At 42.7% G+C, this 67,536-nt stretch overlaps 1 protein-coding gene and 1 pseudogene across 3 annotated transcripts; both read left to right on the top strand.

The window, feature by feature from the left end:
• The first annotated feature begins 7,623 nt into the window (after positions 1-7,623).
• Positions 7,624-8,648, top strand: LOC311518590 (trace amine-associated receptor 7a pseudogene; annotated as a pseudogene). The gene has a single exon. The product of its transcript is annotated as a trace amine-associated receptor 7a pseudogene (transcript).
• Positions 8,649-24,040: 15,392 nt separating this feature from the next.
• STX7 (syntaxin 7) lies at positions 24,041-66,675 on the top strand. 2 transcript variants are annotated; one of them, XM_084624610.1, is made up of 11 exons: positions 24,045-24,182; positions 24,731-24,930; positions 33,074-33,227; positions 51,368-51,437; positions 54,461-54,551; positions 55,817-55,954; positions 56,860-56,912; positions 59,024-59,114; positions 60,930-61,002; positions 62,875-62,957; positions 65,208-66,675. In XM_084624610.1, the coding sequence occupies exons 3-11, from the start codon at positions 33,143-33,145 to the stop codon at positions 65,298-65,300; spliced, it is 777 nt and encodes a 258-aa protein (XP_084480736.1). In that variant the 5' UTR covers positions 24,045-24,182; positions 24,731-24,930; positions 33,074-33,142; the 3' UTR covers positions 65,301-66,675. The 2 variants fall into 2 exon arrangements, with proteins under 2 accessions (XP_084480735.1, XP_084480736.1); XM_084624609.1 differs by lacking the exon at positions 24,731-24,930 and having other exon boundaries at positions 24,041-24,182.
• The last annotated feature ends 861 nt before the right edge of the window (positions 66,676-67,536 follow it).

Here is a 67,536-nt window from a genome sequence, read left to right as displayed (position 1 = left end):
TTTGTTTGCTCCTTCATGCTTTAGCCACCATGCCAGAGGATATGTTTCCATGCTGATGACGCTCGTTAAAAAGTAATGTGTTAATTAGATTTGTGACTGAACTCCTTGGGGGGGAAGTGTATGTCCCCTGCTCTGTTTTACCCGCATTCTGCCATCTATTCATGTTCTAGCAGTCTCAGGTGATAACCCGGCACATGTTCATTTTAAGAACACTTTCACAGCAGATTTGACAAAACACAAAGAAGGTACCAATGTGAGATTTCTAAAGATAGCTACAGCACCCAACCCAAGGTTTAAGAATCCGAAGTGCCTTCCAAAATCGGAGAGGGATGAGGTGATGAGCATGCTTTCATAAGTTTTAAAAGAGCAACACTCAGATGTGGAAACTACAGAACCCGAACCACAAAAAAGAAAGCTAACTTTCTACTGGTGGCCTCTGACTCAGAGGATGAAAATGAACATGCATAGGTCCGCTCTGCTTTGGATCATTACCAAGCAGAGCCCATAATGAACATGGAAGCATGTCCTATGGAATGGTGGTTGAAGATGAAGGGACATATGAATCTTTAGCGCATCTGGCATGTAAATATCTTACAATGCCAGCTACAACAGTGCTATGCAAACTCCTGTTCTCACTTTCAGGTGACATTGTAAACAAAAAGCAGGCAGGATTATCTCCTGCAAATTGTAACCAAACTTGTTTGTCTGAGCAATTGGCTGATGTAGCACTGAGTGGACTTGTAGGCTCTAAAGAACATAAGAAATGGCCATAGTGGGTTAGACACAAGGTCTATCAAGCCCAGTATCCTGTCCTCTGACAGTGGCCAATGGCAGGTGCCCCAAAGGGAATGAACAGACAGGTTCTCATCAAGTGATCCATGCCCTGTCACCCAATCCCAGCTTCTGGCAAACAGAGGCTAGGGACACCATTCCTGCCCATCCTGGCTAATAGCCATGGATGGACCTATCTTCCATGAATCTATCTAGCTCTCTTTTGAACCCCGTTATCGTCTTGGCCTTCACAACACCCTCTTGCAAGGAGTTCCAGAGGTTGACAGTGCGTTGCATGAAAAAATACTTTCTTGTGTTTGTTTTAGACTTGCTACCTATTAATTTCATTTGGTGTCCCCTTGTTCTTGTCTTATGAGAAGGAGTAAATAACACTTCCTTATTTACTTTCTCTATACCACTCATGATTTTATAGGCCTCTATCATACCCCCCTTAGTTGCCTCTTTTCCAAGCTGAAAAGTCCCATTATTAATCTCTCCTCATACGGAAGCTGTTCTATACCCCTAATACAAAGTTTTACATTGTATTATTTTTGACTGCAGTTATATTTTTGTACATAATTCTATATTTGTAAGTTCAACTTTCATGATAAAGAGATTGCACTACTGAACTTGTATGGGGGGAATTGAAAAATACTATTTCTTTTATCATTTTTACAGTGGAAATATTTGTAATAAAAATAAATATAAAGTGAGCTCTGTACACTTTGTATTCTGTGTTGTAATTGAAATCAATATATTTGAAAATGTAGAAAAGAGCCACAAATATTTCAATAAATGGTATTCTATTATTGTTTAACGGTGCGATTAATTGCACTATTAAATCAAGAATAACTTTATAAATCACTTGACAGCCCTAGTACAAACTGGTAAATAATTAATTTGTAAGCTCTTAGAGGGTAGTAAGGTGATAAGGAATAGGCAAAATGGATTTGTCAAGCACAAAGCATGCCAAACCAACCTAATTTCCTTCTTTGGCCTAGTGGATAAGGGGGAAGCAGTGGACATGATATATCTTGATTTTAGTAAGATATTTAACACAATCCCACGTGACGGTCTCTTAAACCAGGGAAATGTGGTCTACATAAAATTAGTGTATGGTGGGTGCACAACTGGTTGAAAGGCCCTACTCAAACAGTAGTTATCAATGCTTTGCTGTCAAACTGGGAGGGTATATTAGTGGGGTCCCGCAAGGGTTAGGCCTCAGTTCAGTACTATTCACCATTTTCATTAATGACTTGGAAAATGGAGTAGAAGGTATTCTTATAAAATTTGCTGATAACACCAAGCTAGGAGGGATTTCAAACACTTTGGAGGACAGTATTAAAATTAAAAATGACCAACAAATTGGAGAATACGTCTGAATTCAACAAGATGAAATTCAATAAAGATAAGTGGAATGTATTTCACTTAGGAAGGAAAAAATCAAACGCACAACTACAAAATTCGAATAACTGGTTAGGTGGTAGTACAGTTGTCAAGGCTGAATCCCCACTCTTTCACTCTGAGTGCAGAAAGTGTGGGCCCTCAAGGATTCTAAAAATTAATACTTGCCACTCCAGGTTTGTGTTAAACTCCCACGGTTACAGCTTTTCTCTGACCTTGGCTTGGTAAACGCTGCCACCACTCAAATGAAAACAAAACAAAACAAACCCCTTGGATCCAGGAAGGAGCACTTGGGAATTCCTCCCTATGGGATACCCTCAAGCCCTTCCTTCCACCCACCCCCACCACCACCTCCAGGGAAAGAGCTGAGAAAGAAAACAAAGGGTATTAGCTGTGGCAACCAGCTAATCAAACAGCATATGTACAAACTCTTAGGACATAAAAATCCAAACCCTTCTTTAAAAAGGTAAATTTTATTAAAACAGAAAGAAAAAAAATATATCTGGAACTTAGGCTTTTGTTAGATTTTAAAAGAGCAATTTCCAAAAATTAAGCACCCAAAATAGCTTTCTTGGGGGTTCAGCTTAAAGGTTACAAGCAGACAAAAGCATCTGGGGTTAGCACAGAGGAGATCCACAAGCCAAAATAAGAAATAAACCTGATAGCATCTAACTAAACATTCCCTATGCACATCTTCTAGGTATAGAAGATGAATTTTTATGCCTGGTTCAAGCCTTACACAGCATTCCTGCTGCCCTCTGTTCCCCTCTTTCCTGGAGACAGACACACACACAGACACACACACACACAAAGGGAAGTTTTTTTCTACATTTTAAAAAGTTCTACCTTCCCATTGGCTATTTTGGTCAGGTGCCCACTCCTTTTCTTTTACCTGTGGGCTTGTTAATCCTTTACAGGTAAAGCAAGCAGAGAACAGACCAAGAGGGATTTTACAGCTAACTGGTTGGCTGGGTGTCCATCAAAGGGAGCTACTCCCTCACCATTCAAGTATCACACCCTCCCCAAATCACAGACATTCTGGCCAGCCTGGTTCAGGTCAGGTCTACACCAGCTGGGATTTCTTCCTTTAGGATTTAGGAAACAGAGTTAATAAGATACATGCACCTCTAATTTTACTAATAATTACATGAAGAACTAAACAGTACTTTTTACATTTCAAGGACTACAATGACTTAGAATGCAGGGACATTTTACCCACTGATTCTGGGAAACCTTCCCGGGAGAGTGCATTCACCACTTTGTTAAAGGCTCCTGAAATGTGTTGTATTTTAAAATCAAAGTCTTGGAGAGCTAAACTCCACCGAAGAAGTTTTTTGTTAGTCTCTTTGACTGTGTGAAGCCACTTCAGTGCAGCATGATCAGTGTGCAGGTGGATCCTCTGTCCCCAAACATATGGGCGTAGCTTCTCCAGAGCATACACAATGGCGTAACATTCTTTTTCTGAGACTGACCAGTGGCTTTCCCTCTCAGAAAGTTTTTTGCTGAGAAACAAGACAGGATGGAATTGCTGATCTGGTCCTTCCTGCGTTAAAACTGCTCCCACACCACGCTCGGATGCATCTGCGGTTACGACGAACGGTTGGTTGAAGTCTGGGGCCCTCAGTACAGGGTCAGATGTAAGGTCTAGCTTAAGCTGGTTAAAGGCTTGCTGACACTTTTCAGTCCACTGAACTGCATTTGGTTGTTTTTTCCTGGTCAGGTCTGTCAGTGGAGTGGCAATTTGGCTGTAGTGTGGTACAAATCATTGGTAATACCCGGCCAAGCCCAAGAAGGATTGGACCTGCTTCTTTGACTTAGGGACAGGCCAATTTTGGATAGCATTTACCTTAGCCTGTAGGGGGTTGATAGTACCTTGACCCACCTAGTGTCCAAGGTATGTTACCCTGTTTAGGACTAGTTGACGCTTTTTTGCCTTAACGGTTAATCCTGCCTCCCTTACATGCTGGAAGACAGCTTGGAGGTGTTCCAGGTGTTCTGCCCATGAATCTGAGAATATAGCCACATTGTCGAGGTAGGTGACTGCAAATTCCCCAGACACAGCCAGAAGGTTATCTACCAGTCTCTGGAAGGTGGTGGGTGCATTTCGCAGCCCAAAAGGGACCACATTACATTCATACAGCCCTACATGGGTGATGAAGGCTGACCTTTCCTTGGCTGGGCCATCTAGTGGCACTTGCCAGTACCCCTTAGTTAAGTCTAAGGTGGAGATGAACTGGGCATGTCCCAGTTTCTCCAATAGCTCATCTGTACATGGCATTGGATAGTTTTCTGGGCAAGTTACAGCATTTAGTTTACAGTAGTGCACACAAAAGCAGATTTCCCCATCTAGTTTGGGAACCAGAACAGCTGGAGAGGCCCATGCACTCTCAGAGGTGCGGATTATAGCCATCTGTAACATATCCTTGATCTCCCTTTCTATTGAGGTTTTGACTTGAGGAGCCATCTGGTAGGGTTGGGCTCTAATTGGGCGAGCATCACCTGTGTCAATGGAGTGGTACACCCGTTCTGTCCATCCTGGAGTGGCTGAAAACATTGGTGCGAAGCTGGTGCACAGCTTCTGGATTTGCTGTTGCTGCTTACGGCCAAGGGTAATGAAAAGGCTCACCTCTTCCATGCCACTGTTGCTTTTTCCGTCATAGTAGACTTCTTCAGGCCACTCAGCATCGCCTCCCTCCTGGTCTGTAAACTGGAGAACCTTGATTTCTTGGGAATAAAAGGGCTTTAGAGAATTAACATGGTATACTTTAGGTTTTAGGGTTGGGTCTGGGAACACTATGAGGCAATTAACAGCTCTCAGATGCTCTCGGACCATAAATGGCTCCTCCCACGACACTTCCATCTTACTGGCCTGGAGCGCTTTCAGGACCATGACTTGGTCACCTACTCTGAAGGGAATGCTTTCTTGCACATTTATCATACCAGGCCTTTTGCTCTTGTTGAGATCCTGTAGGTTTTCTCAAGCAAGGGCTAGAGCGTCCTTGAGGGTGTTTTGCAGGTTAGTTCCTGGAGAAGATGTAACCCCCTCCCATTGCTGCTTTACCCAAGATTTTGGGTGAAAATCCCAAACTGGGATGTGGTACAGCTCTGTAGCCAGAGAGCAACTGCTGCAACACTAGGGTCCCAAACAAATAAAGGGAAGGGTTTTTCCCCCCATTTTAAAAAGTTCTACCTTCCCCTTGGCTCTTTTGGTCAGGTGCCCAGCCCTTTTATTTTATCTGTGGGCTTGTTAACCCCTTACAGGTAAAGCAAGTGGAGAACAGACCAAGAGGAATTTTTACAGCTATCTGGCTGGCTGGGTGTCCATCAAAGGGTGCTACCCGCCCCCATCTCCCCCGCCTTCATGTATCACAACAGTACAACCTCAGAGTTATGGACACCTAGGAAATGGAGGCTGTCCATAACTCTGAAATGTTTGTAACTCTGAACAAAGCGCAGTTTGGGCTCCAGATCCAGCAGCTGACATTCCAGACCAGGATTCAGCAGCAGCTAAGCTCTCTACTGAGCCCTGGCATGACTTTGCAACCTTGTGGGGGGAGGGAAGGAGGGCAAAAACAATGTGTCACCCTCCTGGCTGAGGTTAGGGGGGTAAAAACAGCACATCCTCCTGCTGGCGGGGGAAGGGGGGGAGGCAAGGAGTGAAAGTAAGGTTTCAGAGAAGACGCTACCTACGCAGACAGGAGGGGTTCTCCTGTTGGTGTAGGTAATCCACCTCCCCAAGAGGCGGTAGCTAGGCTGATGGGAGAATTTTCCCATTGACCTACTGCTGTCCACAGTGCGGGTGAGATTGCTTTAACTGCGGCAGAGCTCAGGGGTGTGGATTTTCATACCCCTGAGCAATGTAATTATACTGACATAAGTTTGTACTATAGACCAGGCCTAAGGGCCTGAACACCACTAAAGGATTGACCTGCATTTCTGAGAAACCTATAAGCCATGGAGAATATAGGTTTGGAATGGAAGCGCCATCTCGACCATACTTCTACACCTACTCAAACTCATTGAGGAAGACAGGACCTAAATCATATGTGGCCCACAACTCCTTTGCCCTCAGCAGCCCAGCAGCTGCACAGTCCCCCGGCAAGTAGCCTCAAGGGTGCCAGGTTCAGAGCTTGCTCCACCAACTTTACACTTGCAGAAATCCATGGGGCAGAGGAACTGCACTGGACCACAACAGACACATCGGGATAACACAAGCTGCCTCAACCCTTGCTGCATTCTTAGGACTGAAATGAGTTTAGCCCAGAGTGTGGAAAAATGGCTAAAATATGAGAGAGAGAGAGAGAAATACCCACTGCAAGATTAATAAAGGTGGGATAGATTTTCTTTAACACACGTACCATTGTCTATGACCTCAGTTTCCTTAGTCAGTATTCCTGACAAAGCAATTTACAGTAATAATACTGAGATAACATCTGGTTGCTGTGGGAACCAGTTAAATTTGCCTTCAAAAAATAAAGGAAAGACCCCATAATGAGACTTAGTTCAAACATATGCATGACAGTATGTACCTGGTTAAATGACTGTCTTGTGATGAATCAAAGTAGATTGCTTAATGATGGTTTTTTTTCAGACTCTACATATCTATCAGTGTTTACACCATTTGCCAGAGGGATTTAACATTATGGGATGATCGCTAAATTTCCCTTATGTTTGCTGTTTTTCTCTTCACACCATCCCTCATTTTTGAGAGGAGAGCATGCAAGTACTTTCTCATTAACTTTGCTAAGACAGCCTCAGGAGTGGTGAGGTATTGTTTCATGGTCTCTGTGTGTATATAATGTCTTCTGCAGTTTCCACGGTATGCATCCGATGAAGTGAGCTGTAGCTCACGAAAGCTCATGCTCAAATAAACTGGTTAGTCTCTAAGGTGCCACAAGTACTCCTTTTCTTTTTACTGAAAACATGCATCTCTTCCTGCCTTCTATTCACATTTTAATCCATGGTTCTATCTGAAGAAAAGCTTCTCAAAAGGTAAAGCATTAGCAGTCCATCCAATTACAAGTGACATCAATGGGAGTTTTGCAATTGACTTAAATGGAAAGATCAGGCATCGAGGAAATGTAAATAAATATGAATAAGTAAAAACAAATTCTATATTATAGTACAGGAAAAACTTTTCAATTATAAAATATTTTTGCTACTTGTTTACATATTTCAAAATGCCATTGAAAGCTGTAGTTACAACAGATATTTTGATATGTTCTATTATTTACTTCCGAGTTACGTACACATTTTTAGTCTACTGATGGACATAATGCAACATTTTGGAATTACTGTACTCTCACTCATGTTGACTTTAATTCTCTTTTTCAGAAAGATTTAAAAACTGAAGCACTTGACCAGCCAGTGCCACAACACTGATGTACACCATTGGTATACAAACGCAAACACTAAAAAGTTCAGAGTAGTTAACAACAAAAGCACAACATGACTTCAGCGCTTCTTCAGAATGAAGAAACACAATATTGCTTTGAGAATATTAATGGATCCTGCTATAAAACATCGTGGTCTTCTGGAATCCGCATAACTTTGTATGTTGTGCTTAGTTTTCTGACAATTCTTACACTAGGTGGAAACCTAATGGTAATGATTACAATTGCTTATTTCAAACAGCTTCACTCTTCTACAAATATTTTGCTCGCCTCCTTGGCATGTGCTGATTTTTGTTTGGGTCTGACTATGCTGCTCTTCAGCAGTATAAGATCTGTCGAAACATGCTGGTATTTTGGGGAAACATTCTGTAGATTCCACAGTTTTTTAGATGCATCTTTTTGTTGTTCACTTGTTTCACTTGTTTTTCATCTCTGTTGATCGTTACGTTGCTGTTACTGATCCTTTAATTTACCCTCTCAAGTTCACAGTGCCTGTTTTAGTCATGTGCATAGCTGTTACGTGGACATTTTCCTTAGTATACAGTTTTTCTGTTGTCTTCACTGGGGCTAATGACAAAGGGATACAAGAATTAGTAAATGCCCTCTCTTGTGTAGGAAGCTGTCAACTTGTCTTCAACAAAACATGGGTGGTTGTAACCTCTCTCCTTTATTTCATACCTTTCTTTACAATGATAGCACTTTACAGCAAAATCTTTGCTGTGGCTAAACGACAAGCTAGAATGATAGAGAGAAGCAACAACACCCAGTCACCTAATAACTACAGTGACAGAGTTAGCAGAAGAGAGAGGAAAGCTGCTAAAACCCTGGGTATATCTGTGATTGCTTTTTTGGTATGTTGGGTCACCCTTTTTTATAACTGTAATAATTGATGTTTTCCTTAACTTCATAACTTCACCCCTTCTCTTTGACATGGTGGTTTGGTTCACTTATTCCAGCTCTGCCATTAATCCTTTGATTTACTCTGTCTTTTATCCTTGGTTTCGAAAAGCAATGAAAGTGATTCTGAGCTGTAAAATGCTCCGGCTTGACTGTTCAACAATGAATTTGTTTCCAGAATGAAAACCTATCCGCTCCTGCACAAAGCTACTCAACTCAGATTTCACAGTCATTGTCCTTTTCATAAAATCTAGCTGTGTATTTCTTTTGCTGGATGAAATATTGTCATCTTGCTTTTATACTTTGTAAAACTTATCATTGTGAAAAACTGGTTTATCACATGATATCAAGACAATTTATTTACAGATACTGTTAATATTATATTATGCTATGAAATAATAATAGAGCAATGTCCACTGGTTGTAATTGTGTGACTGAGAAGACAGAAAGGCCATCCAGAATTAAACAAAGGCAAAAAAAAATATCAAAAATTGGTTTCAGTGCAATTCATCTGTTTGTTAGGAAGTGATAACAATACTGAGAAACAAATGTTTTTCCATACCTTTAAAACCTAGATAGTATATTTTACCAAATCAGTAGGAAACATTAATATTTTATACTTATATATTAGTGTCAACCTATGTTCAAATTCTTTACTTATACTAGTGAATTAAGTCCCCCTACACCCATACGGAATGGATATTATTATCCTTATTTAATGGGTAAGAAAATTGAATTTCAAAGGGAGATGGACATTTAACTCCCTTAGGCTCCATTGAAAAACCCAAAGAAATCAATGACCCAATCCTGCTACTTTTTAAATTGGTGGCAAAACTCCCATTGACTTGTAATAGGAGCAAGAATAAGCTGGAACTGACTTGCCCATATTCACACAGGAAATGTCCAGCTCTGTGCCTAAACCACAAGGCCAACCTTTCTCTCGGGGAAGGATTGAGTAGAAATAAGACACTTTCATGTGTGAAGAATCCTTGTGCACTGGGAGGGTTCTAATAATAACAGTCACTAAAAGAAAACAATAAACAAAGGTGAAATCCGGATGCCAGTGAATTCAATGGTAAAACTGCCCTTGACATCAACAGGACCAAGATTTTACACCTGCTGTTTTGAGAGAAAACTGTCTTTTCCATTACAGGAGAAAATCCAATCACAGAATAGTCTTCTGTGTCACAGCAACCTTCTAAGGGCTTGTCTATCCTTGAAAGTTATTTTGGTTTAAAGTAAAGTGTGAATTTAAAGTGCAATAGCTAGCTATTCTATAATATCAATTCCAGAAAATTTCCGATATGGACAATCCCTCAGATATTTCTTACTGGCAGCAAGGGATCTGGATTTCAAACACTTGCTACAGAAGCCCTGGACATGCCAGTTGTGAATGAGAAAGATTTGTTAGTTTGCAATATTGTCGTATTACAACAATACCCGCTTATTATCTGGTTTGCTAAATTGTAAGTTAAGTAGGAGCATGCCACTGACTTTACTGTAGCTGGTAAGTTAACTGTGTATCACAAAAACTAATTTAGATTGTGTTCATAAAAGCTTCTAAAAGTTTAATTTACAAATTCCAAAAATAAATTTTCTTTAAAGTACAATTTGAGTGGCAAGTATTCCCTGCCTGCTTCAAACTGCATAGCGTGAAACTCTCCTCCTTTCTGAGGTTATTAAAAAGAAAATAATAATAAATTTCAGTCCAAACCTTCTCCCCAGGCTTGACAGTTCTCAGGGCTCTCCACGTAGGAATTCTCTGTCCCAAGCCATACGTCCCTCTGCCTAAGGAGCCACTCTTACTTCCTTCACCCCCAGAGTGGAGTTAACAAGCCACAAAGCAGTGACATGGAGTCAGCAGATATAAATTAGCATCTTCACAACAGAAAAAACTGTGCCTCCTGCTTATATCCAAATCATTAATGAGAGCATGAGACATATTTTATAAATGTCCAACTGACCCAAAGCTTTAAACCAACTTCAGTCGCTCACCGCCTCTGCAAGAAAACGTACTTGGCTATACATAGCAATAGAACGACAACTGACTTTCAGTTGAATAAACAACATCTTACTATTAATCAAATATCATATAAAATAGTGCCTCTACTTCGAAGTTGAGTATCTGTCTACTCCCGCTTCTCATGGCACAGCCTTTTGACTGGGATAGGCAGGTTGCCCACTTCATCCTGCCTCCTTCAGAAGCAGCCACCTGTAGCCTCTTCACTGGTTCCTATCCCTGGACCTTGCAGAACACCACTTTTCTGCAACTCCAGAGGTAAATCTCGCAAGATCCAGTGTTTGCAAAGTATGGTCCATTCTGAGACAAATACTGGAGAAGCCCAGAGCTCAGGGAAATATCCATGCAGCCACAGTGGCAGGATCGACTGGCTATTCCCTTATTTCAAAGTGTTTGTGCTAGCTGAACAACAGACTTGAATTAACCAAAGTAAAACAAGCAAAACCCAGTCATCATCACAACAAACACAACGGGTAATAGTGAAAGGAGAGAAAAGTAAAGCTCTGTTAGTATTCAAAGGAGCTCTTCTGGGGTTTTGATCACCTTTTATTTAACATAATATATGTTTTTTTCTTGATCTGACAGTCCTGCTGATTCTTGTGGGCTGATAATTTTGTTAATTATAAGTTCTCTGTCAACTCTGATTTATGCCAGCTTTTATCTTTGCTTAAGATGCAGTGCAAAAAAGTCCTAAAATTTAAATAACTGGTGATTGTTCAAAGCTGAATTTCAGACTGAAAATCTGTCTAGAGGCTGTGTTTGAACAACAACACTAAATCCTTCTGTCAGTGAACCCTGGGGCACCTTTCTACTCTTCATTTCTTCTAAACCTTTGTAGTTTCTTTTTTTTCAGGTGAAGTAATGTGAAATATAAAGTCATAGTGATTTTGTAGCATGATTAAGAAAAAACAGAAATCTCAGACAGAGTGGGGCTGCATTGTGCTAGGCACTATATAGTCAAAACAATAAGTGACAGCCCAAGCTCCCCCCCCAAAGAACTTGTGTTTTAAAAGATAAGATATAACAGATGGATGAGACAAACTAGAGCATGGGCAAGGTAGGGAGATTGAAGGGTACTTGAGCACAGACTTAAGAATGTAGTGTGGGATTTTCGAAAGCATCCAGCACTGGCCTAACTCTGCTCCTGTTGAAGATTAAGTCCCACTCTAAATAATATGAAAAACACTATGGAGTGTAAATTTATTTAAGTGGTTTAAGCAATACATGTAATTAGCTTCTAAACTGTTTGGGCCATGGACCATCTTCCACCATATGTTTGTACAGAGCCTAGCACAGTAGGGCTGAGATTTCATTAGGCACTACTTTAACACAAACAAACAAACAAATAAATAAATGCATATAATAATACTTTATTGTTATTCATTCTGATGAGCCACACTTATAAAAACTGCCTTGGACACATCTGCTATATGGTTTATCATCTACGTATTTATCATTAGTTTTATTGTTCAAAACTGAAGATAAAAGAAGAGACTGTAGAATGGGGGGAGGTGGAAGCGGATGGGCCACACACCCTTGTCTGATACTGTAGACTCATGGGCCAATGGCAGCCCTCCTTGGAGAAGAGGGCTGCGACTGATCAATCTTGAGACCTCTAACAAGCACTCGACAGAGTTTTATACTGCAGAATGCTAAATGAAACTTTACACGACCAACCCACGCATCAGGGTCTGATCAGTTCAAAAAGCACATTAATCTTTCCAGTTCACTTCCAGAACACCATACGGAATACTCATCCCCATTTTGGGTGCTGGGAAAGACAGCTCTTCATGCAGCCTTTCCCACAATAAGGAGGAATACAGAATGACTGGGGGGCAGGTCTGATTTTCAGAGGTGCTAAGTACCACACCTTCCATGGACTTCAAAAATAATTTTGGGGACTAGTAGCTCTGAAAATCGCCCCCTCCTTCCCGTTTTTCCTCTCATTCCCCTTAGTTTTCTTCTGCCTAATATGGGCACATGAAACATGATTTTGCTTCCAGAGGAGCAGAGAAGATGGTACATAATCAGACAGTTATTTAACCCTGAACTCAGCACCCAAATGCTACAAGCAGGGAGGCTCTAGAAACACATAGAGGAGAGTCTGAGACAGACTATTGTTCAGAAGTATTTTTTCTCCCTCTCCCTTGGGGCAATTGGGTTTGTTTTGTGATCTACCTCTCTTGCCACCCTGTAACATCCTTGTGGCAACAACAACAATTGCCTACAAGGAACAATATTAGATAAATATTTAATGTATTTTTATCTGCCTTGCAACGTAAAATAGCTGCTGGAAATGAGGAGAAGCCAGCACCATGTGCGCACTGGGAAGATCTCCATGGTTCCACAGATAGCCTGCAAACCACAGTTTGGGAACCTCTGCTTTAGAGCACAGGCATCACACACTACCATCAGAAGACATGAAAAGTAGACAGAGCTGTCCATATGCTGTGAATCAAAGTAAATTGTCCCCCAAGTTCCAGACAAAATGTCCTCTGAAAAGGACATTTTTAATCATAAATACAAATGCAAAACAAAATACTGGTAGGTATATTGCTTTGGGAGAAGGGTTTCTCATCTCAGCTGAGTCTCTGTCAATCAGGAGTGACTGTATTGAAATCAGTAGAGTTATATAAGTGTAAAACCTATGTGAGATCAAAATCAAGCCCAAGATCTTCAGTTATGCCATCTAGTGGATAATACTGGGTTATTCTGAATATTTCAACTGTAAGACAAAGAAAGCAATACAAATTGCAGCATTAAAATAATGGCTAATCAAAATTAAATATTAAACCCACAATCTTCTTTGGGATCTGTAGTTTCTGCATTGGAGTGTTGCTCTTTTAAGACATCTGAAAGCATGCTCCGCACCTCATCCCTCTCACATTTTGGAAAGCACTTCAGATTCTTAAACCTTGGGTCGAGTTCTACAGCTATCTTTAGAAATCTCACATTGGTACCTCCTTTACGCTTTGTCAAACCTGCGGTGAAAGTGTTCTTAAAATGAACAGCATGATGAGTCATCTTCTGAGACTACTAGAACATAAAATATACGGCAGAATGCAAGTAAAACAGAGCTGGAGACATAATACTCCCCCAAGGAGTTCAGTCACAAATTTAAGTTAAAGCATTTTTTTTTTAAATGAGCATCATCAGCATGGAAGCATGTCCTCTGGAATGGTGGCCAAAGCATGAAAGGGCTTATGAATGTTTAGCATATCTGGCACTTAGATACCTTGCAATGCTGGCTACAAAAGTCCCATGCAAATAAATGCCTGTTCTCACTTTCTGGTAACATTGTAAATAAGAAGTGGGCAGCATTATCTCCCAAAAATATAAACAAACTTGTTTGTCTTAGTGATTGGCTGCAGAAGAAATAAGACTGAGTGGACTTGTAGGCTCTAAAGTTTTGGGTTTTTTTTAACAGTGCAATTGTGTAACAAACAAACAAAAAAAAATCTACATTTGTAAATTGCACTTTCACAATAAAGAGATTGCACTACAGTACTAGTATGAAGGAATTGAAAAAATACTATTTTGTTTATCATTTTTACAGCACAAATATTTATAATCAAAATTAATATAAAATGAGCAGTGTACACTTTGTATTCTGTGTTGTAATTAAAATCAATATATTTGAAAATGTAGAAAAACATCTAAAAATATTTAATAAATTTCAGTTGGTATTCTATTGTTTAACAGTGCGATTAATTTTTTGAGTTAAACCATATGAGTTAACTGCAATTAAAATAGTCCTGGTGCATAGGGCTGACAATTAAAGCCCAAACAGCAGCACCAACCTAGTGCCTGCTCAGTGTTACACCTGCAGGTATGATTGCTCCTGAGCAGGACTGAAGCAAGGCAGGCACAGACCTTGTTCCCAGCCTCACTCCTGCCCTGCTCCAGTCCACTCCACTGCATAATTCCTGTGTCTGGTTCTGACCCTGAGCTCTGGCTCTTGGTTCCCACCTCTCTCTGACCCTCGGCTCTGACTGATTCCTGACTCTGGCACTGACCATCAGTGCTGTTCCTGGCCTCTGTCTCCACCTTTGATCACTAGCCTTGAGAACCAGTGCTCAGACCACTTGGCCTGGCTGCCCCACCCTGGTCTATAACACTTCCTAACACCTGTCACTTAGTGGTTGTCTTATGCCTTAAAGCACAAAAAGTTTATAAACTTCCATTTTTAAAAATTTAATTTAAATGATGATATTCACATTCTTTTTTGAATCCTACAGGTAATATCTTGTGGCAGTAAGTTCCACAGGTCAGTTATATTTATGTAAAAATAATTTAAAACTGAAAAAAAAATTATCTGCCTTTCAATTTTTCTGAAGAGTTCCTTTGCTCTTATGAGAAAGGATAAACAGAAGTGCATGATATACTGTTTGTTATTTTGTATACCTCTGTCATGACCCCTCATATGTGTCTCTTCCCTAAACTTCTTCAATGCTTAGCTAGACAGTCTGATGTAGCAATCATTCACCATTTGGTCCGTTCCTGTACAACAGCGAAGGCTTGATGGCCTGATAGTTCAACATTGGAACAGACTTGATGAACCCATCTAATAGGGATTCTGCCTCTGGGCCGTCTTCACCCCTTGGTTGGTGGAATTTTATCCCGGATGTTACAAGCCACCCGGACAATGACATTTGCTGGAACATCTTGCGGCGCCCTTGTGACATGTCTGAAAAATGTAAGGTGCTCCCTGCAGACAAAGGCCCCAGTATTCTGTAGACCCAAGTGACCATAAACATCTGCATTATAGATGAAGTCATTCCACTTTATTCCCAATACATGATGCTGACATTGTGTGGAAAGCCTCCAGCTTTGTCCAGTCTGAGTGGTGTAGTGTCCATTTTTCACATCTGTACACCAGTATGGGAAGGATACAGCTCAAATAAATCCTGAACTTGGTTGTCATACTAAGATGATGTTGATTCCATATCAGTTGTAAACAGCCCATGGCAGATGCTGCAATACCAATCTGATGGAGAAACTCTGTGTGAGAATTGGAGGAACAGGTAAGTATAGAACCCAGATACCAAAAGCTGGAAACTGATTAGATGGATTCATTGTTCAAAGAGATTGGAGTCACAGATGGACCTGGTCCTAGACTTTGCAGTTTTTTCTTTGACCATGAAACACGGAGCCCAGTCTTAGCTGACTTCTCCTCCATATGCTGGAGTGCCTCACAAAACCTGTCGGGGTTCTGTACTAAAAGAACAATGTCATAAGTGTAGTCAAGGTCGGTGAGCGAGAGATTACCAATCTCAATGCCTATGGACCTGACGGAATACTGCATTATGAAATCCATTGCCCAACAAAAAGAGTGCAGGGGCCAGAACGCAATCCTGCCTAACACCAGATACTGATTTAAAAGGCGCTGACATCTGGTTCCCCAGACAGACAAACATGGGCAGTGGTTCCATTATGTAGCTCTCCAATCAATCCAGCAGAGTGGTAGAGACGCCTATGCCCTTTAAGAACTTTCATAACGTGATATGGTCTATGGAATCAAATATAGTCTTAAGTTCGACATACATCGCAAGTTCAGGAAGCCCCTGCATGTAGTGTATCTCTGTCAACACGTGAATGGCCAAAATGGCATCTAATGTGGACCTGTTCCTCATAAAGCCCGACTGCTGGGGATGATGCTTCCAATGTAGCAAAGGCTCCAGGCGTACCAGAAAAACATGCACAAACACCTTCCCTGGAATGGAGAGCAAGGCGATCAGCCTACAGCTCTTACATTCACTGTGCGGTCCCTTGCCTGTATACAGTGAGATCACAATGCTGTCCTTCCAGGCATTTGGCAGGGTTCCAGTTCTCCACACCAGATGAAAGCTGGCCAGAAGTGATTCTGCTACAGGATCAATAGCACATTTTAGCACCTCTGAGGGGATGTGATCAGCACCGGCTGTACACCCATTTTTCAGTTTAAATACGGCACACTTCACTTCATTCAATGTTGGTGCATCAGTACAAATGTCTGGATCTGGAACTGCACTGGCTGCCAGATCATCCAGCTCTGAACAAGTGGCAGCTGAAGGATGGTTCAGGACACTAAACGTTCCAGCCAGTGAGAGAATCTCATCATCCAATTTACATGGATGGCTTTGGCTGTCATTCAGGATGCCGTTTGTAGTTGACTACCTCTTGACCACTGAGGTTGTGAATGGTGAGAAATGCTGGCTTCAAGTCACCCCTGGCTAAGTCAAATTCGACATCATCCAACACTTGGTTATACTGTGACTCACGATCGCGGAATGCCAGGGTATTAAATTTTCTCTTCAGCTGATTATGACTATTCTTATCACCATGCTGATAGACTGCAGCCTTCAATTTAATTATCTGGAAGGCCTCCTCCGATAGCCATGGTCAGCAAGCTGGATGCCTACAGGCAATCGTCTGCTCAGCAGACTGGTTGAGCGTAGAAGTGAACAGGGATCAGGCAACCTCCATGTCATCTGGCAGACTAGTTAGAACTGAGAATCTGTTGCTGATGCCAGTACAAAACCTGTTGGCTAAATCTGTAACACAGAGTGTGTCGATGTCAAACTTCTTCATCATCGCAGAGGGTTTACCTGCTCATTGGAACATCAACATCATATGGGGGACCACTAGATGGTGATCTGTGTTCGCCACGCATTCCATACCACCATATACTTGTCACGCAATAGGCATCTCTTCGCCACCTGCAGTGATGTGGTCCAACTCCTTCCAAGTGATGCCATCACGAGAGATCCATGACATCTGGTGTATGTGTCACTGCTTGCACCATTACCCAAGAATGGAAAGATTCTGCGGGGCACAGAATGTAAGCAAGTGGCGAGAGTTATCACTCGTTGTGCCTGAACCATAATGACCAATGACTTATTCAAATCCAGTTCGCAGGGAGCCAGTATCTGCATTTAGGTCACCCAGGATCATGAGATTATCATATGGAGGGACTGTACATACTAGATGTTCCAATTAATCACAGAAATGATCTTTAACTGAGTCAGATTCCTCTGTCGGCACATAGACTAGTATGAAAGTGATGTTACTGTGCCGATGTTTAAGATGTGCCATAAGTAAATGAGGAGACATGGGTGTCCAAGTTGTCAGGGAAGACTTGGCCTCGCCTCGCAGTCGCAGTGCTACCCCATATAAATGATTGGGGCTGCCAGAATACAGAAGTAATCTTCCACCTCGTGACATCCGTAATCTATCAGCCTTCCTTCTTAGTCCTGCGACTGATATACCAAGACGGTCCATTTCACGTTAGACAGTGACCTGATGACCATGCCTGTGAAGAGTTCCAACATTCCAAGTTGCAATTTTGGTGGACTGCCAGAGATCCCAGATACTATTGGATGCATTGTCACCATGTACTGCAGACGAGCCTGCTGACATCAGAGGACGCACGTCCCCAGGGGGGCTTTGACACAAACCTGTCATGTTTGCACTGAGGGGAGATGGCACCGACAAGGCATCTACAGCTGAAAATAAGGCAGGGGCTTTAACCCTGGTGCTGAGTACTAGATTATTCATGGTCAACAAACAAGAGCGAACGATTATCCAGGGAAATACCTCGTCCCACTGGGATGAGACTGAGGCGCAGTAACACGACCCTTTTCCTGGTCTACCAGTACTGGCTTCACACTGTGTAACCTGAGCCGTTGAGTCTCTCAGTGACTTCCTTCACCTCAGGTAGCTAGGTGCCCTGCATCTTCGCAACCTGTGTTAGCCATCATTTTCAGGGTTCATGTTAGATCTGTCCACCTTCACATAATACCCAACGTGATATTTTGGACAAGCCTTCATCACTGATGGCATAGCTCCAACAAGCAACCCCCAACTTCAGATGTTACACCCCCCTCCGTCACCATGAGGTACAGGTCGGACTTGGGGGGGGGTCTTCTCTAAACTACAGTCTCAATCTTGTCACCTTTTGGTATCTTGTGACACAATTAAGGTGGGCCCCATCCTGTGCAGGGCAAGTGTGCATTCCTTCCTCGGGGAATAGGGGCAGGTGCATGTGCCCTACATGCCTATTTACCCCAACTCAAGTCTGCACATCTGGGCTTAGCTGTAGAGCAGAGTTGCCCAATGGTCAGAGTCTATGCAAACACCCTGCTCATTCAGGGTAGTACAGCCTAGCAGCTGGAGTCCATGAAACATCCCTACAGTGTGGGTCCAATGGCCAGAGTTCATGGGGGCCGCTGGCAGGAGGGCTGGTGGCCCAGATAGAGGGGCCCAGGCCCACCCAACTCCACTGGGCCCTGATCCAGGATCTTAGTATCAGTGGAACAATCAGCTAACTGCTCAGCAGGGAGTCCCACCAAAACACACCAAGCGTATCTTGGTGGGAGATACCACTGCGACACTGCCCCAGGTCACTTCCTACCACAGTCTCGGGCATTGTAGTCCAGGAGGCTTTGGGACCTCTTAGTTCCCCAGCACTGGCCGCTCCCTGGGGCTCCATGGGCTGCTGGGGTCTGAGGCGAGGGTCCCCATCTCCATGTCCCTCTGGCACAGGCTAGAGGCCATCCTTAGCAGGCACTCCTAGCACACAAACTTCCCCACGAGCATCTCCTCCTGACCGAGCTGGGCTGCTCTCTTTTATACTGGTACAGCTGGAGCATGCCCAGTAGGGAGAAAGGGGCGTGGTTTCCTCAGCCCACAATGTGGCATAAGCTCCTTCCCATCCAGTGCAGGGCAAGTGCGCCCCGTCACATACCTCTAATAATATATCTCATCTCCAATCCCCCTGTATTTTTGCTATATCCTTTTGGAGATGAGGTGACAGAACTAACACACAACTCCAGGCAAGAGCATCACATTGATTTATGTAAAGGCATTATCACTTTTTCAGTATTATTTTTAATCCTATTCCTTATGTATTCTAACATTATGTTTGCTTGTTGATTGAGCAAAGGTTTCCATTACATTGTCTACTTGTATACCCTGGTCTTTTTCCTGAGTGAATACAATTAACTTAGAACCCGGTAATGTGCATGATTAGTTCCAGTTATTACTTCCAATATGCATTATCATGCAGTTGTCACCATTGAGCTATGGTCTGCCACAAGCATGAAATCAAGACCCTGCAAATAATCTCATGAACCTCTGCAGCCTCAAACGTTTCCACCAAAACTGTTCTTTGCTATCTCCTCTCCAAAGGGAAGTGGCCCAATATTTCAATTTGAAAATCTGTTCATGTTAGCTGTATCTTTGTAGTAAAATCCCATGACCTTTTGTTAATAATCTGAAAGTCAAAGTATGTTCACTGAAACCTTCACTAAGGTTTGCAAAACTTGTAGGAGAACTGAGGATAAGTTTTTCATAAACCTTGATGGAGTTTCATAAAGAACCACTTCCTTCCTCATGTGTATTAGAAAAGTTCTCTAAAGTGTGTAGGTTGGGTGTGGGAGGTGTTAAACACTGTGGTACAAGCCAAGCTCAGCTCTGAGAATTTCCATGTATTCATTCAAATTCTAAACTCTGTGTGAAACTCAGAAGATGCAAGCACAGGATTAAATAAAACGACCACAAAAAAGGTCCTTGACACTTTTAACACTTTAGCACAGATTTAAAGAACACACAAGATGAAACCTTTTAGTTTCCCACAGCTCTGCCAATGCATCTTTACCAGCTCTAACATTTCTGGCAGTGTATTTTTAAAATAAGCAAGCAAAGATTACAAATCTGTTGTCACGTATTTTCATGGAAAATATTGCTGTTTATTTTCAAGACTTAAGTGTTGACTGACTTGGAGTTTTGCACTCATGATTTTTTTCCTTCAAATCCTCAGATTTTATTATTTATTCAAAATGTAATGACTGAAGAAATCAAGATTTGTAACAGATTCAGAGATAAAACCCTAGGGGTCAAGGTTATGCACAGACAGTGTGGGTGGGTAACAGGCAGAAAGCTAATGTTGTTTATGTTTAAGTCTATGAGTCTTTCACAGAGGTCACAGAAGTCACGGATTCCGTGACTTTCTGTGACCTCCATGACTTCTGCAGCTGCTGGCTCAGGGGCTGCCCAAACCAGACAGCCCCAGAGCCAGCAGCAGCAGTTTGGGTGTGTGGGAGGGGGCGATGGCCAACGGGTTGAGAAAGGGGCATGTCCCTGCAGCTCCTAGGCGGAGAAGGGGCCAGAGGAAGGCTCCGCGTTGCATGCTGCTCATGCCCACGGGCCCCTCCCCAGCAGCTCCCATTGGCTGCGGTTTGCAGCCAATGGGAGCTGCAGCAGCTGGTGCTTGTGGCAGGAGCAGCGCACAGAGCCTCCTGACCCCTCCGCTGCCTAGGAGCTGCAGGGACGTGGAGCCAGGTAGGGAGCCCCTGCCAGCCCCGCCAACCCTTCCCCCCCAGCAACAGGGAGGGTCCCGGGCCACACTGCCTGGCCCCCACCCCCAGCGGGGTGCCCTGGGCCAGTTCCCCCAGCACCCGCAACACCCCCAGAGTGCACCCCCCAAAGCATCCACAGTCCCCTGCCCAAGTTTTAGTCACGGGTATTTGTAGTAAAAGTCACGGACAGGTCACGGACTGTGAATTTTTGTTTACTGCCTGTCCGTGACTTTTACTACAAATAGCTGTGACTAAAAGGTAGCCTTATTTATGGTGCCATCAGCCACCCTAGCGGGTGTGGAGCAACAAGTGGGCCTGTTGTTGAGACCTGGTCTTCAAACCCAAGTGGAAGAGCTAGCCCAGAAAGGGGGTGGTGCATGCGGCAGCTACTTAATCTGTGGCATTGTGCCTCGCTGTGCCATCCTGCTGGGGGAGTCTTGTTCCACATCACCTTGTACCCCTGGATCCTTTGCACTAGGACAAAGTAGCCCAAGGGTGATGATAATCAGCTCCACTCCACAGCCAGGAACTTTGCTGCAGAAGATGTGGTCCAGGCTGTACTGCAGGACTGTGCTCTAGACTCTTGGCGAACCGGGGAAGTCCCGGATGACTGGAAAAAGGCTAATGTAGTGCCAATCTTTAAAAAAGGGAAGAAGGAGGATCCTGGGAACTACAGGCCAGTCAGCCTCACCTCAGTCCCTGGAAAAATCATGGAGCAGGTCCTCAACGAATCAACCCTGAAGCACTTGCATGAGAGAAAGGTGATCAGGAACAGCCAGCATGGATTCACCAAGGGAAGGTCATGCCTGACTAATCTAATCGCCTTTTATGATGAGATTACTGGTTCTGTGGATGAAGGGAAAGCAGTGGATGTATTGTTTCTTGACTTTAGCAAAGCTTTTGACACGGTCTCCCACAGTATTCTTGTCAGCAAGTTAAGGAAGTATGGGCTGGATGAATGCACTATAAGGTGGGTAGAAAGCTGGCTAGATTGTCGGGCTCAACGGGTAGTGATCAATGGCTCCATGTCTAGTTGGCAACCGGTATCAAGTGGAGTGCCCCAAGGGTCGGTCCTGGGGCCGGTTTTGTTCAATATCTTCATAAATGATCTGGAGGATGGTGTGGATTGCACTCTCAGCAAATTTGCGGATGATACTAAACTGGGAGGAGTAGTAGATACGCTGGAGGGGAGGGATAGGATACAGAAGGACCTAGACAAATTGGAGGATTGGGCCAAAGGAAATCTGATGAGGTTCAATAAGGATAAGTGCAGGGTCCTGCACTTAGGACGGAAGAACCCAATGCACCGCTACAGACTAGGGACCGAATGGCTAGGCAGCAGTTCTGTGGAAAAGGACCTAGGGGTGACAGTGGACGAGAAGCTGGATATGAGTCAGCAGTGTGCCCTTGTTGCCAAGAAGGCCAATGGCATTTTGGGATGTATAAGTAGGGGCATAGCGAGCAGATCGAGGGACGTGATCGTTCCCCTCTATTCGACATTGGTGAGGCCTCATCTGGAGTACTGTGTCCAGTTTTGGGCTGCACACTACAAGAAGGATGTGGATAAATTGGAGAGAGTCCAGCGAAGGGCAACAAAAATGATTAGGGGTCTGGAACACATGAGTTATGAGGAGAGGCTGAGGGAGCTGGGATTGTTTAGCCTGCAGAAGAGAAGAATGAGGAGGGATTTGATAGCTGCTTTCAACTACCTGAAAGGGGGTTCCAAAGAGGATGGCTCTAGACTGTTCTCAATGGTAGCAGATGACAGAACGAGGAGTAATGGTCTCAAGTTGCAGTGGGGGAGGTTTAGATTGGATATTAGGAAAAACTTTTTCACTAAGAGGGTGGTGAAACACTGGAATGCGTTACCTAGGGAGGTGGTAGAATCTCCTTCCTTAGAGGTTTTTAAGGTCAGGCTTGACAAAGCCCTGGCTGGGATGATTTAACTGGGAATTGGTCCTGCTTCGAGCAGGGGGTTGGACTAGATGACCTTCTGGGGTCCCTTCCAACCCTGATATTCTATGATTCTATGATTCTTAGCTGCAGCATCCCTGCTGAGAAAGAGATGGTTGAGTAGTTAAAGGGGTAACAGATCCCGAGCAATGAGGATCCAATCCTCCTAGGATCCCCTATGATGATGCCTATCTGTGGCAGGGGTGGCAAGCTGTATGGGACTGTGGTGCTCCAGCAAATTCATAGCCCGGCTCCACCAATGTTCGGGGCCAGGTCTCTCCCCTGGCCCTGGCCCTGCCTGCCGCCCACGCATGCCCCCTCCCCCGAGCATTCCTGTCAGCCCTGGGCAGCAGGCAGCTTCCCCCTGCAGCTCCACACTGCGCTTCCTTGCCAGCTGCTGCTGGCTGAGGCGGCTGCTGCGCCTGTGGAGGGAGAAGGCGCATAGCAGCCCCCCGCCCTGGCAGGCAACTCTGAGTCCACTCTGAGGGAGGTGGGGGGCTTATCCTGGCTGGACATTCTGAGCAGCAGCCTGCGGGGGCTTGAGTGACTGTTGTGCCGGGGAGGAGGGGGCAGTGAGAGCCCCCGCCCCCGAAGCTCACTACTGCCAGCAGGGAGAGGGCTGGGAGGAGTCCTCCTGTCTGCCCCCCCATCCCCAGCCCCGGGGCAGCCTGCCTGCTGCACCCCAGACTCCTCATCCCCAGCCCCACACCCTTTCCTGCACCCCAAACCTCTATTCCAGCCCAGAGCCCGCACCCAACCCCCTCCCAGAGCCCACACCCAGCACCCCAACCCCCCTCCTGCACCCCAACCCCTTGTCCCAGGCCAGAGCCTGCACCCAGCACCCAAACTCCCTCCCAGAGCCCACATCCCTCCCGCAGTCAAACTTCCACCCAGCGCCTGCACCCCTAACCCCCTCTTGCACTCAAACCCCCTCCCAGAGCCCGCACCCCCTCCTGCAATCCGACCCCCTGCCCCAGCCCAGAGCTTGCACCCAGCACCCAAACTTCCTCCCCGAGCCTTAGGCAAGTGTGATCGGGGGGAGGGACTTGGACTCGCTCTGGGCGCCACCAAAAATTACACAAACCTGCCGCTCCTGCCTGTGGGGACAGGGAGGCACCCGCTTCCCCACTATGGAGCCGCCCTACGCTGGCCACAAGCCCCAGCAGCTGCACCCACCGCTCAGCCCGGTACGGGGCGGAAGGCGGCTGCTTTCGTCGCCACCCCTCACCACCGGGCCAAGCAGAGGGGGCGGGGCCGGCGTCCCCAGCCCCGCCTCTTTCCCCGGGGACTTCTGCCGCAGCCGCGGGAGCGGCCGGTCAGCTGAGAGGCGGCGGCGGCGGCAGTGCGGGGTCCGGAGCCCAGCTGTGCTGGGGGCGGGGCGCTGGGAGGCAGAGCTGCTGGGGCCCGGTAAGAGGCGCCTCGGGGAGCCTGGGGCGCAGCGGGACTCGCTTTTCCCAGTGGGCGTCTCGGGTGGGCGCCGCCCTGCGGCAAGGGGGGCAGCCGCGGCCGCCCTGCCCGCCAGGCGAGCCCCCCAGGACTGCCCGCGGGAGAGGAGGGGCCGCGCTGAGGCGGCGGCGCCCGCGGGAAGGGGTTAGTTCCGCGTTCCCGGGGCCCTCAGCCCAGTTGCTGCGGTTCCGTGCGCCCTGCCTCTCCCCGCAGCCGGCTGGAGAGCGGGCAGCCCTCGCTCTGCTGGCGGCCCCGGGAGCGTGGAGCGAGACAACCCCCCCCCCCCCCCCCGCCCCAGCCCTCCGCCTCTCGGCCTGTTTTCCCCGCGCCGGGAGTGGCCCATGGCCGGAAGGAGCCGTGCACGCCGAGCGGGCTGGACGAGCGACGCGTTCGGGGGCGGGCAGGGCTTGTGAAGTGCGGACGCGTGTGCGCCTCCTACTTCCAGAGAGACCGGCTTGGGACACGCCAAGCCAAAGCACCCCCACCCCACCCCCTTCTGTCTTCTTTAGCAGCCCTGCCGTTGTTGCGAGGGTAGAGAATTGCGGCGTTCCTGTCTCCTGCCTGCGCAAGGCGCCTCCCTGGCATCATGAGTTCAGTGCTACCCCAAAGCTGCTACTTCTCTGCTTGACCGTGGAACTTCTGCCTAAATCTTGCCCTGCTCTCCTGCTGCCTGGCTTCTGCTATGGTCTTAACCAACACACACATCCTTGTAGGTATCCCTTTTTAGGGGTTGCCTACACAAACAGTTTTCAGCAAGCTGGAGCATAAAGCTGCCTTGCAGTAGCCTACTGTGCACCAACTGCCTGTGCGGGCACGAAAGGGTTCATTGTGTACATTAATCTGCTTCCGTTTCAAAGTGGGATAGAGCAAAGCGTACAACTGAGTTTTTAGTATGCAGCAGCAGGGTCCACATTGTGCACGGCAGGCTAGCGTGGTGTGGGTTTACACCCCAGTTATCTGCACTTATTTTGAAGCAGAGTCCTTTTCCCTTTTTCCCCTACTTCCCCTTCACCCTCTTAAAAGCAGGCATTGTAGTGTTCTTGGGAAGTTGCTGGACTCTCTGTGTGCAGGAAGTTAGCATGTGAAAGCCTGAGGAAGAGAATCCTTCATCTTGTGCTCATTATCACATTCAAGATTTGTGGTGTTAAGCATATATTTTTGTGTAAATAAGCTAATGTGCTCAAAGTCTGCTTGGCCTGTTGTCACATAGGATAATTTGTGATATGTTGCAGCTATCTATGTTCCTACAGAGAGATGTGGGTCTCGAATGCATTCATAGATTCCAATGCCAGAAGCACACAGTTGTTTTCAACCAGAGAGAAACACAGGCCATAGAATTTCCCCCAAATAATTCCTAGAACATATCTTTTAAATTAGAAAAACAGCCAATCTTAACTTTAAAATTGTCAGTGATGAAAAATCCACCCTGGCCCCTTTGGTAAACTGTTTCAATGGTAATTACTCTCACTGTTAAAAAACTATGCCTTATTTCCTGTCTGAATTTGTCTAGGTTCAACTTCCATTGGATCATGTTGTTTTCTTTGCTTGATTGAAGAGCCCATCATTAAATACTTGTTTCCCCATGTAGATATTTACAGACTGTAACCAGGTCACCCCTTAACCTACTCTTTGTCAAGCTAAATAGATTAAATTCTGTAAATGGAGTCATAAAGTGTGCTGAGGGTATACTCTTTCCTTAATACTATGTCTTCAAAGTAATGGTTTTGTTCTTCTGTTACTTCGGGTTGTTTGCCCCAAAGTTTATAAATTTTCCTCTTGAAGCTAGTGTCACATTTTATTTAAATAGCTTACTTTTGGGACAGTTTTCTGCTGAATTGTTCTTTATTTATATTGTAGTAGTTTCCAGAGGCCCCATGGGGGCCCAGTTGTTTTAGGTGCTGTACAATTAGCACAATTTTTGGTGAATTTTAATACAGATGATATTCAGTGGTCCTTGTTAGTGCCTAATTCCTTACATGCATGAGTCCTGTTGTTTCAGTCCTGGGCTATTTCTGAGTAAAACATATTAAAGGAGATGGAAATGTTATAATTAAGGCTCCAGTTTACTCACAGGTATTTTTAGTAAAAGTCATGGTCAGGTCATGGACAATAAACAAAAATTCATGGCATGTGACCTGTTCATGACTTACGTTATAAATACCCCTGATTAAATTAAAAGCCGCACCGGCTCCTGCTCACTTGGTCCTGGGGACTGTCTGAGTAGTGGCTGGTGCAGCTGGCCCCAGGGCCGCTCCATCAGCGGCCGGTGCGACTGGCGTTATTGGAAAAACCTGGCAACTGGCTGCAGAGCTGTTCCAGGAGGAGCTGGTGTGGCTGTCCCCAGAGCCAGCTGCTTGGGGGACCCTAGGGTCAGCGACACCGGTGGCTGCAAAAGTCACGGAATGCCACAGAATCCGTGACCTCCATGATAAACGTAGAGTCCTAATTAAAACACATATACCCATAAAACTATAACTTATTTTACTTAATTGACTGTGCAAATTAGGTCCATCCTTTAGGCTTCTGGCATGATGCTAATATGACCTTGGCTGAAAAATTTGCACACCTCTTTGCTACAGTACAAGAAAAGAAAAATTGACAGTATCTAGAAACAAAAGTTAAACGTGACTGGTTTTATTGTCCACTCTGAAATGCAAATAAGTAAACTCAGTGTGTGTGTTTTGTTTTGTGTTTTGTTTTTTATGGGAAAACCTCAGAGCAAATGTTCATTAAATGGATATATTCATTAGTTACCAGGATAAGTGTACAAACAGTGCAAAATACTCAACACACTGACCAATTGAGCTGCAATGTATATATCTGGACAAGGATTACTGACATGATTCACAATTGCATTAGTTGTTGAAGGAGAACAAAGTGTCTGAGCCTGGTATTATCTAAACAAATGCTGCTAGTAAAAATAATCAATTCTTAAATACCCTAAACTAAAACTGAAAGTAAGTTATTCTGAAACAATTTAGTGAGGCTTCCCCTAAATGCACAAAATGGAAACCATATCCTTCCATAAAATATTTTGTTTCCCCTCATGTTTTTCATGTTTAGCTATTTCCAATAAACAGTTACTTCCATGACTTACATTGAGGACAGGTGGGGTTTTACATGTTAGCAGAACTAACTTTTTAATCTGAGGAGGAGCTCTTAGAAACAGAGCTTATTATACTTATAGTATTTCTTAGAGGCCCTAATTGTGATCAGGGCCCAGCTACGCTAGATGGTGTGCAAATATGTACAGACATTATCTGCCTCAAAATGAGTACAGGATAAGAAATCTGATACTGTAAGATAAACTGCAGGTTCTTAATGAATCATATTTTCCTCCACCCTTTCTTGGTCTTCACTGTCAACTATACCAGCTTTACTGGCTCTTTGTTTTCTTCTTCCACTCCATTTTTGTACCTTTTTCCATGCTCTCTGATCTCCTGATCCTATTTAGCCAGGCCTCCAATCAGTTTCTTTTTATTCAAATCTATCCTAAAGACTCAGTTGTTCTGTGAGGCTTGCAAATGCTAACCCAGTCAAATGTCTCCTCCATTCTGTGTGTCTTCAAAAGAAGAAAAAAGTTGGAAGGAAGGGTGGGGGAAGAAAATCAAATAATAAGCGCAGTATTTATTTTTTGTTAACAGTGCTTATGAATAAAATCACCAGTACTTAATAAATGTTACATGACCCATGTGACTGATTCCAATTCCATCCTGATGTAAACAGAGTTAATTCTTGAGAAGACTCCTACTAAATCAATTAACCTATTGCACAGTCTGCTAACGAGCAAATTTAGCTTTTTAAATCTTCATACATTCAGCTGGGTGTTGAAGTTAAGAGTGTCATTTTTTTCTTCTTTGTATGTCTGGTATATCTTATAAACTTTAAATTGAATTACCTGAGTGTCTTGATCCTTAGGACCTTTTAAAAACATACATCCTGTTGTGTATTTTAATTTGAATTGAAAGGAAACAAAAACATTGCAAACTCTCCTACCATGTTAACTTGATAACTGGGTCAATTTATTTCACTAAAATACTATCTCTAGACTTTGCGAAGAAGGTCAAAGGGGTCCCAGATATTGACTATCTCAGGGACCTGCCTGTAGGATCATTGCCATCTTTTTATGTATGACTGACGCTGTAGTATTTTGAGAATGTATTGGAGAATTAAGCAGGCTGACTTATTTTATTCACTTTGCTCTCATGCTGCAATAATGATGGGCAAAAGTGAGGTTTTCAGCATCTTTAAAACTTACTTTCTTCTCAAATGTCTCAGAACTTAGTTCTTCTGTTTCCAAAAGCTGATTGTAGAAAGGGATTTGGTTTTTAACTTTTAAAGGGGAAAAATTAACTATTTTGTTTACATACATACTCTGGGTTGAGAACTCCTTCCCTCCCCCACTGGAAAAAATACTGATCTCTAATAAGGTGAAATGTTTACTCATAACTGCTTGTTCCTAAATATTAGGAGTCAATTGTGAGGATGTGTCTGACTCCTAGACGTAGGGAAAGTTTGTAGTACGGTGTAGTGTACTGCTCTCGTCCCTTCACTTGCTTTTTTTAGGCTCATCCTAGCAAGAATTTATGTATTCTTTTAAAAAATAACAAACAAAAAAAATTACCTATTCCAAAGTGCTAAAGGTAGTAACAGGTGCTGGGCTGGTATGGATGTACCTGTCGGTTCATAGATATGGTTCCCATTTAAACCACTGCAGATTCAAGAGCATCTTGATTGCCTTTTATTTTAATATATCAAAATATTATACAGACAATGGTGAAACCTGTATGAATGAGGAGGATTGAGTAATACTTTGTTGAAGTACCGTGAGTATAGCAAGACAATGGTCTTTCTACAACTAAGGTTGCAACATAGGGTTGCCAACTCCGGGAAGCTATTCCGGGAGGTTTCTTTTCTCCCTCCCCCCCCCCAAAAAAAACACCAAAAAACATGATGTAATATCATTTTCTTAAAATATCCTATTAAAATCTCTTGGATTGCTTTCAGTAGTTACCGGGAGATCGATGCTGATGCCGATTCCTGGCCAGGCCTGGAGGGTTGGCAACCCTATTGCAGCAGGTTTCATTTTGAGCCAAATTTTCCTGTAAATATTTTGTGCACCTGTTTAAAAAATGGTTACTGAAAGTGAGAACTTTTTTTGGAAATTTGAAGAAAGTTGAGCAAAATACTTTTTCCAGCTAAAGAAACTTTAAAAAAAAATAACATTTCTGTGAAAAATGGTCAGATTGCTTGTGGTGGAGTTGATCCTATTCAGTGTAAAGGTGGTAGAACCTTACTCAGCAAGGAGTCCCACTGACTTCTCTAGAGCTACTTATTGAGTAAAACTCTGATCCTGCAGGACTCGGATATGCTTAACTTTAAGCATGTGACTATTTTTGTTGAATTCAATGACTGCTCGTATGTTTAAAATTGTATGTGCATAAATTTTTTGCGAGGTCAGGACCTAAATTGAAAAGGAGGACTTGTGGCACCTTACAGACTAACCAATTTATTTGAGCAGAAGCTTTTGTGAGCTACAGCTCACTTCATTGGATGCATGCAGTAGAAAATACAGTGGGGAGATTTTTATATACACAGAGAGCATGAAACAATGGGTGTTCTATACACACTGTAACAAGAGTGATCAGGTAAGGTGAGCTATTACCAGCAGGAGGGGAGACAAATGTTTTGTAGTGATGATCAAGGTGGGCCGTTTCCAGCAGTTGACAAGAACCTAAATTGTCACTTAAACTGTAAGGGCCTTGGTAAATAGTTCTGATTATGTCATACATAGGCTAGTTTTCAAGAAGATCCTTCTGCTATATAGTCGAAAGTAGCAAACCAGTAAACAAGGGATGAGACTCAATAATTGAAACTGATTTGCTTTTGGGGGAAAATATTTTTGTTGTCAAAGCTGAAATCTAAAACTTGATCTGTGCTTCTCCCATCAGTGCCTGTCATCGTGAGCTTTCAAATGTGGATATTTTCTATTTAAATGTGGAGTCCTGTGCAACATGTAAGGGAAGGAAATCCAGGCACAAGGCAGTTTTTTAGCATGTAAGGCCTAACAAGAACCAATGGCTGGAAGCTGAAGCCAGACAAATTCAAGTTAGAAATAAAGTGCACCTTTTTAACAGGGATGGTGATTACCACTTCCCTTGGTAGTTTGTTCCAATGGTTAGGGTCTCTCCATCTCTTGATGTCTTCAAATCAAGACTGGATGCCTTTCGGGAAGGTATGCTTTGGTAAAACACAAGTTATTGAACTCAATACAGGGGTAACTGTACGAAAATATGTATCCCAAAGATAAGGCTGGTAGGCAGAGGAGACAGATCTCTCTCAGGTGCTGACCCCAGACTGTAGAACTAAGGACTGTTGCAAACATTGCTCCATTCTGGTTTGAATGGAAAGTGCCCTTTTCCAGCCTTGTCTTCTCAAGGAACAATATACAACACATTAATTTATTCACTTCAGAGTAACAGCCGTGTTAGTCTGTATTCGCAAAAAGAAAAAGAGTACTTGTGGCACCTTAGAGACTAACCAATTTATTTGAGCATAAGCTTTCGTGAGCTACAGCTCACTTCATCGGATGCAAACTGTGGAAAGTGTAGAAGATCTTTTTATACACACAAAGCATGAAAATATACCTCCCACTCTCCTGCTGGTAATAGCTTATCTAAAGTGATCACTCTCCTTACAATGTGTATGATAATCAAGTTGGGCCATTTCCAGCACAAATCCAGGTTTTCTCTGAATTTTGTTTTCTCCTGCTTCTTATAAACTAAAGCACAGGCCATAAAGCTTCCATTTTCATCCGGCCTTGCAGTTTCTGTCTTATGCTCCTTTGGGGTATTTCTTGAGGAATTTGTGATATTGACTGAGAGGTGATAGTTTTTGAATGGCCCTCTGAAGGTTGTCAGTTTCAGCTGACAGTCTAGAGCAGAATTGCCAGAATCTACTAGCTTTGTCTACTGAGGAGAATTCTTTTGCAACAGTTGGTCTTAGTGCAGTTGGGGCATTACTGTATTTAAGATGCTTCCCCAATGTGGTAAATATTGTTTATATCGACTCTAAATTGTCCATCGAAAGCATGCTCACTGTTGTGTGTGGTGTTTGGGGCTACTAGGTGCTATGATAGTACAATCATTGTGCTAGGCACAATGTAAACATACAAAAAAGCTGGTGCCTGCCCCAAATAGCTTACACAATCTAAGTGGTGTTGGTGTGAGAATCTTTTCAGTCACACGTACTTAGCTGAGATGTCATTCCCATATATTGCCACCTCATTTATTTACTATTTCATTTCCAATCTTGATTGGAAACCTAGCTTTTCTTTCTTGCCTTCACCGCTAATCTCGCTTAATGTATGTACAAGTGTATGGGGAGCCAGTCTGTATGAAAAGTGCGTTGTAATAAAATAACCATTTAACCTGTTCTCACATTGTGCTGACCTGTATCCTTTATTTATACTAATGTAATCAGGCTTCTCTTGCTGTCTTACAAAATTGAGTAAAGATGAAGAAACTTTCATTAGCTGTTCTTACCAGCATCTGACATTGCTCTCAAAGTTTGAGCAGGGCCACCACTTCTTTTAAAGATCTGATTTTCAATGTGTCTCCAACTGGGCATCCATTTCTGAAAACTGAGACCAAAAGGTCTTAAAACAGAATGATTGTGTGTATGTACACTGTGAGAAATGCATTTAACCTATCATTCAGTAACCTACTTGTCACTAATGAAAAATTCACCTGTATTTGTAGTCTTACAAACTGAATTGTTGAGTATTTCCTTGAGGTCCCCAAACTGGGTGGTGTGGGGGGGCCCAGGAGCAGAGTGGAGTGTACCCCACAGTTTAGGGACCTGTGCTCTATATAATGTTTCTCTGAGTGTAGTTCAGTTATGCTTTAAGGGCTCCAAACAGCAATTAGGACCCCGTTGTACAAGCCACTGTACAGTCACCTAGGTTATCAGGCCACTAGGGAAAGCAGTGTACACTTGTAGAAGATTTTATGTATGTTTATGCTGTATAGCGAAGATTGTCTTGTAAAAGATTCATGTAAGGCTTGTTTTGATGAGATACTTTTTCAAAATTATTGTAACTAAAAATTCAAGTAGTATCCCTAGGTTGCACAAAAACGTCTCCATTTTGAGCAATAGTGTCATTTACACGGGGTAAAATGGCCTGTCCGAGCACTAAAAAGAAAATCAGATTACAGATAAGACTACAAGAGTTAGAATCTCTTGAGAGAAAAGCCTAAAAAAAATGTTATGGACAAGTAGTCAGAAGACAATAGTTAAAGTTGCAACAGAGACTTCAATTTTCATGGGGAGTAAAGTGTGAATATTTCTAATATATTCATTTTCTTGAATTTCTAATATAGTTTCTCTGGATAGAGTTTCTGGTTTTTTGTTTTTTTGTTTTTGTTTTTTCCCAATTTGAGGGTTTCCTTATTTGTATGGGTAGGAAAAATCTTATATTAAACTTGACAGATTTGACCTAATTGTTCTCATAGGAAGCTGTTTCTGTGATTTGGTGATTCATAGATTACAAGCCCAGATACGACCATTATGATCATCTAGTCTGATCTTCTAATTGACAGTCATAGTCACAAAATCTCAGGCCTATATCATGTAACAGGCTCTGAAATGGTTTCACATCCTTACTTTAGTTTGAGAAATCATTCTCTAAAATGCCCTTTTCAAAACAGACTTACTTGGTAAAGGCCAAATAGGATTGTATGGTGGAGTTTCATGTTGTTGGAGTTTTTCAGTCTGTGTGTGCTCTAACCTGATAAAATGCATTATGGACTTGCAGAATTACCAGTGTATAACTACTTACTTTTTATTTTTAGGTGCCTTCACTTGATGAAATTCTGACCTTCTCACATCTTTGATCTTCTTAGTGGACAGTCTATTCAGCCATGTCGAACAGTACAGGCATTGATGGGGATCCAACCCAGCTAGCTCAACATATAACTTCTAATATCCGAAAGATCACCCAATGCAGTAAGTTGAATGAATTAATACATGTTCTTTTAAACTAATCTATTGAAAATACTTTCAGGCCTGTAGCTATGCAAAAAACTGTGCTGATGTTAAAGAAATGCTATCGGTTTGACAGGTTTCAGAGTAGCAGCTGTGTTAGTCTGTGTCCGCAAAAAGAAAAGGAGGACTTGTGGCACCTTAGATAAATTTGTTAGTCTCTAAGGTGTCACAAGTACTCCTTTTCTGTCAGTTTGAGAATCTCATTTCTGTATAACTTTTTGTACCTTCTGTGCTTGTACATAACGCTTCTTAAAATGATTGGCATTTGTTCCCTTTTTTTGTGTGTATACTGAGAGCACTTCGTGTTTTGTCAATTCATTGTACATTGTTTCTCCCTTCCTGAAAGATCTCTATAAGTATCATCAGGGGAAAAGAAAGATGCTACATATTTTAAAAGTGGAGGGCATACTATTTAAAGGGTACTCTCCGTATCTAGATTAAAAAAATTAACCTGACACGGTTCTTCTAATGGTATTAAACCACACATGCGATGTTGTGTGTGGCTCACATTTTAAAATGCCTTTATGCGCTAACTCTTGATATTGACTCAATAAGAGTCTGCTGTTTCAGTTTTTGTCTTGGGAAAGAGACCAACAAAAGTACTAGCTTGTGATGGTGGCTTTTGTGATAAGCACTGCCGCTCACTAGGATCACCAACTCATTTCATGTAGGTCATCCCCTTTTAACCACTCTGGAGTGTCAGGCAACCTAAAAGTGGCAGAGAAAGGAAGATTGATCTTTTTCACCCACTCTCTATTATTGTTACAAAACTCTAAATCATTAGCACCTCTGTCCTTGCTTTTTTCCTTGTAAAGAGCCTAGTTTATATTAAACATAAAATTATGTGAATGTAGCCTTTTGAGTTACTATTAGAATTCTGTATTTCTATCTTTCCCCTCTTATAACTTGCATTTATTTATTTATTTATTTTATTTTATAAATAAATAAATAACAGAATAAAATAATCCCCCTAGAAACAGTTTCTAGCTCACAGAAAGGGTTGTAACTGTAATTTCAGTAACGAGTGAGATTGTAATACAGACAACGATCTAATACGGGTGACTTTCTTCCTTTTTCTTGTTTATATAAAAATTAAATTCTTCCTTTTATTCACAAACCACAGATCTGTAAAACATGTTTTACTCCCATAAATAACTCAAGCAGTTTTTCAGGTGCTTCCTCACATACAGCAACCAACACTTCAGAGCCTCTGTAAAGCAAAAATTATTGTAGAGTAACCCTCTTGGTGAAGCTGCTGCTGATGGTTGAAATTAAAGCACTAGCACTGACCAAAACTTGCAACTATAGTTGCCTAGGGATATTCTTAGCCACCTAAATAAAGGTGGCTTGATTTGTTTGTTTCCTGAGGTGCTATACACCTATGGTTCTCATTGTGACTTCAGGGAATTGTGTCCTGCATTGGGGGGGTGGGGGGATGTGAGGGAAATGAAGCCCTGGTTTTTGGTTAGCCTTGTAACTAGGAACTTGATGGTAAGTTAAAATTCCTGGTGGTCAGAGTGAGAGTGGGAAAACAATAAAAGTGAGAACAGCTTTGGTGCTGGAGTAACTATCTGTGTGGAAGTAGCTATGAGAAATCCATTTGTTCTTCCATACCAGCACAAACTTCCCTCAGTATTGTGTTGAGGGAAGTTCTGGGTGTGTAGGGAGAAGAATAGTTCAGTCTGATGCAAATAATTGTATAGGCAAGATATTTCTGAAAGTGCACAAGACCAGGTTCTGCTGCTCCTCTTCACGCTGAATAACTCTTTACTGTGAGTCGAGACACTGGGTGAAATCCTGGCCCCAGTGAAGTCAATGGGAGTTTTTCCATTAACTTCAGTGGGGCCAGAATTTTACCTCTATCTCAGTGGGGCTACATATACTAGTCACCATGAGTAAGGATGGTAGTATATGGCTAAGTTCTAGACAGAAGGGTGATTTTTTTGTTTGACTCTTTTGTTTGTATGTGAGTGTGCTGCTGGGTAGTTTTAAATCCAAAGTGGTTGAGATTTGTTCCTACTCTTTAAAAGAAAAAAGAGTTATGTGAATCAAATTGCTCAAACCACATGGAGGTCTTTAGCTTACTGGCCTAACAAAAGAAACCCACAGCATCAAGATACTTTAATTAATCAGTGTTTACTAAAGGAACAGCCATTTTAAAACACCAGTGGCTTCAGAGATCACATGCTCAATTACATGCTAATTGAACGACAGCTTTAGTGAATCTGGACTCAAATCTCTTAATGCATTCAGAATACAAAGATAGAAAATATCACCTCTTGATTTAAGTTTTTCTTATTAACTTCTTTGATTATGATGAGCTTTCTTATTTATTCCTCGTTGTATATGTTTGGAGAGCAACAAAAATCGTATTGTTGTACTGTAAAACACCTTGCCTCATATTTAAAGAACCATTTCACAAAACTATCCTCAGCCAAATTTCAGGATGTTGGAATAGATAAGGAGCAGCGGACGGGATAGGAAGTAAGCCTGAATGTGGTGTGTGTGGGTGCATGTGGACTTATTTTGGGTGCTAGAAGGGGAGGCTTTGGCACTATTTAGTCATGTGGAAAATTCAATACTGGGACAATAGTTATAAAAATAACATTGTAACTGAAAGGGGTGGGGAGAATTTTTCTTACAGAACTGAATTATAAATCACAAAAGCAAGATGTGCAAAAATTCTTCACCTGTCTGCTGCTTTATCACATACAAGGGCTTGAGTCTCTCTAATTTTGTATTTATTTTCACTAAGGTCATTTTGTACATTAGAAGTACAGTATATCCATTGAGAGAAGAATATTAGGTCTTCTCTTTCTCACTCTTGCAGAAGAACCCTCTATGATGGACTAAAGAAATACAGGGATTATGACACCACAAGAAACTGAAACCTGAGCAATTGAGAGAGTCTGTTTAAAACTCTTGCTTGTTTATCTGTTGAATTCAAACTTTTGACAAATGTGAGAACAAGATAAAATCAAAGATTTTCTGTTAAAGAAATAACACCCCTGTCTCTTCAGTTGGGGCTGAAAAAAGTTCCCACTCCATTTCTGGAGTCTCCAGCCAAAACAACCCCTAGGAAAATAGTTTTAAAACGTTTAGGTTAAAAAATAAATATCCGGGCCTTTATGGAGGGGGTGGTGTATATAGAAGCAGAAAAGTTATACATAGTAGCCGCTACCTTTTTTTTTTCATCAGATACCTCATATGATAACAAATTAGTGGTAGTGCCAGGTGTTGGATTGACAGTGCAGGGTGCTCCAGTGTTCAGTCTGAGCACAGAACTGGTAATCGTAGCCAACAGCAGTGAAAGCCTTCACCACCGTGAGACACCACTGTCCTTTGCCCATCTCCTGCAGCAACCACCTCTAGGCTTGAGGAAGTAATGCAGTCTGCATGCTTGTTTACCTCTTGGCCTCTCCATTAGTTGTCACCTAAAAATCATTATTATTTGTAAACTACCAACATAGCTAGTTATGAACAAACAATGATGTAGAGTGGAAAGATTTTATATTCTTTACCAAACCCTGTGCCATACAATCCTTCTATTTTCTTGGTTTCAAAATAAGTGACACCTATATGCAAATTGATAGTGTTGCCTCTCTCAGCGACTGTAACTCTTCCAGATCTATAAAGTATTATAGAAAAATGCTGTAATTTGGCTGCAACTAGATGGACACTTATTAAATATGCCCTGATTGAAAAAACAAACTTGTGAGTATGTACGTGCGTGCGCGCACAAAAGGGGAAAAGCTTTTAAAAATGTTCTGTGTAGCATCCCTTCCTCATTGTACTACCCTTGTCCCTGTTCCACATTTTTGTTAATTTAAGTTGCAAGCTCTTTTTGGCCATTCTTCTTACATGTCTGTAAAGCACCTAGCATTTTGGACATTAAATATATTGTTGTTTTTTACAAGTATACTATTTCATTTTATTTTAAAATATTGTGTTTAAACTTTTAAGTGATGCTTTCTTCTGTGTGACCACTACATTCCATTAGTTTCCTTTAATAAAATATTAACACTAATACCATATGGCCAGACTGTGGCCTAATTTGCATGGTGGTAAACTCACAGAAAGGACAGCAGCCTCCGTTGGGAAGTGGCTATTTCCACCCTTGTGGGAGAGGGCAGGACAAGGTAGAATAGGAGTGGAGCTGCCATCACCCAACTGAAAAAGCTCTGGTTAGTGTAGCGACGTTGATGTGCTGGGAGAAGTAAACTGTACCATGTAGAGGATTTGCACAGGGTACCCCAGCACAGCTGCAGCACTGCAGGTATGCCGCTCTGGCACTTCACTGTAGACACTACAGCAAAGGGAAGGGTCCTCACGTCACTGTAGTTAATCTATCTCCCCAAGAGGCAACAGCTAGGTCGATGGAAGAATTCTTCCATCAACCTAATGCTGGCTACACTGAGGGTTAGGTTAGCTACATCTCTGTGTGGATTTTTCACACCATTGAGAGACGCAACTATGCCAATGTAATTTTTCAGTGTAGATCAGGCTTAAGTCTTCATTCAGCCTTCTGGTTTGATTTTAGGGGCAGGGCAATAACATACTGCCCAAAGCTTGTAGGTGCAGGGCAAAGCCCTGTGTAGCACTACAAAATAATAGAAAATATCTGTGCTGCAGCTCAGTTGGAGTTGGTGTGGAAGCTGTAACTTTAACTTCTTGATTCTTGTGAGTGTAACAGTATTTTTTTTCCATTTAAAAAGACTGTGTCATGCTTCTGACCCATAGCAGATTATGAATCATATGTTTCTTATTGACTTGTCTTTGCAACTAAGTTTGTTCAGTACTCACAAGGTGACTGATACAGTATTTGACCTTGTTGCATACATTACGAAAGGAAATGTAGCTGGGGGAGCATATGCATTTTGGATACTGTAAATTGATTAAAATAATCAGGCATAATCCTCACCTGGGTAAAAAGAAAAAACGAGACTGTCAATCCCTGATGTCTCACAAGCATTACTGAATTTTTCCCATAAGGAGGAGTTCTCCTACCCCAGTTACTTACTGTTGATTTTGAGGCAATGCAACCATCAGTACAGATTACATGCACATGAAGGTAAATTTTAGCATGTTAAATTTTTCTGTCCTGTGAAGTCAGGTCTGTCAGATATTTTTATTATATTCCATGTGTGCTGGGAGTAAGCTTTTTTGCTAAGTGTTATTAAAATGAGATGAATCAGGACTATATTTGCTACATGACTTCAGTCCTGGCAAGTGTAAAGTTACAAAAATGGATTGGTTCTTGGAAGATGGAAAACTTCTGATGTCTTTTTTAGTTGTTTTTAAATGGTGCAGTGACTGCTTCTTATGAAACATCTTTTGCCATCCTATAAAAAAGGTCAATGATACAACTGGGGATGTCCATGTGATATAGGTAGAATTGCTCTTAGCTAAGGGGCATACAAATATGCATGTGAAAAGTACTTTAGTTCACTGATGTTTTGAAGTCCAAGCCTGTACAAAAAACAGTTTACTTGTCTTTTTTGTCCCCATCTTATCTATAGTTTTATACAACTGTTTAAAATTAGTTAGAGAAAAGCCCAGCTTTTCTGTGACAGATTATTTACATACTGTTCTTAAAGTGTGGTTCTGCTCTGAAAAGTGTCTGTGTGAAAATGGCACCTCTATATGTAACGGATGTTTTTCTTGTGTGAATTCAAAGTCTTATCTGTTCACATTAGTGGCAAAAGTGTACCTCTTCTGCTTTTTATTCCTGTTTCTTTTTAACAGTGTTTGGCTTTGTGGTAGTGATCTGAGAATGCTATTCCATCATGTGCATCACAAACACAAATGCCAGTGCATTTGTGGAGATCTTATTCACAAAAGGCATAATTTCATAGGTGTAAATGAGATCCTAATTTGACCTACATAACTCCTGATTGGTGCCTGAAAGAAGAAGAAATCCTGGTGTGACTTTTCAGCCCTTCATGTTTAGCCTTACTCTCAAGTCAGAAAAAAGCATCTGTTACTTGTAAACTGAGCCCTTTGGGTTTGGAAATTTGTTGAGGTGATATACATGGAGCCACAGTACTGTCTGTGAATAGTAAGGGGACCAATGAGAGCAGACAATCATTGCTAATTTTATGGATTGAGCAAATGTAAATGGAGTAACCTAAACAGGAAAATTCTGCAGGGCAGCTTGTCCTAGTAGCATTAAAGGAGGAGGAAAGTAGCCATGCCTATCCTGGGTCCTCACAGTCCTCCCACCACTGCCAAAGGCTCAAATCCAGAGCCTCTCTAAGAGAAACGGACCCATTTAAACCAAAGCTGCTGAGAGCCCACCTTATTCCAGGGCCTTTATTTGCTCAAAAAAACTGGTTACACTACTACTTGGAGAACACCACCAAGTCTCAGAAGTGCCTGGGAATCTCTGCAGATCAGCCCTGTCCGCCTTTGATGAGGGAGAGCTGATTCTAATTCTAATTCATAGGCAAGTACTGAGCATTACCCTTGGACCCTACCATAAGCATCACATAACTAGGCTTGGCAAAACTGGATTTTGATTTTTTTTTATTTTTATTTATAATTTTGATGGATATCATTGTCTATTTTTAGGCTTTTTTTCACTTTTTTTTATTTCAAGTCTCAGGAAATTGAGGTGGTCAGACAATTATTTAGTGCTTGTAGATGACAAGATTCAAAAAGTTAGCTTTATAATTCTTAAAACACCAATTGTCAACATCACGTGTCAAAATATATAAAGTAAATATCTTTAAATCTAACTCTGTTCTTAAGTATAACTTTTCAGCCTAGCTGTAAACTTTCATTATTGATGGAAATATGTTTTTGTGAGTTTGTGCATGTATGGTGAAATGGAGTTTACTGACATTTCATGATAAAAATAGCTAAGCCTTCCAAGCCCTAAAGAAGAGGTGGGATGGGGTGGTGGTGGAGGAGTCTATGTCCCAGTTGCCAAGACCTACTGCCCAAAGTTGTGATCCTTTGGAAAAACCACCATGGCCTGCTCCTGAATACTTATACAGAGGTGTAAAGTCGGCGTGTCTTTAGGTAACTCCATTTGCAACATTTCAGACCAGCAAAGCCAAGTGAGATTGAGCAGAACCATATGGTTCACTGTCAAAAAAATATGATCCCACAGCAAGGCAAAACAAGAGTTCAGAGTCCTGATGAGCTAAGGGTGTCATGTACTGGTACTGGTGAAGCAAATCTACAACAGAACAGGAAGTAGGATGAGATTTGGGGGCATTCTGTAACAAAGCTGAAAAGCAGCCAGTTTCTGTCCTGCAAACTCTTTTTGTATGTACAGCCTGCTGGGGGCATCAGGCCTTACCTTACAAAAGTTCCTGGCTGTGAGGGTCAATGCATCTTTACAAAGTCTCACCTGAGAAGATAAAATCTTCTTGGTAGCTGCAGTTCTTCTATTACTGACTTTTTTTTCTGCCGACTGTCAACTTTTTTTATGGTGGCCCAGAACGAGTCCAGGTCAAAACTAGACTCAAGTAACGTTAAATCATTGTTACTTATCTTTGTTGACAGCCTTAAGAGGTGTGCGATATGGTGGCCCCTTCCTGGGTTGCCGTGCTGCAGCAGGCCATGGCGCTACCAGTGCATGTGCCTCAGTTTCCCCTTTTGTTCTGGAGTCCCTAATAACTCCATGCTAGCTTTCCAAGTATAAATAACTCTTTTTTTCAGGGTTAATTTGTTACAAAAGTCCCATAACCATCATCTAGAATTCCGCAGTACATTCATTCAAATTCTGACAGTCCAGTACACACCAGTACAGCTCGGACGTCTCTCTCTGCAGTCTGGCACTCCAGTACAACTCCAGTATCTCTTGTCCCAGACCCTTTAGCTGGCATGCTTTTCTTCCCAGAAATGGTTCCAGCTCCTACCTGGAAGCATCAGTGGGCTCACCCCTCCATCGTTCCTCAGCTTCTGCTCTCCAGCTCAAGAGGCAGTAGGCGTCTCCCTCTGCTGCTCTCAGCCTTTGGCTCTCTGGCCTAGAGAGGTCTGTAGGTGACCCCCAACCTCCCCTCCACCAGCCTGCCTTCTACTTTCACCAGCCTGATCTTGCTCCACTGCTTACCAGGGAACTCTCCGCCCCCTCTGTCATTGGCATCACTTCCTTGAAGCTCTGCTCTTCAAACTCTGTCATTCTCTCTCCAGACTATGTGTTCTGATCTCTCCTGTGTAACTCCCAGAGGCAGCCCCATCCTCCACATTACACCAAACTAGGGTGAAGCTGGACTGGAACAGGATAGCTGGGCCCAATTCCATTTAAGGGGCCCACATCCCTCTTACCAGGGATATTTAGAAATATTATCTTACCTCAGTCACAGACCTTAAACTTACAGGTCTACTGCATTGGCATACTGACTGAGAGATTGTGCCATCCCTTACTTTGGTTGGCTGTTATGAAGTCTAGGCAACTGTTGCCTTATTTCATCGTCACTTATCATGTGTGGGTATAACTGTTTTGTATACTACATAATAAAAGTACTAAATACTAATGGTAAATTAAAGATATTAATGTGCAGAAAGTCCTGGATTTGGGGGAATTAATAAAATTATTAATGCAATTTGCTTTCAAGTCGTCTTAATTGTTGAAAAGCTTAATTACATAAATGTAAATCCTTAGATATAATAAAATTAATATTTCTAACTATCCTGCTGGTTACACTGGGACATAGCTTTCTTTTATTTAAAGCTTCTAGTATACTGAATTAAGAAATAATTTAAAAGGTCGTGAGTAAGGTACAAAATTTTTTTTCCTAAAAAAAGAAGCTAAGGTCCATCTGCTCCCAGGAAATAGACCATCTTAAAGTTCCATTGGGAATTGTTTTGTTTGTCTTTATCTTGAGTAGTTTAACAAATTTAAACTAGTTCTTGTTTTAAAACCAGTTCAGTCTTTTTTTTTTTTTAAGATGTCAGTGTGTGGGTAGTTACCTTCCCACTTTTCTAATGAAAATAAGTTTATTTTATTTCATCACACTATTTCTGTATGTGCCAAACCCACTATAAACCACTGCAGCTTGACAAACCTATTAAGATTTAAAAAGTCTGGGGGCAGTTGCCTCACTAACTGTGGGTTAAATCCCTGCTTAACTTGTATCCGAAGATTTCTTGATTTAAATATATGGTGTATAGTCAACCTCGTTAGTGCTAAAAGGAAAATTTTACACAACTTATACCCCAGGCATTGCCATTACAACTCAAGGAAGCATTTGGCCTTTTGTATTGCATGGACTCTTGTGGGCTTTCCTGGTACACTGACTTTCTCATCTTACATAAAAAATATGAGCTCTTGGCTTATACATAGGCATATTGTATCGAAAGGGATGCTGCCAAGATAGTAGGCCTACAATTAGATGTACCCATTCTTTGTTTTTTCCTGCATATGTATTTGGGGGTTGGATGCTTTTCCATGCCCACCCTGCTCTCATATAATGTTGCTGGATTGGCAGCTCTGGCTACTGAAGTGTTCTTTTCATAAAGCGTACATAATGAAGACAGTAGTAGTAAAAACTTTCCCCGACTGCTTACTAAAGAGCTGTAATTCATTTAGTTCTTGGGTTTTTTTCCTTGGGTTCATTTTTTTTAATGAAGTTTTTCACACTGCATTAACACCTTTCTGCTTTACTGTGTCAAAACATGGTTCTTGGGAGAAAGGTTTTTGTTTGTTGGGCCTAAACATGTCCACTCCACACTTGCCTTTCAATAGAGTATTGTTTGTGGTGTCAATATCTGCCCACTGGAAACTAGACTGAAATTTAACTTGCTTCCCAAAGGCTTCTAAAAAGATTTCAATCTTGTGATATCAGGCTAAATGATCACAGTGGTACCTTCTGGCTGTATTTATGAAAACTGGACTGAACACTACAAGAAGAACTTCTAACCTATACCAATCTCTTGACCCATCCAGGGTTCATGTGTATTGTAACTTACAAAAATCCTGCTAGCTAAGGATAGAGCTAGAACAAATTTAACTCTCTAACTTAGTGTAACACTATTGACCAGTTGCCTGGTAGGGTTTTTAAACATCCCCTGAATTGTACAGTCGTGATAAGTTTCAGAACTGCGATAATGGACTAGATGGATTTTTTTTTTTTTTTAAATTGTGCGGTCTGTTTTTTTGTTTTTTGAGTGCTCTTAACTGTGAGCAACAAACCATTTTGACCCTAGATGGGGGGTATCTGGAATTTTTACATACAGCCCTTGTTTTATAGGGACTAAGTTTTCCCTCCCCGGCCCCCTCATGTTCTCTATCCCCCTTCCAATCACCAAAATATTCAGGAGGAAGCTTTAAAACTATGGTACAATATATATATCTTTGAAAGTCATGCCTGTGGCATTTGGAACTAAATACAGTGAAAGTGCCGACTTTGTTCAGAGTAACTTACATATGATGGCCTCTGCTTAAACCTTCATTCACTTTTAATCTTCTATTGCAGTTACAAGAAAAGGAGTACTTGTGGCACCTTAGAGACTAACAAATTTATTTGAGCATAACCTTTCGTGAGCTACAGCTCACTTCATCAGATGGTACTCCTTTTCTTTTGGCGGATATAGACGAACACAGCTGCTACTCTGAAACCTGTCATATTGCAGTTAGAAAATTCATCCTCCAGATGGCAGTAAGGTACTCCAAACTTGTAAACTTTCAAACATCTGTGAAATAGATGTAGGTATAGTAGTGTGCTTAAAAGCTAATATGTCCAAAATACATGCAGAAGTGTTTCACTCTGGAGATGAAATTATCAGTAAATGTATGAGCACCTTGGTTCTTATGTCCAAGATATCTTTCTTTAGGTAGAATATCAGAAATTGTTTTGCTTTGAGAGTTTAGTACCCAGTAAAACCTTATAAATAGTCTATAACAGCCAATCAACCAACATCTTGATTAATTTCACAGGGTCACTTGCAAGAGTTACCAATTTAAATGATATTTTACATTTAAAGTAATTACTTAATACTTAGGTGTATTAGGACCCCCCACACACACCCCACCCCTCCAAAAAGACTTCAGAAATAACTATTGTGGTTAACTACCAATAAAGAGGATTTCTAGTACAGTATATTTCAGCTTAGTAGTTATTATTCAACTCTTGAGTTAACATTCATTTTCAATAAACCTTGTCTGTCTGTTTTAGGACACCATGTTCTCAAGGGGATATTTAATGTGACTTGAGCCCCAAAGCTCTGTCTCTCAAACTTGCCAGCAGGTGGCATTTGTTAACAAATTATGCTGTTGGTTCAGGATTTTTTTCTTAAAACTTTCTCTACATCCGTTCTGTTTAACTTGATTTAAAACCATTAAGTTCTTTTTTTAGATCAGTAGTTTATATACTTAAATTTGTGTAGTTTAAATTCACTTTCAAACTTCTCAAAAGCTTATTTGTGTGTTTAGAAAGTTTGATTTTTTTAAAGAAAACTTTGCATGATCAGTTTTTCCCAAAACATTTAAGAATTTTTTCTACCATCAGTCACTTTAACAATACTGAATATTGGAATGTATATATTCAAAACTAAACATATAAAATGCAATATAATGATTCCCTAATTGAGGACTCTTAAAGTGAGGATCCCTTATTGAAACATTTTAAACATTAGCAGTTGAATGATTTTTTTTAAAATATTTTTGTGATTGGATAAACACCTTGCTATAATATTTAGTTTAGTTTTACATAATGCCTGGTAGACTGAGTGTATAATGCCCTGAATCTTTATTTTTCCAGTTCTTAATCACTAATAAAAGAAACATAAAAAGAAGGCATCTTTCTTAAACTCACTTTAGCTAAATTTTGCAATTTTTCTTTAGTTCCTCAAAACACACTAAATTATGTATCATGTAGGAAGAGGTCTGGATTTGATGACTTCATCATATTTTCTGCTGCCTAGATGGCTGCCCCGGACTGCACGGGAATAAATATGTTTTGGGGAGACAAGTAACTGACTGAGGGTATGCAAATATAGATTCTCCCCATTAAATATTCTCCCTGTCTTGGCCTTCTGAAAATGTGCCACTGGAATCAGACTAGTGATCACGTTGCAAATATTATTGTAACATTTCATCCCTCCTCTTCTCTCCCCCTCCCCCCGGACACATTAACTTAAAAGGAAGGTTTAGGTGCCTCTTCATTTTGCTAAATCAGAGCTGAGATGCATTTTATGTAACAAGCTTAAAACTTGGCATGGGGCTTTGAGTTCTTCTTCAAGTGATTGCTCATATTCCACAATAGGGGTGTGTGTGTGTGTTCGCCCTGTGCATCGGTGCTGGAAGTTTTTCCCCTAGCAGTAGCTGCAGGGGGAAGCGTGACCCCTGGAGCGGCACCTGCCTGGCACGATATAAGGGATGCTGCTCTCTCCCCACCCTCAGTTCCTCCTTGCCACCAGTGAAGGTGCATCGGAACTGCTCTGCTCCAGCTTTGCTGCAGCTCGTCCCCAGAACTCTTCGTTTGTTCAGTAGTAACCTGTAGTCAGTTAGCTTATTCAGTTTTTAGTTTTAGTTGAGTTTAGTCATTTAGCCCAGGCTGGGGCATGCCCTGGGCCCCAGGCTTTAAGTCGTGCGGCTCTTGTAGGCGTTCTGTGCCAAGGAGCAACCCACATGCGGATTGTCTGCGCTGCTTGGGAGAAACCCATATTTGCAGAAAGTGCAAGATCTGCAAGTCTTTCAAGCCCCGGACTAAAAAAGAAAGGGACGTTAGGCTCTGAGCCGTCCTGAAGGAGTTGGTGCTGGCCCCGACTCCTGCATCGATACGCAGAGACCCTCTGGTACCATTGTCTAGTCAGCACTGCTCCCCATCCATGGGGCACACCAAGAGGACCGGAAAGATTCCCTCTTCACAATGGCACCGAGGGAAGACTGGGACAGAGGCTAGGCCCATGTCAGGTAGTCCTCGATCCCCATCGGGCCCTAGGCCTCTGACTCACATTGAGCGGAGTAGCCCGGCCCCTTCGGAGCAGGCCTCTCCAGATGTCCGGATGCCATCTACGCCTGAAGCTCTCCAAGCAGCCAGGGACGTCATGTCCGTGCCAGTTCCCGGAGCTCCGCCGATGTCTGTCCACTCCAGAGGAAAGCCACCACTGGGATCACCACAGTCACCACTAGTCCAGTACCGGCCTCAGTTGAGGAAATGTTCCCGACACCACTCACCACCCAGCGACCGTTCAGGGCTCAGTCAATGTGGATCGCCCTCGACGCGGGCCGGACTGTCTGGATAGGTGCCATCCAACTGGGACTCCCGGCACCGCTCATCTTCGCGTAACGAATATTGACAGGACCATGGTGGATGTCGCCAATGGTCCTCATCTTGCTGGAGATACCTCAGTCAGTCGCGGCACAATCATCGACACCATTCCCGCTAGGATTCCTGTTCCAAGTCTCCTCCATGGCATCGTAGCCCCGGGTGTTGATCGCTGACGCGGGTCTGCCCATCGAGGACATTCACGGAGCAGCTAGTTGCGTCGGTGCCACTCCTCCGCGTTGAGATCGCAGTCCTGTGGCCAACATATATTCCGGCACTGCCGATATTCCCGGTCCAGAGGCAGCAGCAGATCATATGCCAGCCCGGCCTCCCCTCACAGCCTCCAGTCTAAGGGCCAAGCTAGCCAGCCCGAACAGCTGGCTCTGCCAGTACCTCAGCAAGCACAATGGCACCAAGCGTCATGGCTGGCCCAGTGGTACCAGTGGGCACCATGCCCTCCAGCGCATCCCCCATCGGGGCTCTCTCGGTGGCTGGGGCCTTGGAAGCACCAGCGGCATCTATCTTTAGACCACCAGAAAAAAGGTCGGTGGGACCTGTGTCCTCTGTACTGTGCCTGGAGTCCGACCAGGTGGTGAATCCTGTGGTGCTGGACGACACCCAAAGCACCGCACTGGCCTCGCCCCGTCTGGAGGAGCTGATTGCGGCCCCACCCCCCTCCATCCCTCAGGAGGACTACTGGGCCCACCAAGACATCCTAAAAAGGGTGGCAGCGAGCCTCCGCCTCCAGGCTGAGAAGACAGAAGAGCCCTCAAGCTTCCTGTTCAGTGTGCTGTCCCCTTCAGCACTGGGCTGGGTGGCCTTGCCACTCCATGAAGGGGTGGCAAGAATTTTGATGCCCTGTGGCAAACTCCAGCCTCGTTGGCTCCCATCTCTAAAAAGGCAGCACGCAAGTACTTTGTACCCACGAAGGGACACGAATATCTGTATATTCATGCACCCATCTCTTTGGTAGTCAAGTCAGTCAACCACAGGGAGCAGCAGGGCACGGACCCCCAAGGACAAAGAATCTCGGAGGCTGGATGCTTTGGGGAGAAAAGTTTATTCGTTGTCAAGCTTTCAGCTACGAGTAGCAAACCATCAGGCTCTCCTGGGTCACTACAAGTTTAACCTCTGGGAATCCCTCCCCAAGTTTGAGGCCTGACTCTGGGAACATAAGGAGTTTAACGTGCTCGTGGGGGAAGGGGCTGTGGCCGCAAGGGCATCCCTGCAGGCTGCTTCCGATGCAACGGACACAGCCGCACGGTCCATGGCCTCAGCGGGGTCCATGAGACGGGCGTCATGGCTTCTGCTCTATGGGCTCTCCAGCGAAGCGCAATAGTCAATACAGGATCTCTTTCGACGGGAAGGCTGTTTGCTGAGGAAACAGACACAAGGCTGCATGGCATGAAAGACTCCCACATGACCCTCCAGACCTTGGGCCTCTATGTCCCTCTTCTGGCAAAACCCAAGTTCAAGCTGCAGCAGGCTCCCACCCAGGCCGCCCTCCCGAAGTATGAGGTCACCCACAAAAAGCAGCAGGACTATAGAAAGCGCTCGCAACGGCAATCCCAGCCTGCCCCCGAGCCTGGGTCTTCTAAGGAGAAGCAGGCAGGCAAAAGGCATTTTTGACAGGACACTCGGGGTACCCCGCCAGTTCTCAGCAGGGACCTACCCACAATAAAACTCTTCCAATCAGTTGGGGGGGGGTGTGTGTGTGTGTGCGCGTGCGCGTGCGCTTTCCTTCCGGAATGGTCACGGACTGAAGGGTCCTCAATACCGTCTCCCGAGGTTACCCTTCAGTTTACCTCCTCCCTGCCCTCCCGCCCCTGTCCCTCCTGGCGAACCCCTCTCACAAGGCTCTGCTCAAGCAGGAGGTGGGCCAGCTCCTGGACCTAGGAGCTATCGAGGTGGTGCCCAAGGAGTTCCTGGGCAAGGGGTATTACTCCTGGCATTTCCTTATCCCGAAGGCCAAAGAGGAGCTCAGGTCCATCATGGGCCTGTGAGGCCTGAACCACTACATGGTGAAACTCAAGTTCTGCATGGTTTCCCTGGCCTCCATCCTCCCCTCCCTGGATCCCGGGGACTGGTACACTGCCCTTAATCTACAGTACGTGTACTTCCACATCCACATATTAGAGGGGCACAGACGCTTCCTTCGTTTCGTGGTGGGACAGAGTCGCTACCAATTCACGGTCCTACCGTTTGGTCTGTCCACTGCCTCCAGGGTCTCTACAAAGTGTAATGCGGTGGTAGCGGCCTACCTCAGATGCCAGGGGGTCCAAATATTCCCATATCTGGACGACTGGCTAGCCAAAGACACTTCCCGGTCGCAGGTGAGGGATCATGTGGTGCTCCTCCTTTCCACATGTACTGCTCTGGGCCCGCTGATAAACAACGTTAAGTCCACGTTCGTCCCAGTCCAACACATAGAGTTTATCGGGATGCTACTGGACACAATGTTGGCCAGGGCCTCTGTCCCACCAGACAGGTTCGAGACCCTGAAAGGGCTCATCGACTCGGTCGCAAGGTCCCGGTGATGACAGCCAGGGCTTACCTGCAACTGCTGGGTCACATGTCTGCTTGCACATATGTGGTCCGTCACGCCAGACGCAAAATGTACGGAGGGGCGCTATCTCCAATGCCTTTACCCTGTCCTGGTCAGGGCAGTTCCTCTGTGCCTTTCCCCCATTGTCTCTGATCAGCAGGGCCCTGGAGAAAATAAAGACTGACAAGGCCAGGGTCCTCCTCATTGCCCCAGTGTGGCCCAGGCAGCACTGGTATGGGACCCTCTCAGGGCTGGTGGTAGCTCCACCATGGCAGTTGCCGCTCTGCCTGGACCAGCGCTCTCAGGACCAGGGCCGCCGCCTCCATCGCAACCCAGCAACACTTCACCTCACCGTGTGGCTGCTAGGTGGCGAGGAAAGGACGTGCTCAGAACAGGTTCAGCGTGTCCTCCTCGAAAGTAGACTGCCCTCCACTCGCCGCTCCTATGTGGTGAAGTGGTCTCAGTTTTCAAGGTGGGTGGCGGGCCAGGGCGTTTCCCCAACAGCCGCCCCAATCCAGCTTATCCTTGATTACCTCCTCCACCTGAGGGCCCAGGGACTGGCGCCCTCGTCAGTCAGGGTACACTTGGTGGCCATATCAGCCTTTCATCCCCCGGTGCAAGGGCACACGGTGTTTTTCCATGCTATGACTGGCCAGTTCCTTAAGGGTTTGGACCGCATCTACCCATATTCCAACCCCCTGGTTCCACAGTGGGACCTAAACCTGGTGCTGGCTCATCTCACAGGGGCCCTCTTTGAACCACTGGCCACATGCCTGGTCTCACCTCTTGTGGAAGGTGGCCTTCCTGGTAGCTATCATGTCAGCCAGGCAGCTCTCGGAGCTCAGGGCCCTAATCTCCGAACTGCCATCAGCTGTTTTTCATAAGGACAAGCTCCCGCTCCACCCACACCCCACATTCCTCCAGATGGTGGTCTCCACCTACTACATGGGTCAGGACACTTTTCTGCCAGTCCTCTGCCCCAAGCCTCACACGACTAGTGAGGAATGCCATCTCCACATGCTTGACGTGAGGTGAGCTCTGGCTTTCCACCTCGAGCGGACCAAGCCATTCAGAAAGTCTTGACAACTGTTCGTTGCCTTGGCTGAGTGTGCGAAGGGTCAGTCTGTTTCCACTCAGTGGCTTTCTAAGTGGATCACTTCATGCATCTGTTCCTGTTATGAGCTGGCGGGGGTTCACCTGCCACCCATTGTGAGGGCACACTCGACTCGGGCACAGGCCTCGTCAGCTGCCTTCATGGCCCACATCCCCATCCAGGACACTTGTAGGGCCGCCACGTGGTCTTCGGTTCACCTCGCACTATGCAATAGTCTCCCAGGCCAGGGATGACACCGACTTCGGCAGGGCTGTCCTCTGTCCTGGGAACTTGTGAACGCCTACCCACCTCCAACAGATATAGTTTGGAATCGCCTATTGTGGAATACACATGAGCAATCACTCGAAGAAAAAAAGGTAATTGTCTTTTCCGTAACTGATGTTCAAGATGTGGTGTTCATGTCTATTCCACATCCCACCGTCATTCCCCTCTGTTGGAGTTGTCTGGCAAGAAGGAACTGAAGGTGGGGGGAGTGCAGCCCTCCTTATACCATGCCAGGCAGGCGCCGCTCCAGGGGTCACGGGATGGGCGGGGGCACTCCCCCCTACGGGTACTGCTAGGGGAAAAAATTCCAGCACCGGTGCATGTGGCGAGCACACATACCTATTGTGGAATAGACCTAAGCAACACATCTCGAAGAACACCAGTTACGGAAAAGGTAACTGTCTTTTTCTCATTGTATCCCATAAGAAAATGACTCTTTAAAGCATTTGAACCAAATGTATAAATCAAACTTCAAATGTAACCCTCAATATTCATTTTGTATTAGTACTACTTTTAAGCTTAGGCATGTTTTGTGAGCTGCTGTTTCACTAACGTACTAGTTATGAATATTTATACACATGTCAATATTTTGTCAGGCTTTCAGATGTTTGTCTGATCTAGCGCACACACAGGATGAATAAACCAGTACACAGTTTGTATTGCTTCTTAAAATAACTGTAGATAAATTTTGAGTTAAGGAGTCTGGCTTAAACTAACTTCATCCTTGCATCACCACTTGCTGCTTAGATATTTCAGCATGTTGTGTTCCTTGGTAATATAGTCTAGGATTTAATTTAGGCTTATTAAAATCACATTTTGTTTGGCCCATCACAGGTGTACATACGCTTGTTGACAAAAACGTGTATGGTTTTAGAGTTGTCAAGCAAAAATGCATAAAACTAAAGTGGGAAATATATCTAATTGGATCATTAAAATCTCTCTTCCTCTTCACCAACAGCTGCAGAAATACAAAGAATACTGCATCAACTTGGAACACCACAAGACACGCCTGAATTGCGGCAACAGCTGTAAGTACTTTACATGAAGATCTCTCATTTCACTGTATTGTAAGTACTGCCTCAGTAGGTGACAGTGATTTTAGCAAAGTGCCCAGCCTTGTTGGGAGTGGGATGGTGGAAGTAGAACAGACGTATTAAAGTTTAAACATGAAAAAATTAATCTGAGGTATTTTTGTAACCTATAGGATCTTGCCATGCTAACCTACCTAACTGGCAGTTCTCAGTACTTCTGCTGAACATATGCGTGTTTAAATGTAAACACAGACAAACTGACAGCACTGGAAGGTACTGATTTGGCTCTAGGGATTTAAAAACCTCCAGAACGTTCTTTTTGTAGAGCACGCAATGTGGCATAGTCTGGAGGGGGGGATGCTTTTGTGGGGTACTGCAAGAAGGCAAAGTGAAACTGTTAAACAATGCTAACCACAGTATCTAGTGAAATTACAAGGTGAACATATGCCGAAAATACTAGAAAAAGCAGAAGTTAAATAAGGCCAGTTGTCAGAAGTTACACTGCAGTTCAGCCCTCTGAATGTGGGCTTTCATTCATGTCCCATTGAAGGAGACTACTAGCCACTCTGTTCCTCAATACAGAGGCTCATTCGACTTGGACCAAACTCTACTACTTTTACTCTTTAATCCTAACACACACGTGCACAGGCTGCATCTGCAAACTCCTTGAGTGAGAAAGTTGGCAGACTTCTCTGTGGCTGTTAATATAGCACGGTAGCCACTGAATGGCAGGAGGGAAGTGTACATTAGACCAGGCCTGTAACATTCATTCTGGGCAGGACTCTAATTACTCTGAGCTAGGAGTACAAAATTGGTGACATACAACCCTGGATCCACAATGGATTTCTTACTGATGACGGTGATTGGAAGTAAACTCTAACACTTATACAGTAACTAATCTTTGAGTTTAGTAAAGTTCCTGTTGCACTTGGGCATCATTCAGCATGGAGCGGGGAATGGGGGGCGGGAGGGGATGCTGCTGGGCATTCTAGTGCTGCTTCCTGGTTTTTTAGCCATTTGCACATATGATTGCAGTGATTATATATTGAAAATTAAGGACATAATTGCATACCTACATTAGTTGAAAATCTGATCTTGGCTAGTATGGTTTGATCAGATTATGCCAGTAGTCCCCAAACTCTTTACCTTGCGTGCCCCCCTCTCCTCCGGTATGTGCCCCGCGAGCCAGGGCTGGGAGCAGGGACACATCTCTGGGAGGGAGGGGAAGTTAGGTGGCGGAGGCTGGGGCCCCAGCTGGAGGCGGGGCTGTGAGAGCTAGCCTGGGCCCCAGCTGTGCCCCTTCCCCTGAACATTCGTCCACACTCCTCCGTGGGATGTCCCGCACTTTGGGGACCTCTGACTTATGTAATGTTTTCTTTGGATTGAGGGTAAACTGGCTACAACTACATCTACAAAACCAAAGTTATTCTGGTACAGTATGGGGGAAAATTGAACGTATACCAGAGGAGTGATGCTCTGCTCCCTGAAACTGGGGAAGCCATGTGCCTTTTGTTGTACAGATTTGCAATCTGGGAGTACTTTTATATCCCTAGCTGCTTCTAAATGTCCAGGAAAATAATGATGATGATATGGCAGATGTTTAAAATATCTGGGATGGGTCTGGCATGCTTCATGTTTTTCTGTTTGAGTCATTCTGCAGAATCTAAGCTTTCTTTAAAAAAAAAAAAAAAAAAAAAAAAAAAAAAAACTGAGACTGTGAAGATCCCTTTCCAGTCACTTTTGAATGGTTGACTTAAGCAGTGCTGTTTGCCTCAGTCTCCAGATAGACAGCGCCTCTGTCACAATTTCAGTCTATGCTGCCATTTTACAGCGCTGCAACTTCCTTGCTCAGGAGTGTGGAAAAAACCCATCCCTGAGCGATGCAAGTTTCAGCGCTGTAATGTGGCAGTATAGACTGTGCACCAGCGCTGGGGGCCACTCCTCTCACGGGGGTGGCTTTTTTACAGTGCTGGGAGAGCTCTCTCCCAGCACTGGTGCCACAACTACACAGCCAGCACTTTAACATTGCCAGTGAAGACATACCCTGAGAGGTGGGAACTCCTGGCCTCTGTTACCTCATTGAAATGTTTTGCCTCTAAAGCTTAATGAGGACACTTTTTGGTGTGTGTTTTTTTTATTGAAACAAACAAACAAAAATTAACCCTTTCATTGCTGATCATTTTGCAGATGAAATGGGGGAGGTGATTGAAGTTAAACCCCTGGGGTGAGGAAGGGAAGGAAATAGAAAGGGAAAGTAAGGAGCATCACAGGGATGGAAAAGGCAGTGAAGGAAAGGAGGATGAGGAAGGCAGAGTAACAAAGGGCATAAATAGCTGTGCTCCTAACGGTGAGTATCTTTCTCCACTAAAAGATACTGAACAAATAATACAAGTTTAGTTACCACATAAAACACATCCTCCCCTTATATTGGTACAAATCTCCAATTGACATCAGGAAGAAATTTGCTATAGATTTAGTGGGTGGCATGATCCTAAATTTACACCTGAGCCAAAGACCACAATTTAAAAAATGAAAATTTGACTGCTAAGTTTCCTTTTTAGATAAATCAAGTTTTCCGGATCTTCTCTTTTTTAGAGTGTGTCTGAAGTCTGCTATATGTATACTTCATTGTTCAGGGGCCACCGCAAAACCATCTTGATTCATTTCATTGAGGTTGCAACTTACTTTTTATTTTTCTACAAATAATTTTGCTTAGGGATATTTCCCAAAATTGCTCTGGTATTTGTAACTTTTTCTGTACAATAGCCAGTGGCCCTCTTGTGGCCGATTCCACTGCTAAATCATTAATTTAACATCATTTCTTTCAGGGTCTGTGTCTCATCCAACACCCGTTTGAGTGATCAGTTCACAGATAGTATAGTGACTAATAGAAATGCCAATAAATAAATCTTTAGTAAGACACTTGGTAACTTTCTTCTAAAAATACTGCTCCTGAGCATCAGTGAAATTGTTCCAGCAAAATAATCCAGTGGCTATAATATAGACTGTGTTTGGTTTAGACAGCAGAAGCAGCAGCATGCAAACCAGCTTGCCAAAGAAACTGACAAGAACATTAAAGAGTTTGGGTCTCTGCCTGCGACAAGCGAACAGGTATAAAAATGAAGAACATGGATCATTTGAACATAATGTTGGCTGATGTAAAGTATCTGAATGGCTTTAGTTATGTAATGAGAGCAATAATATGAATACGAGATGTTGACAACATCCAAGTGAGGTCTGTGTTTAAAATGAATGTTCAGTGCTATGCAGAAGTCACGTAATAGGCCTCAACTGCAGTAAAATGCACAACAGCTTTCTCTAAGCAATTGCTCCTACCGTGTATCAGAACTAAAGCACTCTGACAAGAATTGCTACCACACAGGGTAATTACTATTGCTGCTGATGGTGTGTTGTTGTGACCTGTAGGATTAAGAGATTTAAAATGAGTGAATATGGTCAACAGATGATAATTATTTAATCACTTCTCTCATTCATGTTTGCTGCTCAAACTTTGCACATGGTACATAAATACCTCTGGGACCCCCCCCCCCAAAAAAAATAAAAAAAATTGAAGTGCCTCTTTTGCTTGTCCCTGGAGTCTGAAAGTTTGTGGTAAGAAACTCAACCATGTTGTTTGACCAGACTGTTCTCTCCCACCCTTGCTCCTTGACTCCAAGATGGAAAAGTGGAGGTGATTGACTAAGGGCAAGTTGTAGCTCTTTGCAAATTCAAAGGGAGGGTCAATCTCGAGGAAATTCTCTCATGCCCTCCCAGTGTCCACTCTCAATGGGAGTAGATATTGGAAATTGATATTTTTGTGACACATGATTACAAGGTCATTTCTCCTCTCGGGTACAGTTCAGGGCATACATTCAGCGCTTCTGTCTTATAAATAAATCAGTGAGTTTCCCCTCCTCCCACTGATGCTCTGGGCTGTTTTTACACAGTTTAAATTTTACAATATCAAAATATTCAGCAATTGTACAGTGCACCTACTTAATAGTTAATAAATAAGACAGAAGTTCTCACTAGTGGTTTACTGAAAGCTGTCTGGATGTGAGATGCTGGATCCTCCTTAATTCCGGCTGTTAAATACCAATAAGACAGTTGAAAATACATTGCATTCCTAATACTACTTTTTCACAACTGCTGTAATAGTGTTAGGGTTGTTATGTGAACCCAAATGGGAGGTAGTCCATACAGTCTCAAATGGGAGGGAACATGCCCATGATACCCTCTATTTAAAGTGTGAGGCCCATACTAACAGGAAGAAGGCGGCGGGGGGGGACCCTTGAAATAACTTATTTGTAAAGCCTTGAACAAGAGCCAGCTTGTTTTATGTTGTTGTCAAAATCTGTCTGTCTTTCCTCCAATAGCGTCAAAGAAAAATACAGAAAGATCGTCTTGTGGCGGAGTTCAGTTCTGCACTAGCCAACTTCCAGAGGGTCCAAAGGCAAGCTGCTGAGAAAGAAAAAGATCTTGTAGCCAGAGTAAGAGCCAGCTCTAGGGTATCTGTAAGTATCCAGAAATATATTATTATACTCAAACGTTATTTACATAAAACCTGCCTCTTTATTAGCTTGAGAGCCGCATTCTTACAGGAATTCTCAGTATTGCAGGAGATGTAGAATGTACACACAATGCCTGCATAGTTGTGTGGTGGGTTTTTTTACTTTGCCTCTGAACACAAGATATTAAATTTATAACTTGCATTTCAGTTTAATGGTTTGATTATGGGAAAAATAGCTTCATAATAATTCCTGATTTAAAAGATTTACTTTGTCCTTGTGCCTACATACGGTTTTACAAAGGTGTTCATAGGTGCTCCGCATAGTGCATATTCCCTGATCTTGCTGTGGGAATCATATAGGTACATCTTTGTATGTCTGTAGTGTCCCCTAAAGCAATAGGGATTCTTTTTGGACATAAGGATCCATCTGCTAGACCCCTTTGCAGGATTGAGGCTGTAATGGGCATGGAGTAGGAAACATTGAGTAAAGTAGTAGCTTTCGTTTACTGTCTTTTCTTAGATCCGTCTTTAAATTGAACTTTAGTTAATTTTAGAAAACTAAACTTTTTTGACATTTGGGAATGCAAAATTATGCTCTGATTTTTTTTTTAATTTTTATTTATTTATTTACTTACTTTTTTAATGTAGGCTCAATCCTGACCTTTGACTCCATGAATACAACAGCAGTGTGTATTGGCATAAAATATATTGCAGGCTGCTACCAAGCTCAGTTTTCTCTCTCACGCGCACACACACACCAGCCCCACGCTGAGAACATAAGTGGCATTTTGTTTTAGAGCTAACCAAAGTTAAAGCCCCTTTAATCTTGTTTCATTATGGGAATGTCGACAAACACTTCACTATGTGCCCATCACTCAAATAAAATGGTAATGTTTGCTTTTCCTACAGGCTGGTCCTTCAGAAGATGGTTACAAAGAAGGAACACTTGTCTCTTGGGACAGGTAGGATGACTGTGCATAAACCTTATAACTTGTCTTGTAAATTGATTGGTTAACTCCAATAATGGGGACTTACTTGAGATGCACTGTGTACTGTAGTCCCCAGTTTTAAGAGACTTGTGTGGTGAAACAACATTAAGATCACTTATCCAGTGCATTTAAATAACCTATTTGTTAAGGCACGCTATGTGTTTCTTTTGTTGTTGTTTTTTTGTACCCCTCTAAAAGCTAATGATCACAAGCTGCTAGTATTCTACAGAAGTTGAAATTAGAACTGAAAATATCAATTTCAATAATATCTTCTTTATTCTTTTTTCTATTTTTTTTAATTTTTTTTTTAAAGTTATTGCTTTAGGGTCTCCTGGCCTTTAATGTGATCAGTTTGTTAACTGAAACAATGGAATTTTATCTCGTTCGTTCGTTCATTCTTCTCCCTGCAGAAGGAAATAGAAAACTAAAATTAGTTGTTGAAAAATGTAATACAATTATATTACAATAGAGCCCAGAAGCTTCAACAAAGATAAGGGCCTAATTGTGATAGGCATAGTACCAAACTCTCCTTCCTCCTAACCCCCTTGCCCCCCCCCCCCCAAAAAAAAAAACCCACACCAGAGTTGCTGCCACCAAATGAATCTTTATTTCCATGTGTAATGGACTCCGAGCTAAGGATTTTACGTGTTTGAGTCATTCAGGTTAGATTTAGCTAACCCTGCTGCGTTCCTGATTATTTTCAGAGACTAAACCACCAACTGCAAGATAAGGGGGAGAAACAGGCTAGTGGGTGGATATATGATGTTTAATAACCTTAAGTAAAAATGTACAAGCATAAGAAAAATTTTCAAAAGCCTTTTTAAAATTCGTATGAATTAACAAACATTTAAAATGGAATGTGCTTCCTCTAGTTTGTGAGGATCTTCTGAAGAAAGGGAATGTGATAAGGAGCTTTCATCCAACTATGCCTGTAGAGGACAACATAAAAACAGTTCAGCCTTTTGTCTTTTATCCTTCCAGATTAGGACAGCTGGGCCTCTAAAACTTGGATCAAGATATTTAACTATTCAGTTTTATGGATTAATACCTGCATTTTCTCAAAGTGGCTTCTAAATCAGACTCCACTAACGAGGAAAGGCAAAATGGAGTACAGCCTCCAAATGACACTCCATTCAGAATCCAAATCAAAAGATGCGTTTAATATCTGCATGCTTAGTTAGAAAATGCTGAGCCAAAACACTAGGTTTTAAGGCAGTGGTGGGCAAACTATGGCCCACGGGCCACATCCAGCCTGTCAGGCCTTTTAATCTGGCTCTCGAGCTCCAGATGTGGAGCAGGATCAGGGGCTTGCTGCTGCTTCCAGGAGCCACGCGGCATCTCCCCACTCCAGCTCCTATGTGTAGGGGCAGCCAGGGGGCTCTCTGCACACTGCCCCTGCCCCAAGCGCTGCCCCCCGCAGCTCCCATTGCCCAGGAACCGCAGCCAATGGGAGCTGCAGGGGCAGCACCTCTGCATAGGAGCCATAGGGGGGCATGCTGCTGCTTCTGTGAGGTGCTTGAGGTAAGCACTGCCTCCACCCCTGAGCCGCCCCCTGCACCTCTGCCCCAGCCCTGATTTCCCCCCACCCCCCTCAGTCCCAGTTCGGAGCACCCTCCTGCACTTCAAACCCCCTCATCCCCCAGCCCAATGCCCGCTCCCACACCCTGAACTTCTCATTTCTGGCCCCATCTCAGAGCCTGCACCCCCAGCCAGAGCCCTCAGCCCCTCCTGTACCCCAGTCTCCGATTTCATGAGCATTCATGGCCCACCATACAGTTTTTATACCTTGGGCCACAAATGCCCACCCCTGTTCTAAGGAGTTTCATATGTCAAAGCTGTTTAATAGCTTGCTTGTATAACTTCCTTTATTGAGGGCCTGAGGATTCAGGCCTTTCACATCAGCTGTACATAGATTTTTGCAAAGGTAAAAACAACATCATGTCTTGTTAATAGTGAGTTTAATGTGTATTCTCTGTACTTTAATCTTTTTAACATGAAGTGTTTTTCAACTTTGTGTATAAGAGCAGTTCAGCCAGTCTGAGTATTCTTCGGGTTTTTTTGGGGTTGTTTGTGGTTTTGTGCAGTCAACCTCAAGCACAAGTGCAAGATGAAGATATTACAGAAGATGATCTCCGTCTTATTGAGGAGAGAGAGTCCTCCATCAGGCAGCTTGAGGTAAGCAGCGCTGCTATGTGCAGCGTTAGAACAAACTTGAGAATACTTCCTAATGCAGCAGGTATTAACATTATTGGGAGGAATCCATCATTAAAAATTAGAAAATTATTTTTTTAATGCAGAAATTGCTTTTACGCAGTAAGTAAAGAGCTGCACGTGGAATTCCCTACACAAAAACAACTTTTCGCTGTTCTATTAAGCAGTGCCATGGTCTACTAAGCTCTCTTGACTTCACTGGAGGAATAAGTAGTCACCCATATGTCTACCAATAAGATAGAACTTGGGTTTTCATGCAGATATCCCTAGAACTATGGGGTGGTGTTTTTTGTTTTTGTTTTGTTTTTTTCCCCCCAAAGACTTCTCATCCTAAAGCATCTTTACAGACATGCAGTGTAGCCCAGTATTGCCATTTGTTCTTGTCCATGGCTTGTTCCTCCATTAAGTCCATCTTTTTTCAAAGGCAAATTTTAAATAAAATGCAAAATGTCCCCTCTACAGGATTTTCCAGGTGTAGGTATTTTTCAGTTCTTCCTGGTATCCATTGCCTTTAATATCATTGTCTGGAAATGCAGGATACCCATTTTTATTACATTTAATATGTTTAACTCCTATTTATACTATGTATGCATATAAAGTACCAATAGTTTGGCACAGGAAATATTGACTCCAGTAATGACTGAATTTTTCTGAGACTGAACAGAAATGCTTGAGGACAATCCATCTGTCTGTGCATTCATCTACCAATAGCAAAACAAAAAAACTTGGATGGGAGAGGCAGGGGAAATTCCAATATTTTAAATCAAAAGAAGTACTAATGAACATATTAAATGACTCAGAAATGGAAATATAGGTTAAGGATTAATGGCATTGTGGCTGTTGTGGGTTTTGAAAAAGTAACTCCCTTTTAAAACACCAGTGGAAATGAATGATGGATTCCAGACTGACTGATATTATATTGAGCTCCAGCAAACTCCACCAACAATTAAGAGTCTGGAATTTGACCTTAAACAGGCAATTTTGGTGACGCATGAGACAAATAAAATCCAGTCCTCTTTTTCTTCATAGGCTTTGCAATACTGATTAAGAACTTATTTTTGTGAAAAAACAGAGATGTGGGTAATTAGATAAATAGGAAATGTAAGCAAAACAACAAGGTGACATGTCACTTTATCATAACCACATTGTAATAGTTAATATTGTGTATGTGTTACTGCCCTCTACTGGATTCAACTATTTTTTGCTAACTAAGGGCTGGTCAATAAGAGTTGCACAAGTTTGAGTTAACAGACATAGTTAAATTGCTGGAAAACCTTATGGGAAGACTTATTTCCGTTTGGTTTAAGTTCTTAAAGAAATTATTTAAGGCATATTGAGATAAGCTAGACTTAAACTGACAGAAGTGTGTTTACGTTGAATTTTGCACTATTTTAACTAAGGTCATGTATATGCAGAGAGTAAGCACTAGATTTCCACCCCAACTTGCTGCGCATTAATTCTCTGCATAGATAAGCCCTAAGCTAGTTTAAGAACACCTTTAGTTAAGCCATTGCAAGTTTCTGTGTCGACAAGACCTTAGAAATTGGCCTCTTGCACTAATAGGATGCACAGTGCAACTGATTTTGCGTATTTAGATGAACACGATAGTATTCTTTTAATCCAAATTAAAACTTGAGCTTGAAAAAGAATTTATATTAGCTTCTTGGCACAGGAAACCATAGCTGCCTTGTCTGAAATAATGCACAATGCTTAGCCAACCTCAGGAGTGTCCCATGGTATTTGCTAATTGTTTGTTTTTTAAAAAAATTTCTCTTGCAGGCAGATATTATGGACATCAATGAAATATTTAAAGATTTAGGAATGATGATTCATGAACAGGGTGATGTGATAGGTAAGCACAGATCATAAAATATTTTAGAAAATTTACATGAAATTTAGAAATTGGTGGGGGAGAAAAGAGAATAATATCCCACTGGTTTATGTAATTATTCATCATGATGAATAATGCTTGGATCTTATTTTTAAACCACAAAATCATGATTTTCCAGAAACTAGCAAAATGAAATTTGATGTTTTTGATGCAGCTTTTTTTGAGTTCTATATTGGCAGAGATTGTTGGGTGATCTGTTAAAGTAGTCAGGAAATCCAGTACACTTGGAAAAATGGCTTTAACTGTAGTTTCAGGTCCTACTCCTTTGTTTTGAGTTTTGCTTCCAATTTTTGTGAGGTTTTAATTGCACTTATTTTTGTGAAATGTCTTTCTCCCCATTTCTGAGTGAATGACCAACCTAAAATGGGGGAAAAAATGCAAAGTATAAAGAAACTTCAGGGGGAAAAAAAGCAACGTTTATTTCCTCGGTTCTTTATGTTGGGCAAAGCAAATTAAGGGCTTGTATCCACTTACTGGGTGTGGTGATTGATCCACCGGGGGTTGATTTAGCAGATCTAGTGAAGATCTGCTAAATAGACTGCTGATTGCTCTCCGGTACTCCACCAGAACAAGAAGCATAAGGTAAGTTGACGGGAGAAACTCTTCCATCAACCCAGCATGGTGTAGACATCATAAAAGGTCGACGTAAGTTACATTGACTCCGGTTACGTTATTCATGTAGCTGGAGTCGCGTAACTTAGGTCAACTAAGCCCCGTAGCGTAGACCTGCCCTAAGCTAAACCCACAACAGACACTGTTTTTCCAAAAAAAGATCATCCACACAGGGAGTTACACTGTTGTCATTATGTTGGTTTGATAATGCCAGTAAATTACCTTGAGTAAGCCCTTAGTTAGTTCAGTAAATGCAAATTTAAATGCACACCATTTTCTCAGAGTACAACTAAATAACACTCTTCTAAGCAATAGTCACAGACTGGCTGTGGGGTGTGTGGGTGTGCGCGCAGATGCGCGCACGACCACAAAACTGTCTCAGTTACTGATCCACCAAATCTTTCAAACAAAATTTCCATCAATTGAATTTCATACCAAGTGGTGGTATTAAGAAGTTCTGGGTCACTCATTTCATCTGTCACCACTTTCTTCTCATATCTACACCTTTCTCTGAGCTGTAAGCACTCTTCAGTTCTCAAACACCAGCTTTCTGAGAAACTATCCTTATTGGTCCACATCGCAAGCCAACCCTCCGCTTCTAGAATACCTGAACTTGGAAGTTCTTATAATATCTGAAGTCAACCTTGAAATACTCTGGGCGCTTCAGAAGTTAGCCTGGTCGTTGTTACAGTACACACAGGAAAAATGACAAACGAGGAAAGTTCCATAATGCAGTAGGATAAAGTTTGTGTGTTAGTGAAGGTAAATGCAAATCAAAAGTGATTGTTCTTGCACTTTGCTCTATGTGTATTTGAGTGTTTTATTTACTGTGTTTATCAAAGTTAGTTTTAATGCTTTTTAGGGATACAAACTTATTAACTTTTTATTCAGGAGAGTAAAATGAAAATAAATACCATGAGGTGATGGTAAATTACTACCTATAGGTCCTGTTTATACCATGTTGTTGATTTTAGCCATTAATCATTCGGAGGGTGGTGGTTTTGTCTTGCAGTAAGTACTTTACCTGATGCAATTGTACATAGAAATTCTAGGGGTAGGCTTGTTGGGATTTAATTTTGTGAGAGTAAATGTCTGCTCTGGGAATATGGAAGATCAGAAATTCAGCAGCTGTAATTGAATTAGTAACAGGTGGCAAACACATGAGGCTTTTACTGCATCGGGCTTTAATTGAAAATTTGACTTTTTCTTTCTTTTTAAAAGACAGCATAGAAGCCAATGTAGAAAATGCTGAGGTACATGTCCAGCAGGGAAACCAGCAGCTGTCAAGAGCAGCAGACTACCAGGTAATATCTGTGCAAACTGCCAGTCATCTATCAATTGTCCCTTTCAGTTGTTTGTCTTAAACCACAACTTCTATAATAAAAATTAATTCTTCCTCGTTAATTTTTTTAACGGTTTGGAGACTTACTCAAAGGCCCAAGACTGGCATAGGATAGGATCTCTGGGTGACTGTTCCAAATTCAGCCAGGTTGATAGTAACAAAAAGTCAGTGCCTTCTGAAAGTCTAAAAAACCATCATAACTGACCCTCTCCTTTCCAGTACAGTGAGGGAAGGCTTGAATGTGCTTGGGGAATGAATCTATCCTTTACTTGGTAACTTCCGTAAGTCAGGATCGGGGTTCATTGGTAGGGCAGTATGGGGAGGTTTTGTGCTGCTGCTGGTCAGGCTGCATAAATCTCTTCTGCGCATAGAAGACTTTGCTTTCCAGTTTTTGCAGTGTTCACGGACTTTAAAAATAAAATGAAAGAGAAAAGTTTTAGAAACCTGTAAAAGGCTTCTTTTTTTTTTTTAAGTCTATTTAGAGATCCTTAAATTTTGGCCTGTGTAAAGATAATCTTATTAGTAATACATTCTTTTCCTTGAACACTTCTCTGCTCAAGTTGGCCTTCTCATTTTAAAGTCTTACACATGTTGCAGTTATAGCCAGGCAAACAGATCAATGGGGAAAATTTTATTAAACCTGTATTTGTCTGCTGGCTTGTAAGGGACAAAATAAGGTGGCCAACTTTTTTCTAAAATATAGGCAGGGCTGGTAGCACCACTTACTAAGATTGCCCAACAGTTCCCATTATAAGACTCTGTTTTCAGTTGCTTATAAGTTTCCACGCTTTAATGATTTTGGCTGAAGTTTTCCAGAAAATTTCAGCCAGGCAGACGCTGGAATGGAAAATGTGTCTTAAATGATTCATCCGTCTCAAAGAACAAGGCTAGCGGAACATTGACAACTTTTGTCCACGCTAAAAAATTCTGGTGACCTTTTTATTTGAAAAGTTTTAGCATCCCATGGATTTTGGAGAGGGACTTGAAATTTGGCTGAGGAATGGCCTTTGTGTCAGGATGGGCCTTTTGACATCCCTGCGAAAATCCATCCAAATTTGGCCAAGTTATAAGCCTTTGGAAAAAAAAAAACATAGTTCATACATACTCAGTAAAGACTTACTTGATATTTAGCAGCTAAAATATAATTATTCAATCCTCATTGAGCATGCTCAAGCCTCTCGCAGCTCCTAGTGCTGAGCATATTGCATATGTGCCATCCCCACAGAGCTACTGAGTATGCTCCCTCCAGTTCAGGGCTGTGAGGGTGAAGCCAGACCTCCCCTGTAATGGCTGATCCCAGCTATTCTGGGACTCAGGCCCTGGAATGGAGAGCCTGTCTCTCCTGCATTCACAATGACTTCCCTGCTGGTATCCAGGCAGCATGGAGGAGGAAGCCATCAGATTCATCTGCAGGGAGTGAGGGAGGAGGGAACCAGATTGCCATGTGGGAAAGGAGTAGATTGGGACAAGGAGTCCAACAAGACTGCGATTGGAAGGGTGCAGGGGGAGAAACTCGGGCTGGCTCAGTAAGTAGACTGGAAGATGGAGATGGGAGAGAATGGTTGGGCAAGGAGACTGGGAGTTAGCTTGGGAGACTGAGTGAAAGTGTGTTACTGGCAGTGGGGGTCTGGGAGCGGGCTGCGTGTCAGGGAGAACACTGAATTTTTACTGTGGGGAGGGGTGGAAGACTAGAACTTGGAGGAGATGCCTACCTCCTGGTTCTTCATCCCAGTTATCCCCTCCCCCCTTCTTTGTCCAGGTTCCAGTCCCAGTCTGTCTTCCTCCCTGGGCTCCTCATCCTAATTCTGCACCTCCCAAAACACACCTTGGTTCCTTGTCCCAGGCTCCTGCACCCCCAACCAGCTCACAGCCCCTATCTCCACCCATACTCTCTGCCTTTGTCCCAGTCTACTCTTTCCACTGTCCCTCCCCCTCCAGCCCTTACTGACAAAAAATCTAAATATACATTCTCCCTGGCATCTCAAGAAATGTAATGAATTTTTCCAATGTGAATTCCAAATACCCTTGAAATCTGAGTTAAGTTATAATTTTTATTTGTTTCCTGAACGACTTCTGCCTGTTAACCATTCACTGTCTTCATTGTCTTTTTTTAAGTACACTGCTCATTTAGATTGTGTAAATAGCAGAACCACAGAAGCAGTTGCTGAGTAGTTCTTAACGCTGCACAACAATTATATTTTTGTATTCACAGCGCAAGTCCCGAAAGAAAATGTGCATCATCATTCTTGTGCTTGTCATTGGAGCAGTGGTTCTTGGACTCATCATATGGGCATCTACGAGATAAAACTGTGGAAAGAGCATTATTTAAATTCTGCAAGAAAACTCCTACAATCACTTTTGTCTGCTTCTGAAGCTGTTCAGTAAATGATGGTTCTGTACTTTATCACTGTTGCTTTTTTTAAAAAAACAAACCTGCAAAATGACTGTTTGTACCACTAGTTGGTGTAACTTCCTTCCATTCTTGGATTTGAGAATGTTGTCTTGCCAGTATAGCCAATCAGTCAGCTTTATAAACTTAGTTTTCATGGTAAAGTTAATAAATAAACACTCTAAATATTTTGGGCTAATCAGAATTTTTGATAAAGTGAGGCATAATCTGCTTTGATATTTCTAAGTGTTGCCAAATGAAAACAGACTTTCCTGAACTTATTCTCATTGGGACAACACACTTATGGTCACAAATTATTTTTAAGCTGGTGAATAGGTCTTCCCACTCGCTGTCTCCTATGCATTATTCAAGATTATAACATAAAAGATCACGTTGATGTAAGAAAGCTATCCTTCACTATTGAAGCCTTTGGATTAGGTGTTCAGTTTCTGTTTGACTAGGAAATCTTTCATAGATTTCATTTGTCTTTATCTGGCAGTAGGTATCTGTGTGCCAGGCAAAGCCTATTTTATATGTAGAATGGATGGCAATAAATTATTAATATAGGCTTTTTGATTAAGCTCTTAAATTTAAAATGAGACTTTGGGCCATATTTTTAGTTGGTATTCGTGCACCTAATTTATGTATACAAATCTCATACTTTCATGCCTAAAATAAGTGTTGAAAATGATTATGCACAATGGAACATGTTTGACTGAACATCTGGGTCTAATTTTAGTTGTGGACTCTTAAGTATGATATTGGGAACAGTGGAAAATTTGTAGTTTCCTAATTGCACTTGAACTCCAGTGATCTGAACCTGCTGTTGTGGTACAAATACTTTGAACAGTACAGACCCCAGTTTGTAAAAAATGTATTTGTTTCTTACACAGTCAGAGAGAAGGATTATATTTAAATGTGGTGTTCATGACTGATTAAGATCTCTATTTCCAAATGCCAATCAGCTGAACTGACTCAACTTGCTCAGAAGCTTGGCTTACAGCTTTCCAATTTTTTTCCTTTTTGTGCCATTTTGTACTGATCCATAATTAGAAAGGTAATCTATTTGCCTTTCTAATTGATATGATAGTGCACTAATCAAGAATATTGTGCAGATTAAAATGTCACTTAATCTGTATTTTATAAAATTCTTGTACAGCAGTTTGATAGAGAATGCACTGTTTACATGACAAGATGAGATTTACTAATTGAGAACCATTTAACTGTAAGTATCTGTGGACTTAAAATTGTAACCATGAATCCAAAATAAAGATGTTGTTTTTAAAGTGAAGGTTTTTCAGAATGGTTTTTCTGTACCAACACACATCACTTACCAATAGATTAAAACTCATGTAAAGGGCGACACACTCAAATTGTAAGATGCAAATATGCAGTCTGATCCACACAAGGACTTTACATCTGTGTGTGGGCCTGTTGACGTAAATGGGAATCCATGTGTATAAGTTCAGATTGCAGGGTCAAGACCCAGCCTTGGATAATGGAAATTAATGTCTTTCTGAAGGCTGGCTGTTCAGGAGGATATATTTATTACCAGTTCTTCGTAATTTTTAATATATAGGATAGGAGCCCAGAATTACAGGAGGGGCACCTATAGATGTGTGTTAAATTTTGGAAGAAATACGCTTTAATTTCCAGTTCTTAGTGCTGAAGTATTTGAGTTTCAAACACTGCAGGGGTATGTTCTTTTATTTAAAATCTGTGGCTTTTTTTTTTTTTGGTTGTGGGGGCGCGGCGATTGGAATCTCTTCAATTGCAGGAACATGGTCTGTTGGTTTTAGAATTTTTTATAAAAGCTTTTCTAAAAAAATGTGGGCCAATTTCTTTGTCCATTCTCAATCTTGGTTAGAATTGAGTATGGTGACCTAAAAGTGACTCTCTAACAATGTCACTGTGGGGTTGTCACACATTTACTTGGATACAGCAAGTAAAACCAACAAAAATACTTGTGATTCCCTAAATCTCAGAACTGTAAATACAAATTTAGGATCTGAAAATAGCTTTCTTCTTTCCCCTCCATCTTGTGACTCACCCCTTCACCCACCACTCCCTGCTATTGAAAATTCTACAGGCACATACTGCCATCAGTTACACCTGTCCAAACTCATTGACTTCAAAGGGAGCTGTGTGGGCG

This window comes from Lepidochelys olivacea (genome assembly GCF_965140295.1).
Source record: "Lepidochelys olivacea isolate rLepOli2 genome assembly, chromosome: 3".
Taxonomy (NCBI): Eukaryota; Metazoa; Chordata; order Testudines; family Cheloniidae; genus Lepidochelys; species Lepidochelys olivacea.
Note: the sequence above shows the minus strand (reverse complement) of the source record. Positions and strands in the feature narration are given on the sequence as shown.

Bases quoted from the DNA above. Each gene is read 5' to 3' on its own strand.
- STX7 (XM_084624609.1), top strand. From the start codon at position 33,143: ATGTCGAACAGTACAGGCATTGATGGGGATCCAACCCAGCTAGCTCAA. The intron at 61,003-62,874 runs GTAAGCACAGAT...TCTTTTTAAAAG, and splicing joins TGAACAGGGTGATGTGATAG to ACAGCATAGAAGCCAATGTA. The intron at 62,958-65,207 runs GTAATATCTGTG...TTGTATTCACAG, and splicing joins CAAGAGCAGCAGACTACCAG to CGCAAGTCCCGAAAGAAAAT.